Genomic DNA, 70,386 nt, shown 5'->3' on the forward strand with positions numbered 1-70,386 from the left:
TCCTTCTAGGAAAAGGAAATAAATTTCCCCAAAGCTTATTTAAGTCCACCTTAAGTGGATTGTTAAATCAACTTTTAGAGAGAAACTTATTCATCCTTACAAGAGAAAAAGAGAGCTTAGAGGATATTTGTTCCCCCTCCTCTAACAATCTTCTACGTCTTGTCCGTGTAAAGGATCGCTCTTCGTTGCTTCCAGGTAAGAAAAAATTGATTTTCTTGTCTTCTTGATTTTTTATTTTGGTTTTTCTTGCTGGGCGATGGTGAATGGATGATTAGCCAAGCCGTGGGGCTTGGCAATTTGGCTGGTTCCTGCGGCTTTCAACTCTTGTTGTTTTTTTTTTTTTTTTTTTTTTTTTTTTTTTGAAAACAACTCTCTAACAAATCTTCCTTGTACTTTTGTAGAATTTTCAAGCATGTCCTCATCGAGCCGCAAGAATGATGATGGTGTGCCCCCGTTGTATCGTCAAGGCGGGTCTTTAAGCAAGATTGGCTACTTCAAAGCTGCTCACCTCAAGATTAGCTCCGACAATTTGTTTAGAGATTTTCTTGAAACGTATTGGCATGCCATTCCGTCGGGAGTGCGTGTGAGGTGAGTTAAGGATGGTAGCAGCCGGGAACCATGCAGTGGAACTCGGAGAGCTATCAAGTTCCATCCTTACTATTTTGTGTTGGGGTTTACTTTCCCTATGCCGCGTTTCTTCCAAGAAGTGATTTGCTCTATGAAATGTGCGCCTGCCCAATGTTCCCCGAATGCGGTCCGAGTGATGGTGAGGTTCCACAATTTGAACCAATTCTTTGACTTGGGACTAACCACCAACGAATTTTGGTATTTCTTTGACATAGGTCGTATTGATGGAGTTGGACAACTACGAATTCGTCATAAGCTTTTTGATAATTCGAGCAAAGGAGATCATGATTGGGCCAAAGAGACTTTGGAGATAAGTGGAGAATGGGAATCTGATTCTTCTCCCGAGCTGCGTGTATCAACGGTCTTCATATCTGGTAAGCAGACTGCCTAGTCTTTTCGGCTGCTTTGTTTTAGTGCCAAATTATTCTTCAATTTTCTGATTGTCTTCCTTTTTTTTTTTTTTTTGTAGATTCGGAATTTGGCTCAACTCCTAGGGTTTCTCCAGACATGAAAAAAGTACATGTCGCTCTGGGTATCCCTTCCGAGTATCGTGAGTGGCGTTGGCTGCTTAGTCCTCTTCGTAAGGAAAAAGGTGGACTGCCCCCAGAAGAAGAAATAAAACAGATCAAGGCAGACGCGATGGCTCGTCCTATCACTGTGATAGAGCCTACTATCAATGAAGGTGGGAAAAAGAAGCATTCCCCGCCTGCTCAAGAGATGCCTGCTGCGAAGAAAACGAAGACTGCTCGTGGGGATTCTCCGGCTGCTCCTAAGATTGTGATTGACCTGACTTCCTCTAAGGGCGAGAAAGAACGAACTGCTACATTTGTGCCGGTAACGCCTATTGCTTCGAAGGCTGCTAGCTCGATTGCTGAAAAAATTGCTCAGCGTAAAAGTTCTTCCGTGCCTTTGGTACACGAAGTTTGTGCCGAAGCATCCGTCTGGGACTAAACCTGGCTTACCCTTGAAGAGGCTTGCTACTATGAAGAGTGATAAGGTGCCCCTGTCTGCTAAAGTGGCGCCAAAAACTGCTTCCTCCACTGCTGCAACCAACTCGTTTGCTGATAAGGATGAAGCTACTCGCTCAGGCAGGCTTGAAGAATCCGCCAAGGCCGTTTCTGGGGAGGCTGCTAAGATTTGTGCACTTTTGAAACCAGATCTTCTTGAAGACATGGATGTATGTGCCCAGTTTGTTGATGGCGTCAAAGAGATTGTTGGTCCGAGTCTTTTTGCAAAGCACACACCCGAGTATAGGAAGACTGCTCTGCTAGCCATGATGCAGAAAACAACAATTCTGGCAGCCGAGTCTATGTTCCTTGACCAAGAGGACACCAAGGCTGCTAAAGAGATGGCAAGAACTATGGCTGCCGAAGATTATTCCTCGGCCGAAAAAATCAAGAAATTGGAATCTGAGCTTGCTGCTTTGAAGGAATCTAATACTTCTGCCCCTACTTCTCTGCAGCTTGAGGCCGCTCACCAGGAGATCATGGATTTGAAGACTAGGCTTGATGCGATCCAAATAAAGAATGAAAGTGCAGAGAAGGAAATCGAGCGTTACATACCTCAGATTCAAGATCTTGAGCGTTCCATATCTGAATTTCGCTCCGCTACTTATGCAAAGGATGAAGAATTGATTGCTACTTACAACCAAGCGATCCACTTCAAAAAGGTTGTTGACAGGCTTGAGCCTCAAGTGTCGGAACTTCAAAGTGTTTTGAAGACCAACGAAAATCTGAAGAAAGAAATTGAAGAGTTGCAGCGGGTTCGTGCTTGCCTGCTTGAGGAGAATGAGCAGTTGAAGAGTGAGAAAGATGGTTTCGAGGCTTCGCTTATTCAGAACCAAACCGATTTTTACAAGCTGGGTTATGTAGATCATCTCTATGGGCGGCCATCTGACTTTGAGTTTTCCGGTAAAGACTTCGAGACCTTTTCTATTTCTCCAGAAGACTTGCTCGATTTTACGTTTGAGGCTTCTATCGGTGAAATAGTTGGAGGAGTTGATACCCAGGCTGGAGCAGTCGAGGGTAAAGATTCGGAGGATGCCGCTGCTGAAAACACCAAGGCTGCTGAAGGTGTAACGACCGAGCAGTTGGGAGATGTCCAAACTACTGAAGATTTAATCTTCTGGGTAGCTTTTAGGATTTCCTTTTCTTTCCTTTGTTGCTTTTGCTTGAGCTCCTTCGATATTTGCTTGTTGTTTATCAATTTTGCTATAAAATTTAATAAACTTGCCTCTTTTGCTTTTCCCATCCTTGCTCCTTTTTTTTTTTAACCTTTAGGCCTTATAGGCCAGTGGCAGGCGCGCTACTTTTCTATAAGCAGACAAGCCCACATAGCCTATGCAGCCGTAGGTGTTGATGTAGAACTTTTGCAAAGTTGTTAACCATAGGGTTGGCAGCCGGATGCCTTACTTACAGAAGCAGACGAATCCGCGTAACCACTTGGCTATTCAACCTTGGCTCTTTCCAATTCCGTAGGCTGTGTAGCAAGTATCACCACACTTTAGGACTTGGTGTAGGTTATTCTGCGTTTGGCAGAGGTGAAGTTTATCGACTACGTAGCATGTCGGTAGTGGATAAAATCTTCGCGTGTGCACGCTAACTTGTTTAACCTTTCACAAGAATGTGCGGTTGCATAAGTCTAGCGTGGTTCTACTGCTCGAAGGGCAAGCCGTAGGCAGTCTTCTGGAAATCCGTAGGCTACCTTAGTGCACTCGGTAGCAGCTTTAGGTTTCCAGGGCAGCCGCCCATTGGGTGTGCTGCATAATGTGCCCCCTCCGTCTCTAGGGCCCGGTTCCCTGCAGATTAAGCTGATAGACCCATAATCCTTCAACTAGCTAAGCCTTGAAACAGACCATTGTGGCTACTTCTAGGAATCCCGGCGCAAGCCATCATGCACCTAGTTATTCTAGGGCAGCCAAGCTCATCCACGTCTGGATATTCGGAGTGTTGAGTTTATCCTCCCGCCTTGGAGAACACAGTTGGTCCCTTGGGGGGTGTAATCTTCTTTTGAAGTGCAGAAAGAAATAAGTAGTTGTGGACATATATTAAAGCCAAGTTACAAATTACTTTTGAATTCTTTATTGAAAAATAAAATGAGCAAATAACTTGGTTGCAAAATTGCATGATGATTGGATAATCCTCGGTTTACGAGGTGGTGCCCATTGAGCTGCTCGAGTCTTCGGGTCTTGATATAGTGTGAAATCACACATGGTATTTCCTCAAATTGTAGGCGTTCCATTGCTTCTCGATCTCTTTATCATTCATGGTAGCAAGAGTATAACTGCCTTTGCCGCCGACTCTGCTGATCTTGTAAGGACCTTCCCAGATGGGGTCCATTTTTTTCGAGCCTTCTCTGCGGGCAGTGATGAAAGCTTTTCTTAGGACTAGGTCTCCAGGTTGGAACTGCCGGATCTTGGCCCTTTTGTTGTAGCTGGAAATGAGCTGCTGCTGGTAGGCTGCGATGCGGGTGATGGTTTGTTCGCGCCTCTCTTCTGCCAGATCTAAATCTGTGGCCATCTCTTTACTGTTCTGCTCAACGCTTGGCAATAGAGTGTTGATGCTTGGCACGATGATGTTGGGAGGTATGATTGCTTCTGAACCAAACGCCAAAGAGAAAGGAGTTTCACCGGTTGCTCGTCTTTTGGTGGTGCGATATGCCCATAAACATCCTGGGAGCTCATCTGGCCATTTTCCCTTTTTGTCGGTGAGGGATTTCTTGAGGCAGTCGAGGATCGTCTTATTGGATGCTTCAGCCTGCCCATTACCTTGAGGATATCTTGGTGTGGACATGTGTTGTTTGATGCCGTATTTTTGGAAGAACTTTGCCAAATCTTTTCCCACAAATTGAGGACCGTTGTCAGTAACGATGGACTGAGGGATGCCAAATCGACAAATGATGTTCCTCCATATAAAGCGTTCTATGTCCATCTGAGTCGTGGTTGTCATGGGTTCTGCTTCTACCCATTTGGTGAAATAGTCGGTTGCCACGATCATCATGCATCTGCCCCCCGTAGCAGGCGGCATAGGCCCTACCAGGTCGATTGCCCATTGCATGAATGGCCAAGGACTCGTTTGCGGGTGTAGCTCACTGGCGGGTAGTGCTGATACTGGTTTGTAGCGTTGGCAGCGGTCGCACTTTTGCACTAACTCCTTAGCATCTTGGTGCATGGTAGGCCAGTAATAGCCTGCATTAAGAGCCTTTTGGGCTAAGGATCGACCTCCAGAGTGATTCCCACAAACGCCTTCATGGATTAAGCTTAGAACCTTCAAGTCATCAGGAGGTGCTAGGCAGCGGAGATGTGGTCCGGTGTAGGATCTTCGGACGAGAATGCCATTCCACATATAGTAACGTGCCGACTTAATTTGGAGCTTCCTTGACTCCAATCTTTCTGTGGGTAATGTGCCGTTGACCAAGTAGTCTATAATTGAACTTTACCAAGTGGAAGTTACACTAACTTGTGACACTTCAGCTATCGACTCCATTTCTATGCTTGGCTTGTCTAGATATTCCACCGGAATTGAGCGTTTGAATTGGTGGTCAAGGGCGGAGCCTAAACCAGCTAGTGCATCTGCATGTACATTGTCTGCCCGCAGAACTTGAGTGAGAGTGTAAGTCTGAAATGCTTCAAGCTGCTGGCGTACTTTCTCTAGGTATTGTGCCATCCTTGGGTGTTTTGCCGTGTATTCCCCAGTAGCCTGGCTGGTGATTAGTTGGGAATCAGAATGAATTGCGAGTTTCTTCACCGCCAAGTCTTTTGCCATTCGGAGGCCTGCTAGTAGAGCCTCGTACTCCGCTTCGTTATTGGATGCTTTGAAACCTAGAGTGATCGCCTGCTCGAGCATTGAGCCATCTGGAGTAACAAGAACTACACCTGCTCCCGAGCCTTTATAGTTGGATGCACCGTCGACATGCAAGTTCCAGAAATCTTTATTGGATGGAGTAAGTGTGGCTAAGGTACTCTCGGCTGCTTCTGGGGCGTCGTTGGGCCGCACTATTGCGTTGCCTAGGCTAGGTGTGAATTCTACCACGAAGTCTGCCAAGGCTTGGGCCTTTATCGCTGTGCGAGGTCGAAAAACTAAACCATATTGGCCAAGTTCCAATGCCCATTTCATCACTCGTTGAGAAGCGTCTGGACCATGTAATATTGATCGTAAGGGATATTGAGTCATAACAATGATCGTATGAGCTTGAAAGTATGGTCTGAGCTTCCGAGCCACAACAACTAACGCCAAAATTAATTTTTCGATCTTCGGATATCTTGTTTCCGTATCGAGAAGAGCTTTAGAAGTGTAGAATACCGGCAGTTGGGCCCCCAGCTCTTCTCGTATGAGAGCAGAGCTCACTGCTACCTCGGAAACTGCCAAATAAATGTACAAATCCTCCGCTGCTTCCGTCTTGGATAGTAAGGGAAGTGATGTGAGATAATTCTTCAAGTCTTGGAAAGCTTTTTCGCATTCTTCATCCCATTTGTCTTTTTGTGCCCTCTTGATAGCTTTGAAAAAGGGTTTGCATCGATCGGTGGATCGTGAGAGGAAGCGATTGAGGGCGGCTGCTCGTCCGGTCAAGCTTTGGATTTCCTTCAAGGTAGTTGGAGATTTCATCTCTATGATTGCTTGGATTTGCTTGGGATGTGCTTCAATTCCTCGTTGGGTTACTAAGTACCCTAGGAATTGGCCTGAAGATACTCCAAACGTGCACTTGGTGGGGTTGAGCTTCATCTTGTACCTTTTAAGGATATTGAAAGTTTCTGCTAAATTACGAATATGATCTGATCGCTGCTTGCCCTTTACCATGATATCGTCGACATAGACCTCCATGGTTACCCCAATTTGCTTTTTGAACATCGTATTTACTAGCCTTTGATAAGTGGCTCTCGCGTTCTTGAGGCCAAAAGGCATGACCTTGTAGCAGTAAGTGCCTCGCTCTATCACGAACGCAGTTTTCTCCTTGTCGGGCTCATGCATGGCTATCTGGTTGTAGCCGGAGTACGCGTATAAGAAACTAAGCAACTGGTTTCCAGAAGTTGAATCTACTAATAGATCAATCCGGGGGACAGGATAATGGTCTTTTGGGCATGCTTTGTTGAGGTCGGTGTAGTCTACGCAAACCCTCCATTTGCCCTTCTCTTTCTTCATGACTAGTACGACATTAGAAAGCCATGCCGAGTGTGCTACCTCTTCTATGAAACCGGCCTCCAATAGTATGTCGATTTCTGCCTCGATGATCGCTACTCGTTCGGGAGCGAAATGTCTTCTTTTTTGAATTACCGGTTTGGCAGTTGGATCGACGTGCAACTTGTGGCAGGCCACCTTGGGGTCAATACCGGGCATGTCGGATGGTGACCATGCGAAGATATCTCGATTTTTCCTAAGGAAAATTGTGAGTTCTTCCTTCTCGTCTGGGCTTAGTCGTGAGCCAATTTTAGCCGTCTTTTCCGGCTGCTGGGGATCAAGAATGATGTATTCGGCGTCCTCTTCGGGTTTCCATCCTATCTTGTCTGCTTGGGCGCCATCTTCTCAATCCACCTGCTGTAATTGCTATTTGGCAATTTCTTTGCCCTTTTGGACTTCGGTAACCTCTACGGGGGTAAAGGTCTTCTTCTTTGTTTCTTTCAACATTTGCACAGTGCATCGTCGGGATGAAACCTGGTCAGACTTAATCTCTCCGACTCCTCCTCCCGGGATGCGGAATCGGATTTTTTGATACTTGACGGAAGTGACAGCATCCAGCTTGATCAACCAAGGTCTCCCAAGAATCCCATTGTAGGGAGACGGGTCACTTACAATCGTGAATGTTTGCTTTGAGACGACTAGCGGTGTTTTTACGTCAAGTGTGATATGGCCAATGGCGGTTGAGGTGTGTTCGTTGAATCCAATAAGTACCTCTGCCCGACGTATGATTGTACTTTCAAGGCCCATCTTCTGAATGACTGAAAGTTGAAGTAGGTTGACCGCAATTCCATTGTCAACCATCATCCTGTCGACTATAGCATGGGCTAGTTGGACAGATACCACTAATGCATCGTCGTGCGGGAAGTCGACTCCTTCCGTATCCTGTTTCGTGAAGCCAATGATAGGTCCAGGTTGGGTATCGACTGCTTGAACTTGTGAAATTAGTAAAGCCTGCTGGATCTTCCTCTTTTTGGAATTATTAGTGGCCCCCAAGTGCTCGGATTCAGCAAAAATGCCATTGATTCGAATCATCTTAGTTGGTGGCTCCTCATCTCCGTCTGCATTCTTTTTTTGCTGCTCAGTTGGCTTGTCCAAATATCTATCGACTTTGCCTTCTTTCACGAGTTTCTCTAGGTAGTTCTTCCAAGTGTAGCAGTCGTTGGTTGTGTGACCAGGACCTCGGTGGAATGCGCAATACTTGGTGTGGTCCAACTTGGAAGTATCTCCCTTTGACTGTTTCGGCAACTTGAACCATGGTTCATTCTTGATGTCACGAAGGATTTGATGAATCGGAATTGAGAACTTAGAATAGTTATTGGTCATCGAGCCTTCTTTGGTCGTGGGTCGGTCCCTGCGCTTGAACTCCTGCCTGCCCTTGTTAGGTTGTTTTTCATCCTTCTTTTGAGCAGCTGTCAACTCTTTTCGAGGCTGTTCGGGAGCCTTTTCTGCTTGTCGAGCCTCGTCCCAAAGCGCATGCTTTTCTGCCAGAGCAAAGGAATCTCCTAGAGTTAGGTCTTCTTTCATGATCATTTCTCCAAACAGTGGGTGGTCTGCTGGTAGTCCTTTTTGGAAGGCTGCATTTGCTATCGAGTTGTCGCATCCGACGATCTTCACCTTCTCTGCTTTGAATCTCTTCACGTAATCGCGAAGCGACTCTTTTGGGTTTTTCTTTACGTTGAACAGGTGATCGGACTTCTTCTTGATCGATCGATAAGATGAGTATTCTTTGGTGAAAACCAAGGAAATATCATCAAAATTTTGGATAGATCGTGCCGGCAAGGTATGAAACCAATCTTGTGCCTCGCCTTGTAAAGTAGTGGCGAATATTTTGCACATAAGGGCGTCATTATTCCGATAAAGGACCATCGCACTTCGGTAATGCTTCAAGTGTCTTTCGGGACCCCCGTCTCATTTGAAAGATGTGAAGTGCGGCATGCTAAACTTGCGCGAAGGCTCTGCCTGCTCGATCTCATCCACGAAAGATGATCTGCTTATGTTGGTCATATCTCGCCTTAGTGCCTCATCAACCATTTCGTTGCGCCGAAAATCACGCATCCGTTCATTGAAAAACCTTTCTACCTCTTCTTGGATTTGCTTTTGTTGGGGTAGCGGAGCCTTTGGCTGCCCTTGGCCTTTTTCTACCGGTCTAGGCTGCTCTTCTTCTCGCTCAGCTCGTCTACGCTGTGGCTGCAATGGATGAGATAGATTCATAGCAGGCGAGGGATTTCTTTGCAGGCTACCGGTTGAACTAGAGCCGGATTGAATGATTGTTTCCTTCCGTTTGTCAGGTTGTCTGCTCCGATGTGATGTGGAGAATACTCCTTGTGAGCCTAATCGTGAATGAATGCTCTGCCTGGAAGGCTGCCCATATTGATTATCAAAGCGTGGCCCTAACCGTGAATGTATACTTGCCCGTGGGCCTAACCGAGAATGCACGCTCATCCGCGCGCTAAGACGGGAGTATACGCTATTTCGGGGGCCCAATCGAGAGTGTGCACTGTCTGAATGCTCAACTTGTGATGGGTTGAATGGCTGCTTTCCAGGACGCTGCTTAAAAGGCTCATTGTCTACCTTTGTTCTACTTCGGGAAACTTCATCGTGGGCGCGTTGTATCTCAGTGCGTTGTAAAAGTTAATTCACCAAGGTAGTTTGTTGTGCAAGGGCGCTCGTCAATTCTATGACTTGTCGGGACAAGTTTTGTTCGCCATTTGGATTGGAAGAACTTGGATGGAATGCACCTCCTTGAACAATAAAAGGGTGGTTGACTCCAAGTGCGAGATTTGAGTTGGGGAATGTCAAATCTGCAGAGAAATGTGGTGAAAACGCCTCAGCCTCGATGATTGGTCCGGATGGTTGAAATTGTCTCGGGCCGACTTGGGCAGCTTGGGAAACCATGAGAGCAGGCTGGGCTGCGGGGGCAGGCTGGATCACTGGGGCAGGCTGGATCGTTGGAGCAGTCTGGGCTACAAGAGCAGGCTGGATCACGGGAGCAGGCTGCTTAATGCGCGGTGCACGTGAATGCGAGGCTTGAGCTTGGGTCCACGTAAACTTGGATGGCACGGCTCGGGCCGTGGTGAAGGCTCCATGGACCTCGCCTCGAGTGGCTACCGAAGTAGCCACCGTGGTGGTTCCCATGGTGGCTGTGGTGAAGGCCCCATGGACCTCGCCACGAGCGGCTACCGAAGTAGCCACCGCGGTGGTTCCCATGGTGGCTGTGGTGAAGGCACCATGGACCTCGCCGCGGGTGGCTACCGAGGTAGCCACCACGGTGGTTCCCATGGTGGAAGCTCGTGGTGATGATGCCGCCCCCTTTATTGTCGCATTTTGCTTCACGGATCTCCGCAATTCCCTTTCTTGAATATTAGAATTTTTACTTGCGGAATTTTCTAAATTTCCAGCCATTATATTTTTCTTATACGTTTTATCAAAGAACCTTTGCAAGTAAAAAATTCTAATAATAAGAACGTATGAAAAATATTCAAATGGACTAGAAAATAAAGAAAAAACCTTTTTGTGCGAGAGTCTTCTACGAGTATGGATTTCAACTCTCAATGAAAGCACCAATTTGTGAATGCAAATTTTCTCCTCCTCGATCTTGGACGATTTTGCACCTACAAAACAACTAGCACCTTAGGTTAAGGCCAAAAGCCTCACGCGCCCACGATGAATGGGGGGGGCTTTGGCCGAAGAACCTCCGATGCCAAAGTTAGAATTTTTTAGAGAGAAATAGTGTTTAGAGTATTTGGGATTTTTTGCAAGAGGTTTGGAATGAGTGTTTGGTAAATATGGGTGACTATTTATAGGACTAAGTTGGTCCACCTTTTCAACAAAGTGGCCGGCCCCTTTATGTGTTTTTTGGTGAATTTTGTGGTTCAATTAGCCACTTTATTGGCTAATAAAATACAATAGAAATAAATGGGAAGTTACCAAATTGAATGGTTATCATTATTTGGCTAATGAAGTGGAGGAAATCTGAAAAGGTAAGGAAAAAGAGAGGGAATGTGGCCGGCTCCTAGGTGGGAGTTTTGGGTTTTATTTTTGGTGTAATTAGCCAATTAATTGGCTAATTAAATATGAAAGGAGATGTTTTAGTATTTATGGTATTGATTGGCTAATTTAAAAGGGAAGGAAAGGTGGAAAAGATAGAAAAAAAGGTGATGGAATAGGCTTTGAATGGGGTAGCCGGCCCTATACCATTTTTTAGGTTTGAGTGGATGTTTCAAATTGATAATTAAGGGATGATTTTAGGAGATATGGGAAGAATATATTATTTAGATAATTAATTAACTAAATAATATATTAGGGAAATTAAGTTTTGGAAATAATTACCTAAAATAAGATAATTTGGAATTGGTTACCTCTTCTGGAGCATTTTTGAATTGGTTGAGGATGATTACCCACTACTTGCGCGTAGGAATCCCGGTATGCCTCAAGGGTATTTTTGTCCTCTTTCGTTCAAAAGTCCACGTGTCGCCTGGTGAATATTTTTGGCTCCACACTTGTCAAATTTGTTTCTATATTGCATATGACATGTAAATCCAAGCCAACAAAAGGAACCTCATCACTATTATTCTTCAATCAAAGTACGATGTGAAGAAATATCTACCAATTTTGTACCTTTCCAAGATTTTTATATCCAATTGATGACTAAAAGGAAGCAATTCATTCTTGAAGGTTTATTTTCTTACATTTGTACAGTATTTTTTTATTTTATTTTTATGGCATTAGACATTTTTTAAAAGTGGAACATCATCAATGTAATTAAAACCTACAATGTGATGTGAAAAAGTTGTAGTTTCAACTAAAAGAATCATATTGAAATTTTGACATAAACATTGAAAAAAGTTAAGATTTCACCATAAAATTAATTTACAATATGTAGAAGTCTAACTCCTTACAAGGTTTGATAAACTTCTAATACATAACATTTGTTCACAACCTCACGTCCATATATATCATAGAGACGCCGATCTTAACAAATCAATTTAACTGATTTCACCGTTAATTTTATTATGTGAATCATATAATTAATTTGGCATAGAAACTGTCGTTTAATATGCTCCACACAGGTGTGCAATCACAATGGAGCTACATGTGCAATGTTTGGATCGTTGAAATGCATCATATGCTGAATATAGTGTTCATTATATATATATAAATGCTTTAAGTATACAGTAAAGATAAAGATGCCAAGTCATGACAATTCATATAGTTTAGGCAGCCAATTATTGTTGTTACACCTGTATAGTTTTGTTTAGATTGTGTTGGAGTTTGAATGAAATTTCAACTCAAATGTGGGGTATTGTTGGAAATTTTGTGTAGAAATTTCTTATGTGGGGTTTGTCCCACATTGACCATTCCCACAAGGTCTCCACACTTTATAAGGTTTTATCTCTTATAGAAAGTGATTGGAAGATAGGCCTTGGAGAAGAAAATTGGGCTCACCCTTGGGATTGGGCTTTGGGGTGTATTAATTAATTGGTAATTAATATATAATTAATTATCAAAAGATGGGTCTTGGAGAAGAAAATTGGGCTCACCCTTGGGGTTGGGCTTTGAGGTGTATTAATTAATTGGTAATTAATATATAATTAATTATAAAAATTAATATTTAATTAAATTATTTAATTAATTATTTTTTGGATTTAATTAATTAGTTTTAATTAAATTCGAATTTAATTAATTTTTTATTTTTTATGAAAAGATTCATCCTTTCAGATGAAGTCTGAGAGTTCTTTCTGAACACAGAGCAAAGCACCCCTCTGAAGAGATGTCTCCCAACAGTCACACCTCATTCTCATACCTGTTGCAAACAGGCATCCATCTGCTATATATACATCCATCTGCATGGCATTTAGAACACAGAAAATAATCAACTTCATCTTCTACATTCCTAAACCTTCTTACTGAGAGAACCACACTAAATTCGCCAGAAGTTAAATTTTCCGGTGCTGAAATTTTAACTTGATCATTGAATCCTGGTGAAGCAGACATCCGTAGAACTACAAGCATAGAGTAGGGACGAAATTTCTATTTCAAGGACATTGCAGTACGCAAGCCTCGATCTTCAAGTTGTCTGTTTTTATAATTCGTATTCTAGTTTATATTCTGTTAATTCCTATTGCATTTATTATTTATTAGCATATATAAATTATCACAGATTGTTGACATATATCCAACAGATTGTTATATTTGTTACAGGTTGTTAGAGGAAGTTTTTGTACATGGCCTTAACTATATATATACCACAAATGTAAGTGTAATTATCAAGTAAGTAATAAGAAGAGGATTATTCAGTAAAACCATTCTTCTGTTTCTTTTGGTTTCTTTATGGTATCCATCGCCACCGCCTCACGGCACTCTTCGATCCTAGTCTCTTCCGTTGATTATTCAGTAAAACCATTCTTCTGTTTCTTTTGGTTTCTCTATACAGTTGATATGCTACTGTTTCTATACGGTCAAACTCATTAATAATAATATGAACTAAGAATATAGTTTGACGGTTAGGACATCTAAAATTACCTAATATTTCCCCTACTTGATTGTCCTACGTGATGCAATTGATATTTGTGACCTTAAGTGACAAAGCAAAGACCAAGCAATAGTAGATTCATCATTCATGTACGTATTGAAATTGGCACACAAGGAGGGAAAGAACTCTTTGTTTTGATCCAGCTTGGTGTCCTTCCAGGCTTCCACACACTGAAAAAAAAAAGTACTCATGCATGCCCGTGACCTTCTGTTATATCATTCCATTTCCATCATATGATCTGCTGGGCCTTGCATTAACACAATGGTCAAACTTTTCATAAATTAGGGTTGTGATGAAATGGTCGGAACCAAGTGTTTGTTTTCTACTTGGCCACTAGTTATCATAGAGGCAGGACACGACCACATACTCCATAAGTGAAATACTATAGTAAAAATTAAATTATATCGATCTTCTCATGAGCATCTCCAACATCCTAACTAAATGAGGTTTTTTGGCACATTAATAAAAAAATACAAAAAAAACCAAGCTCCAATTAAATGACTAATAGTCTAATTATCTTAACTTTTTGAAAAGTAACTAGCTAAATTTAGCTAGAAAGAGAGAGAGTTAAATTTTTACTAAATGTTAAAAACTATAAAATAGCGCGGCTTTTAAGAGAAGAAAAGGAGTTTGGTTTGTTAAGTATAGAAAAAATAATGTTTAAAAAAATTAACTTAAGCTAAAAGCTAATATTGCTGGAAGTGATGGCTAGCCAAATTAATGTTTGAGTCATTTGATTAGCTACAATAAAAAAATATTTAACTAATTTTATTGGAGATGCTCTTAGATCGCATAATGAAAAATAGACACAAACTTTTTTCATCGCTTTGTTCTTTTTAACATAACTTTTTCCATTGCTGTTTTCTTTGATTTTGTTAAAAAGAAGGATAAGAATTTTTCAAGTCCAAAATGGAGAATGTTGTTTAACTTTGTTTCCGCTCTTGCATGGTAGACGATAAGGCACCATATTATTGCAGTAACCCAATGTAAACATGCCATGTAAGTTGGAAATGAAAAGTGAGGTAAAAGTTAGGTTAATGACAAAATTAAAGGTTAAATTAAAGGGCAATGACAAAATTAAAGGTTCACATGTTCATCCTCAAGTTATAAGTTTTTATTATTTTTTTCATAACCGTAAATTTATTCACAAGTATATGTGACCGAAAGAATTCTTGGGTCTTTTTGGAAAGAATTCTAGGGTTTGATCCCCACAACACTTATTGATTAGAGGCTTGTTTGAAAATACTTTTAAACTGGCTGAAATCGTTTTTGGTGAAAATGTTTTTAGTACCAATTCTCAATAAAATGACAAGTAAATCTTGAAAAAACATTTTATTGCTTCATACAAGAAGTGATGTTTCTTGCAGGAAGCACTTAAGTGCTTTTAGAACCCAAAAACATTTTCTTTAAAAATACTTTTAGTCATTTTAAAAAACAATTCCACACAAACCCTATGATAGTAATTTGTATTCAAAAGAAAAGATCCTTCAAGGTAAAAAACAAAATAACATTAACCCAAAAATTTGCAAATCTTGTAAAATATATTGATATCTTGAGTCCTTGACTGCATGGAATCTGAGCTTAGGAGTCGAGAAAGCATGCATTATTTTTTTGGAATTATTATTAGCACTCCAAAAATCTTATTTCACTCTAAACTTTCTATAATTAGAAAGAAATATACACTTATGAGAAGTGTAGAATGAAATTTTAGGAGTGCTAAGAACAATTTCCTATTTTTTTTCCTCAACAAATAGACTTTATTAAATTTTAATTGAAATGTTTACATCTTCAGTCAAGATGTTAAAAAGGAACTCGAAACCAATACAATCCCATCTAAAAGAACCTCCAATTTTTTTAATAAACGCTGCAAGAGAATGTGCCGTTCGGTTGCCTTCTCGACAAACAAACTCGAGCGAAACAGACCCCACATCTTTTGTAATAGCCCAAATGTCATGCACTATGCTTCCCACCTCCGCATCAAGACCGATCTCCTTCCTTATCATCCTAATAACTTCACGGGCATCAGACATGGTTTGTCAAACATTATCATAGAAGGCATGCATTTCAGTACTTGAAAACTATAATCAATGGCCATCGTGAGCTGTCTATTGAAGGTGTAGTTATTTCCATGTTCTCCTAAGGTTATCTTGTTTTTTACTTGCCCAAATTTTACAGATGGCAGATTACAAATTACAATAGGCATTCTTTTCTTTCATAGCCTAAAGAAAAGATAGAAAAGGAGGAGGAAGAACCAAAACCTCATAGGCATTCTTTGTCGTTTTACTTCTCAAATTATGCACTTAAGACGCATGATTTGTCTCAAACAATGAACCCACTACAAGAGCAATTAGGTTAAGCACTTTTTCGCATGCCAATAAATTGATTATATAGGGTGCATTTTTGCTGACCCTCTTAAATTGTGGTAATGCTCATTACCATCTTATTTATCACATTTAGATAAGTTTGAATTTGAGATCTGTGTTTGTCCACTACATTGATTTCGAAATTTAAACACATCTAAAAATGTTAAATTGGACGGTGATCATCACCTTAATTATGAGTAAAAAATTTCCCGATTATATATATGGGGCAATGCGCATTTCCTTATTATTTGTAAATTAAATTGTGACATGCAAGAGAAACTCATATATAACAAAAATACATCCACATTTGCACCCTCTTTGCACGGAAGTCATTCTCGAGACAATATGCAAATGTTACTCACTTATACCCCCGTTGCATGAAAATTATTCTTTGAAATAAAGAATGACTCGTGACATGCAATGTCCTTTTAACTTGAAAATTTTCCTATTTCCTACTAACTAACGTGACATTAATTTACTGTATAAATATTATAATTGTAATCGTTTATCATCTATCATTTTCCAAAGATCATCTCTAGAAAGATTTATTCAATCTGGAGATTGCTTAGTCATTCATATGAATTTAAGAAATTTATAGTTCATCACTTGTTACCATAACTATCAGTTTATTTGACACATGAACGACTAAATCGTCTCTAAATTGAATATTATTTTTTTTGAAAAAAACTAATCCCTTCACGATGATGAATATAATGAACAGTTTCGATCAATTTATTATTATTGTATGATGAAATGATACCACATTAGTGGGAAAATCCTCTTTTTTTTCAAGAAGTACAAAATATGTGATGGATGCCACGCTGCATAGAGTCTTCTTTTTCAACCAAATACATCTTGAGCTCAAACATTCCTTTTTATCGTGGCCCATGTAATTGGATCATATTTTCAACCTTTGTATATATTCTAAATTTCTATAAATGAATATCGTAATTTACCTAAATAGGTAAAAATATTGTTGATGAATATACAAGAGTGAAGTGTTTTATTGAAATTCAATAAATAGATCTACCAAACCCAACGACGTGAAAATACCTTTTAAACAATGTCAAACTTGCTGGGGTTCCAAAAGTAAGAAGTTGGTAACCGCTTATTTTTCCGTTAGGGAAAGATTAATTAAAACAACAATTAAAATTTCTTATCAGTTTTAAAAACAACAAGATTTCTAAGGATTTGTCATCACCATTTGTATAAATACCAACAATTGAAGGGTGGTGTCTTTTGTATGATCCCATAATCTATAGGAAAACATTTCGTCCCATATTCTTGGCAAATCTTAGTTAGCCCCATCTCTTTCCATGTCCCTTTACTCTACCTTTCTCTCCTTCCCTTTTCCTCTCTCTCTCCCGGACATATAAAGTGATCAAATATATCCCAACAACTTGTATCTAACATTGCTAAAACCAGAGAGAAAAACAGAAGAGTTTAGACATGGAGGCAACAATGCCGAAAACGTGGTCATTCTTCATGGCATTTTGTAGCTTCATCGTAATTCATGTCTACGCAGAGGACTCTCAAATGGGTTACCGTCAATTTTCCGGTGGCGATTACAATGATCATTTGCGAAAACTGCAAGAGTTCAAGGCTTCACTCACCCGCCACGATTCGCTTTCTGTTGCACCATCTTCAATCCCACCCTCTCCTAGTCCTAGCCTTATTGTTCCGCCAACGGTAATTCAATCGCTTTGTGCATAAATTTTCAGATTTTTCTTTGATAATTTAGTTGTTTAATTCTTGGTTAAAATGTTGGGACAGAAGCTTTGTTGTTGAAAAGTATTTGTGATTTGTTAGTCCATGTTGAAAATGGGTGATGGTTGGTGCAGGGGAGCGCTAGTCCACGTGTTTATCGCGTGACATTGTACGGAGCTGATCCGACGGCGAGCAGAGACAGCAGTGATGCACTTGCTCAAGCAATGGCAGATGCATTTAGAGGCCCAACTGAAGGGTTCTTGATTGCGGGTGTTGCCAATCTTGGAGGTGCCCAGATCGATCTTGAGGGTGGCCATTATCTGATCAGCAGGCCCCTGAGGTTGCCTGGAGCTGGAGTAGGAAATCTTATGGTATGCCCCGATTAACATTATTTTCTTAAAGATTTGATAAAATCCTACCATAAAGTTTCCGCGGAATTCCAATACATGCGAGTTATGCCAGATGTTCGTTCTTTGGCTCGCCCTCGGGAATGTACCGAGTCTAATATGTGTTTCCTAATTGTTGATCAAATACATATCAACATGATGATATGAATTAAGCGATGTGATTAGGTTTGTGTGATAATTTGAACATTCTTTTTTTATGAAACAGATTCATGGAGGAACGTTACGAGCTTCGGACGATTTTCCAGCTGACGGATACCTGATTGATTTATCTCCAACATCATCAGCTAGCAAGAAAGAAGAAACCAAAAAAGAGAGCTCAATGTCCGCACAGCTTTCTTCATCATCCTACAACTATGAGTACATAACTCTCAAGGACCTATTTTTGAACTCTAACTACAGGGGAGGGGGCATTTCAGTCATAAACTCACTTAGGATAAGCATAGACAATTGTTACATAACACATTTCACCACCAATGGAATCCTAGTCCAAAGTGGCCACGAAACTTACATCCGAAACTCCTTCCTAGGGCAGCACATCACCGCTGGTAGTGATCGCGGTGAAAGAAACTTTTCCGGGACTGCGATTAACCTAATGGGGAATGATAATGCTGTGACAGATGTGGTGATTTTTTCTGCAGCGGTAGGTATAATGATTTCGGGTCCAGCCAACATACTTTCCGGGGTACATTGCTACAATAAGGCTACCGGATTTGGGGGCACCGGAATTTATTTGAGATTGCCCGGGTTGACACAAACCCGAATTGTGAATTCGTACATGGACTACAGCGGCATTGTTGCGGAAGATCCGGTGCAGCTTGATATCTCCAACAGTTTTTTCCTTGGTGAAGCATACATTGTCCTAAAATCAATAAAAGGGGTTGCCAATGGGGTCAATATTGTAAACAACATGTTTAGTGGGTTCGATAAGGGGGTAGAGATTGTTCAATTGGACCAAAATAATGGGCCTTTCAAAGAGGTTGAACAAGTATATGTGGACAGGAACAATGTGAGGGGCATGAACACAAAAGGCACAGTTGGAAGGAGGTCTGTGCAAGGCAATGGGAGCTCATGGACCGTAGATTTCAATCCAATTCTACTATTTCCTAACCTTATTCGGCATGTCCAATACACGCTGAGCGCCAGCGGCAATGCGTTCCCTAACCATACCTTAAGGAACGTGTCGAATAACCGTGTTGTGATCGAGTCGAATGTGGCGGCTCCGGCTTCTGTTTTTGTGACAGTTGATCAAGGAGTGGCAAACTGAAGCTAGCTGACCTAAATTTGTGTAAAGATCATTGACTGGACAAATTGTGAATAGGTTGGGGAAGATGGCAACATTTTGTCATGTTCTTTTTTATCAACTACTCTTTTTTGGTCATGATTTATACTATTCAATTATGCCACGGAATACACACACACACATATATATGTTGTAGCTTGTAGTAGTAGTTTGAGTCTTTAGAAATACAATACATATACCTCTGTAAGACTTAGGCCACAATTGCTTTTGTCAAAGCCATATTTTGAATATGGCTCATTGCTGAAATTTGTGCAATAGAAATTGACCAATCAAATAAAAGGAAGGTCTTTTCTGGTTTACTTACTAAACTTAAAGTTGCATGTGACAATAACATTTCAACACAAGCCAAAACCTGAAATGATTAGAGATGACGACTGGTTGAATATCATTTAGAAACAATTATAGAGAGTGTAAAATAAGAGCAATTCATGTGAAATGAAACATGACGTGGAGGTGAACCCATTTCATACTCTCTTGAGCAACATGGCTCTGTGACTGTGTAGATGTGAACGTGTACACATAATACTTGGGGATTATATGGACAAATGTGAGGTAGAAGCTGCATGGAGTAGGAGCAGAAATGGCCAAAAGTCCAAGCTCTTGAATAAATAGCGTAACTAATCTTTGTATATGCTGAAGGGGGTTGGCTATTGGTCAGGACTCATTCGTCATTGTCTTCTTTTTTTCGTATTTACAAGCGACTTAGGTGTGGTTCTGGATGCTTGGACAAATATTTTTGAAAACTTATTCGTTCTAATGATTCTACCACATTTAAGTGTTGGACTAACCAATTCAAAAAATTAATGACTTTATAAGGGATAAAAGTTGTATTTATAAAAAATGAGATAACGATGGATCTGTAATTAGTTTGGCAAAGATTTAATTTCTAATCATTTTAACCAATTGCCTAATATTTTTTTAATCATATGAGCTACAAAGTTTTTAGAGATGGTAGAGTAACCTTAGACAAAGAAAAACATTAGAAAGAAAGAGTACACCTATTACTATTAGCGATTGATGGACTTTCCAAATAAAAGCATATAGTCTTTAAGGTTAGTTTTGAAGATCTATTGAGAGATTGTAATTCAAGTAGTTGATGTCTGTATTTTCAAATAAAAAAATTAAGAATAAAATCGAACATCTAATTACTAATAAGCCAATTGAATTGTATTCGTCTCTACCCATGAATTATCGTTGTTGCATAATGTGTTTGTATTTTTGTAAGTGAGTTTTTTAAAGCAAAAATCAAGCAAATTAACTTATGCTAAATTCTAAACCATATATAGAGTGTTTTAAATTCAGAAAATTTCAAGATTTAAAAAAAAAAAAAATTTATGCCATGAACTTTGTGTATTTATATAGTGTTCAAATCCATGAGGCGAATCGGTTGAAATGGAACTAAAATGAGTGATTTATTGTATTTTACAAGTATTGTCACATCCCGGCCCGAGCCCCCATCACATCTCGGACTTGACTCTGTCGTAACACGATATTGTCCGCTTTGAGCCCCAACCACGTCCTCACGGTTTTGTTTCTGGGAACTCATACGAGAATTTTCCAGTGGGTCACCCATCCTGGGATTGCTCTCGCTCGAACTCGCTTAACTTCGGGTTCCACACATCCCGGGCTCGACTCCGCCATAGCATGATATTGTCTACTTTAGGCCCCGACCACGCCCTCATGGTTTTGTTTATAGGAACTCACACTAGAACTTCTCAGTGGATCACCCATCCTGGGATTGCTCTCGCGTGAACTCACTTAACTTCGGAGTTCTGATGGAACCCGAAGCCAGTGAGATCCCAAAATGCCTCGTGCTAGGTAAAGATGAGAATATATATATATATATATATAAGGCTTACAAAATCCACTTCTCTGAACGATGTAGGATATTACAAGTATGCTTGCGATAAAAATGAGTAAACTTTGTCTAAACCATAAACCCTATTTGTCATAAGTCAAAACACGATGTAGTGGTGATGATGGTGTTTGGCATATTTAAAACGATTCCCACTAATGTCACAATAATAGTTTTGGGACTTTGTACTTTAAACGTGTGTACTAATGGAATTTGGATCCTCTGGACATTAGTGTCCAGAGCTTAAGAATCAAGAAATCCAAGTCTTTAGTTTGGATGCATAAATTAATCATCTATCGCTTGTAATATTGGACAATGATTAATATAAAATGAGAACAATATAAGATTTATACAGGTACTTTATATTTTTGGCATAATATTTTTTAATAATATTAGCATGAAATTGATGTTGAATTGTGAAGTCACAGAAAATTCATAAAGAATTTTTATTTCTCTTTAGAAAAATATATGACAAGCCTGAGGCTCACGGGGAGTGGACACGAGATGTTATTTGTTGGATTTTAATGGATTGGCCGGTTAATTGTCAGGCTTGGCTGAATTACCAAGGCAACTACCCTATTTAGAATACTGTAAAAAAAAATTTTAAAAAAAAGATTTAAATTTTTTAATGATAAATGGAAAAGGACTTGGGTCTAAATTTGTTGAGGCTGGGAAATGGAGTTGCCTAGAAGCATGCTTGCAGACTTGCAGCTTTCATACGACATGCAGACAGTTTTGAAAACGGGATTAGCAATCTCATAGTTTTTTAGGGGTTTCGCTAAGATCGGCTAATCCCATGGTTAGTCGAGGCGAGTGAAAGTTAGTGCCATTAAAGTTAGCCCCAGTGGGAACCAAACACGAGACTGAACTAATCCTTAGTCTAGTTCAATATAGTGAGAGTTAGCAAGGCCAAACAAACGCCTCCTTAATTTACATTTCCAAAATAACTTGAAAACTACTTTTGGAAAGATTTTGCAGGGTGTACGAAACACAAGTTGGAACCACATACCATTATATAATTAAAAAAAGTTTTTTTTCAAGTGTTCCTTCAATTTTATAATGATTTGCGGTGTCTTGCCTCATGCCTCAAACACATTGAAAAATCTCTCCACTACTTTCAAGTTGGTGGGAAACAATCAATCAACCAATAGGAAGGCTTCTTTTGGTTAGACCATAGAGAGATATGCCCTTGCATACCTTTAAAGCGCATTAAACAAAAGAGAAGAAGATAGTGGATTGCCAAGTAAGCATATCCAATCATGCCACCATTTTCCTCATCCATCATTTTACTCTCCACACCCTCCATTAATTGATGGACCATTTTTCTTGTAGAACAATATTTGGCTCTAAATCATTGTCCAGTACACATATACTTAAGTTACAAAAGAAAAGTTTATATACACATGTCAAATCTAATTTTTTTTTGTATCAAAATATAACTTCTTCATATAACGAACCAAGTGTTTTCCATTTATCCTAAATCATATTACTCTTCACCTCCATTAACTAAGCCTTAGCCTCTTCTCTCTTTTTCCTCAAATTTACGTTCCCCTTCAGCATGTACTATCAAAACTATGTGCATGCCCCTTTTCTCTACTAATTAAACTTCTATCTCCACCATCCCCACTACTACTCTCAAAAGCTTCCAATTTTTCTCCACCACTTCAGTTCATCTCTATCTCGATGGCTCAAACATCCCCTCCTCCAATTCCTTCAGTGCCTCCAATTCCCAGTCCCATCTCAATAAGAACACTTTGTGATCAAAACCCTAATCATGATCAATTCCAACCCATTCATCATCTCAATTTTATGGTCATCTTGGCAGCAATCTTGTGTGCCCTTGTGTGTGTTCTTGGTATCAATTCCATGTTGCACTGCGTTTTTCAATGCGCAAGTCGTGCCGTCATTGAACCGGTCGAATGGGTAGCTTCACGCCGGCTTAATTCAGGCCTAAAGAAGAAGGAAATGGTGGCTTTGCCTACTTCAACTTACGCTGATTCAGGTACTACTTCTCCATCTTCGTCGTCTTCAGGCTGCGCTATTTGTTTGGCTGATTTTTCTGATGGGGACAAGTTAAGGGTGCTGCCCAAGTGCAACCATCGGTTTCATGTTGCCTGCATTGACAAGTGGTTGCTCTGCCACTCTTCTTGTCCGACTTGCCGACATCGGCTCAAGTCCAGTGACTGCATGCCCTCTCTTTCTGAGATTGTCACAGCCTAAGAGACTCAATAAGAGAAGTACGTCATCAGCTTAGTTGAGTTGCAGATGGGATATGAACCTGCAGAAACTCATGAATTTGTATTAGGGTTTCATATTAGTATCCGGTTTTACTACTTTATCTTCCTATATATCCTATTAGGGTTCATATCATATGGAGTTACGAACATGGAGGAGTTTTGAAGCATGCAAACTATATTATTAAATGTTCTAGTTTTGGTATCGCCATATTTCACTTTCATGTGTGTGTGTAAAACATTAACTTATGAGTAAATTGTAGCAATGGTTTTTCAATTTTAATTCAATTTGAGCAATGGTCCCTCAACTAAAAATTCATTATCATCGGTCTCTCAACTCATCAAAACGTGCAGCTATAGTCCGTCAACTAAAAATCAATTACCAATGGTCCCTTAATTTTAATCCAACTGGAGAAATGGTCCCTCAATTTTAACCCAATTGGAGAAATGATCTTTCAACTTTAACCCAATTGTAGCAATAGTCATTCCAACATAACTCATTTTGACAAAATTCTGACGAAGTTGACAAAAAGGATCATAGCTACACGTTTTGATGGGTTGAGGGACCAACGGTAATGGATTTTAATTAATGGACCATTACTCTAATTTGATTAAAGTTGAAGGACTATTACTATAATTTATTCTTAACTTATTAATTGACTTTATATAATAAAAACTATTGGAGCTCTATTTTTTTTTTAGGGTGAGTGCGGATAATAATGTGAAAGGCATTAAAATTAAAATTACAACTCACACTTAACAAAGCTACTTTTGGGACCTTTAAATCTTTGTCCAGACTCAGCATATATTTTTGGGAGTTTTAACGAAACACTCGTAGTACTGTTCAATTTTAACGTTAATGACATTTTAACGAAACACTCGTAGTACTATTCACTTACAACATTTTTTTGTCCTTTTGATTAAAACTCAAAGTTTTCAAACCTTTTTCATTAGTTTTCCTTATATTTTTTAGCGTTCAGCAAATTTTGTTTACAAAGTCTCCCAAGCATTATCTTTTTTTAGAAATGTTAAAGAGACTTTTTGAGAAGTAAGACTCTTTATGAACCCTATGCTACCTTATGTTTTTAGTATGATATTTTATAATATTAGCACGAGAATTAACTTTAAAATGTGAACCTGTGAGGTAGTAGAGAATCCATAAAAAATCTCACTTTAAAAGAGTCATTAGCATTTCCCTATATTTTTTCCTGATGTGCAAAAAGTTACTCGATTAGATAAATGTTAATGGCCTTATGTTTTGTACAAGTGAGAGTGAGGACAAAGAAGTTTAAATCAGCACCTCAAGTGAAGTGGTCATATGAAATACGTTAAATCAATTGAGCCACAAATTTTTAGTGAAATACGTTACTTGGTCTACTAACACTCTATCTCTACCTTATTAAAAGAGGTCATGAATTCGAAAAACATGAATCGACAAACGTTGACAAATAGAAAAACAATTGTTTTTAATATGATTTTATTAGTGCTGCTGAAGCCACCAGCACTAGAATTTCGTCAGCTCTCAAGGACAAGCCGCTGCACTTCACTCCCCATGTGATAGACTCAAAGAGGTGAAGGGATCACATTACCCCACAAATGATGAAAGAAGAGAAGAACAAGACATGTCCCAGTTTCGTTATGTTAAATTTGCAAGGAAACCTATCCAGTATTTGGTTTTTGCTAGATAGATATTGTAAAAAGCATCCAATATGTACTGATTGGTGGGATCACCCTCATCTGATGTGCGAGATTCCGAAACAAGAAACCGAAAAAGAAAAAGCCATTAATTTGTGGAAACTCGAACGATTTTGCACTAATTTGTGATCTTCATTAAGATTTTGTGTCAACTACATCGAACAAGCAACTATTGAAACGAAATGACAGAACACTAACAATTGAATTTTGGCTGTTTCACAAACTGAAGTCATATAATCAAGGAACCTAATGCTATGGACTTCTTAGTTAGTTCTACATTAATACAACGGATAAGTATTCCAGCTCCTAAGCAATTGACAGCAACAGAAGCAAATTCAGTTCTCGTCTTCATCATCGTTTTCTTCTTCAGAGTCATCATAGAATTCATCATCATCATCTTCTTCTTCATATAAAAGCCCTCTGAACTGCTGCTTCCTTATTCGCTTTTGAATTCGGTCCCTTATGGCTGTTCCCTGATACAAGACCATGACAAGTTCAGGTCAAGAAAATGAAACAAAAATCTTCCCTGATTATATTCAAATCAGCTCTCATGCATGCAAACGCAAGTGGTATAACAAAACTAAGAGCAAAGGAGAGGAAGAGAGAGAGAGAGAAAGAGAAAGCCCACCATTTTATGGAAACCTTCTTCAAACCTCTCCAGAAATCCAGCAACCAGCCGGTCAGCGTTCTCCACCCATTCATTATGACGCATGGTGGCAGTCTGCGTTACTATTTGTATCTGCACATTCACAACAGAGTAAAATACAATCAACTTATGACCAGACATCTCTAAGCAAAAACACACTTACTGGTGCTCTTACTAGTGCATGGAAATAAGGAGCCCAGCAAAACCAACAAGATTGTCGATATTATCCGGGAACTAAAGTCCTCAAGAAAATTTGTGAGTCTCATTGGTTTTTCTAAGCCTAAACGTTTTCAAAAATACAAGGTTCACTCTTGCCGAGTGCAAAACATGACCTTATTCTCAAGGAATCCATAAGATGTGAGAACTATTTTGCATAGACACTCAAAATTAAGGAATTAGTCAACAAATTTGTAAAAAAAAAATGAAGCCAGAAGAAAATAAAAGATTAGAGATGTTGTCCATTAAAAAGATAAACATATGCTCTAATTGCAAAAATATGCAGCAAAATTGCAAACACAGTTAGACCGTGGAAGAAGTAAAAGTACTTGAAGGGTACCCTTAGAGAGGATAGACCAAAAAGGCAATACACATCCGATTCTTTTTGGACTATCATCAGTCTAACAAACGGTTGATCTCATGCATTGTTTTCCAATATGCAACCAAATCTATTTAGTATTTTATGCGTAGCTCCACTGGGAAGTATATAAATCAATGACTCAGTTATGAAAGGAAATTCCAAACTGATAGCAATGCAAAAGTATAGGCGTTTGAAGCATGCTGTTACATACATGGTACTGGAGCCTACTGGATTAAAATCTCAGATACTCCTAGTCAGTGATGCGTATAAAAAGGAACCAAAAATTATTAAGCATCATGGTATCATACCTTCTCTCCTACTTTTTCTTGGTGCTCCTTCACCCTCTCACGCAATCTTTTCAGTCCCATGTTCACTCTCAGTCGCTTTTCCTAACAGTAAGAAATAAAGATGACGAAGATCACTTTTCGCACTAGAACAAAAGAAAGTGATCACTTGAACACGACACATTCATATAAACAACTTACCCTCACATAGCTGACACCTAGATCTTTTCTTGTGTACCCACGGTCCAAATTACGCATCACATACTGGTTGTAATCTTTAACTATCCTCATTATGAGATCCGATGTAGAGATCCCATCAGTTCGCTTTGTTTCTTTAAACTTCCCAACAGACTTAACCTGTGTGGCAATTTACATAAACATATAAAAATGATAGTCAAGAATGATGGAGAAATATATCTACCGAGTAAAACTACTAAAATAAAGTTAATACACTGTAAGCATTCGCACTAGTGAATGACTGATAAACAATTAGCTGAAACACGGCAAGATGAAAGCAAACATGGCATATAAGACGGGAAGAATTCATTCCTATTGCCACCCAGAATTAATCTACTAGACAATAACTGGTTATGTCACGACTGTCTACAAAGAACAAAAGGCTCTTGACAGATACAAAAATGGAAAAAGAGAAGGCCTAACAATGTTCCTAATAGGAAATAAACATATACGTCCGGTTAACTTACAAATTCATAGACATCCTTTCCAGAGCCACTTGCATTAGCATAGCTACAATTACAAATTTAGGAAAAAGAAGAAGCATCAGATTGATGATGCAGAAATTTTGCAAATCGTAATTAATTAGGGGTTGGTTAACTTTACGGAAGAGAGTCATGTGCCACAAAGTCAATCTTATGCTTGTCAAGAAACTCTTGCGAGAGCACCCATGGTGCATCAGGGATAACTTCGTCCACCCATCTGTAGCAAATATATTACAACACAATGCTTTAGGAACAACAATTCAGTAATGTAAAGTAGCTAACTGAGAGTGACGATGCAAAAATATGGTGTTCAACAATTTGGCTATCCCGTGGACCCGAGGGGGGGGGGTGAATTCTAAAAAGGGAAAGCTAAGTTCTACCAAAATTAACATTTTTGTTAGATCAAAACAATCTTTTGACTAATAAAACAAGGTTAATAGCAATAAGCATAAGGTTAACAAATACTTTCATCCGACTCCTTGCCACGATAAGTTGTAACCTAAGATAGATTAGGAAAATGACAAGAACAAAGTGAAAAACTTAAGGCAAATGAATAAACCAACCTGCAATGGCGGAGCGATTCATAGCGCTCCTTCTCAGTCATAACAGTTTTTCCCTTATAATTGTGGGTAATTTCATCACCACAGCAGCCAACAAGCAGGTACGTATTGGGGAACCTAGAGTTTAGACATAAACGAAACAATCCAAAACCAAATCAAACCTCATTCAACTTATCAAATTTAGAAATTTACTAGTAAAATCAGTAACAAAGAACAAAGAGAGAAACTTTTTGGCATCAAATTCGAATTCAGAGGCAGGGAGAAGCAAAGAGAGGACTAATTCAAAAATGTTACTTGACCAATCTTCAAGAAAGTAAGCATCCAATTAAACCCTGAAACAATTTCAAGTCTTGACAGGGAAATTGCTTGATATTCAAGCAAAAAGCATGTAATTTGACTGAAACAATAACAACCCACTTCAATTCTAGAGAGAGAGAGAGAGAGAGAGTTACAGCTTCTTGGCTTGCTCGAGAGAACGGGCATGGCCGAAGTGAAAGAGATCATAAATGCCGTCTGTATATACTCTCACTGGACGCTCCTCCTCCTCCTCCTCCTCCTCCTCCTTAATACTCTGCTGCTTCTCTTCCTCCATCTCTGCCTCTCTCAGTATCTCTCTCAACTGCAAATTCTTTGGGTTTTTGCAAAATTGGTTCTCACACAGAAAGCAGGGAGCTTCACAGCCCCTCTCTCTCTCAAGGACCACAGCAGTTGGAGTCTTCTGCGTTAACGTACAAGTACTCTTCTACGCAGGTTTCTATTCAAGAACTCGGGTGTAACGAGGATAATTGATTATTTGTATCCGCCCGCTAACGTTGTCTCGACGGTTAATCCTACATCCAAAAATCAGTTATTTTTTATTGTCCTTTATTTTTTTAATACAAACGGCAGTACGATACGAATGCGTCACCACTGGCGGATTCATGTAGGGACCGAGGGGGTCCGGGATCCTTCGGAAGCCCGAAGAAATACTTGTGATCGACCTTTTGAATTCTCCAACAATTTGGGCAGGTGTAATGGAGAGGCTTGTTGCCTGTGCAGGCAACTGTACTTATAACAAAGAAAAAGAAGAGGTTTTTAATTTTTGCTGAGGAGAATTTGTTGATTTTATTACCCTTAAGATTAAACTGGATTTATTCAATGAACCAAATTCAGTAGAAAATAGTGATATGGAACCAAATTAGTCTAATATATATATATTTTTTTTTTGAGTTTTTATGTTGGGACCCCCCGATCTTGAAAACCTGGATCTGCCATTGTGAGTCACAACTTCATATTTCATTAACAAATATATATATATATATATATATATATGAGATGGATCTGTGGTATTATTATCTTTTATATAGTTTTTGACATGTTGCAGTCCTATTAGATTAGAAATATGATTGTGTAAATCTCAGTAGATATGAGAATGTATCTTATATTTCTATTAGGAGTAGATTACTTATTAAATGTTGTAATCCTAAAGGGTAAGGAATTAACCTTCCTTACTATTATAAATAAAGGCACAATAGGGTAGAATAACACACACCCACAATTACACATCTATATCTTCTCTCTACTATTGCCGCACCTCCCTCTCTCTCTATGGCCTCCGTAATCATTTAGTAAATTATGCCTACAACACGTTATCAGCATGCTCTTTACGCTGGGCTAACAAGAGAATTTATTCTTCAATCAGGGGAGTTTTACATTTTAATCATTCTTTTTATGATTAATTTATTATTTTATTGAAAATATCTACATGCTATTTATTCAATTTAATTTTTCTGTGTTGAACGTGATACAACGCATTGGTGATGCAATTCCTGCTTTATGAGAAGGATATTATACAAATTCAAAGGTTTTTGTAGTTTTCTGCCAATCAGGTACGCTTAATGACACATCTCGACTCGGATTGTCCACTAGGACTCCGAATCGAGTTGTGATGGCCGACACCTGAAAGGTGGCGAAGCCATTAAGTGTAATGATGTGGAATATGTGAATAAATTTAAACCTAGAAGTGCCTAAATACGAGAGTGCGTTGGGGGAGGGAATGAACCCATTTCACAAGTGACGTCAGAATATAAGTAAAGCACAGTAAAATGGATTGAAAATCATACCATCAAAGGTAATCTACAATACCAAGATTTGCTACGAATCCTCGTCAATACGAAAACTCTGCTACTAGGACCTGGAGGGAAAAAAATAAGAATGAGTGGGCCTGAAGAATAAGCTTTAATAAAGACATTCTAAACGTTATAACCCATCACTGTAATACCTGTATAGTTTCCAGAAAATCATACTACGTATAAGTATGAAATCAAATGTAAATCAACAGTAAATCCATGAATATTCCAAATCACTACATATCGGCAACAGCATAATAAAATCAGGTACTCATCAATCTATGATAACACATGAGTCGGAGTTGCCTATTACACAAATATAGTCATACCATAACTCAATCATTTCAAATAACACCATAAACGCACCTGAACTTACCTGCACGTCTCGCGTTCATCTTAGCACTTCAAAGCATTCACAACAATTATATGTAGATAATATGCATATGGATATGCCATGATGCAATCTAAAACTCAAACATATCATATTATTTTATAATATATAAGTATATATATGACATGGCATAAAATGCATAAATCAATTTAAAAGCATTTGTGGAACTATCAATTATATATATACGATAAAAGGGAAAAGACTCACTCACCTGAGTTTCATGCTATGACTTCCTAGCACGAATATCGAGACGTCACGAACGATCATCACCTAGAGCAGATATTCAGTCACGTCTCAGAACTCTTATCAATAGAACACTTAACGTACATAAAACACATCCCAATGACGTTCTAGAATGGTTTGAGACCCATTGATCAAAAGTCAACCGTCGGTCAAAGATCAACGATAGAGTCCACAACCCTACATAACTCAATCTGGAAGATCTGCATCTCGGATTTCTGATCCGTAACTTTTAAAGATCCACATTATACTTCTAGGACATCATACTAAAGTTTCATTACGATCCAACGGTTGGATCTCCGCCAATTGCCAATTCCAGTGGCGGTTAATGTTATATTTTACAAACTTACAAATCCAATTTGGGAAGATTCATACGTCAGATTCCCAATCCATAAGTTTCTAATATCCTCAAATATTACATACTATAATGTACTAAAGTTTGGTGACGATCCAACGGTTGAATCGTTAATTCACATAATGTTCAAGTAGCGGTCTTTAACAAAACTATGTTTAAACGATGAGATTTCATCAATCGGACTTCACCTATGGAATTGGGGTGTCAAACTTAGTTTAGGAAGGTCAGGGGATGACTCGACTCACGCGCCTTCGCCACGCGCCGTCGCACACGTCGGTCGGCCGCCCCGATTAGCCAGAAAATTCAACTATCTCCAAAAATTCTCAAATTTTACAGAAATGAAGATCTCAAAAAAGTAGAGCAAGTTTTATACCTGTGACCAAGTCTAATTTGGCCGGGAAAGGCTCCAATTTCACTCAAACCCGCCAGAACCCTAAAATGGGTGAACTTCGATTCTCCTTCCTCGGTGTTCCAACGACTCTACCACTGGTTGGGTCTTGTTCCTATGTCCAAGGGAAGTTGATTAAGGTTAGTTTTAGATGGTGGAACTTGTTGGATCGGAGGAATCACTGTTGAGCACCTCCAGTGCTCCGATGGAGTTCCTCACGGTTTTGGACATAAAAACCCTCAAGTATAGGTGGAGATGGTAGATGGAAGGTTATGGAAGAGATTGCAGGTGATGGATGGTAGAGTTTCACCTGAAAAATGGATGAGATTGGCCGCAATTCACACCGGTTCGAAATCGGGTTGCTACGCATGGATGGGTCGACAGGAAAGGGTAGTTCTTTCTCACCCTTCATGTTTAGTCCTTGTTCTCCTCTTTTCTAATTGGTCCTTAGTTTCATTTAAATTGATTGGTCCTTTGTTCCCTTGTTGAAAGCTCATTGGCTTCCTTCCCACAAGATGGGAGCTCAAATTATTAACTAACTTTAAATAATCAATTTCAAACATCTGTAACTATACCGTTATAATCCGGACTCACAAACGGCTTTCGCCTACACGTTCGTAGCTTCAAAATCTATTCTGAAACATTAACTGTGACTTCGAACAGTCAACGAAAGTTAAACATCCTCGCCTCTAAGGGTATTTTCGTAAAATCACTACTTTAAAATTTATAAAACTTAAAATTTGGGACAAGATGTCACACTAAAAATAAAGTAAGATATTTGAAATGACCTTGAAGCATGAAAACATTTCCCATGATGCATGAACGCCCTACATTTATATTTACCTTCCAATATATATATATATATATATATATATATATATATATATATTTGTTCATGCAATACGCAATTATACTATGTGCAATTTGTGAGTCAAAGAATTAAAATAAATTAAAAGCAATTAGGGTTTTTCAAACCCTAGGAATGTCGGAAAAAAAATTATTGGGATTTTTTTATGGCGTTTGACATCCGAACAAAGGCAGCAGCCATTTGGGCTTGCTGCGTACAAGACTGACTAGGCATGTGGCCTGGGAAGGTTTTTCAGTAGGGCCTGAAGCCCCAGCTCACCTCCAGCTCGCCCTGCAACTGCATGATGGGCCCTGCCCTTGCGGCCCTGGCCCAAACCAGCAGCCTTTATGTTGCTTGGCTTGTCTCGTGTCCCAGCCCGCATACAACAAACCTGCTACTGGTTGGGCTTGCCCCGGAATCTCAGCCCGTATTCCAAATTGCAAGGCTTCGGCTTGCTACTCTCGAATTGGACCAGGTCCAATTGCCTGAGTCCTTAATGTTGGGCTTCATGCCTTCGACCCTTGACCCAAAAGCCAACGTATGTTGGGCTTTTGCTCACCCCACTTCCAACAGCTTCTAAGTTGCTGGGCTTTTCCCAACACATGGCCCATGGCCTGCATCCAATCAATTTTTTGCAGGGTCGTGCCTCACACAACCAGCCCGCACGTGATGGGTTGTGCCCTTTATTTTTTTTTTCTCGATCCGATGCCATTTTTTTGGTATCTTGTGCTTCTTAACCATACCCAAATATTTTTGGGACGTTTTTGGTTAACTTTAAATGAGTTAAAATTCACTTGTCACTTGGCATGTCGCCAATTGAAGCTAATATGACCCACATGTCATTATTTTGCTTTTACGATCGACCCCGAATGGTCCCGATCTATTGAATTAATTAAAATTGACCTGCAGTCCATTAATCTGATAATGAATCCAAAATTATTGACTTGAAGATCACTTTTGGACATTAACAATTTAATAATTTATTTCTCTTATTTGAACCGTTGACATACTTTCGTGGTAACGAAACTCTCACACTTGAGTTCCCGAAGAAACTCAAATCCACTACACTTAGTTGTATATTGTATTCTGTGTTCTTGCAGGAACCTCTCTTTTATGAACTAAACGTTCATAAACTAAATTGAACATGTAGTTTCAAATTTAGTACCTTTGAAACCTAAAGTTTTCATAAAACAATACACCCATGAAAACTCGACATTTTTCATGAAACCCATGTCTTAGAACTCAAATGTTCTAACTTTGATGCTTATGGATGATTCATTCCCATAGCACCAACCACAATCTTGTTCCCTCCAATTCAGTGGATTGTAGAACCGTCACAAGTTCGATTTCCCTTATTTGGACGTTTCTAATAGAAACCACTATTTGTGGGGTACAAGACGTGAATCTCCACTTGACTATTAAAGTAGCTGAGAAACCATTGAAGCCAACAATGGCATGTAAGAGTTGAATAAGCCTCCGCAATGATCTTCATTCGAAGACTTATGCCCGAAGCATTACAAACGGACATACCTCCCGAACGAGGATTTCATGGCTATTTGGCTCGCTTATATGGACCGTTTAATCATGAAAGACATTGCCTACATCACACCATGATTATGTCCATAAATGAGTACAATTCTGAAGTTTATAAATCCGAACGAATTTTGACTGGATAATACTTTTCTCGTCCTTCCATGTTTCTAACTCACCCCTGAAGCAGCAGTGTAGAAAGTGGAAGTTTACCAAATTCTCGGATCTAATTACTGCCACAAACATATGGTAGAATCAGAGCCTACCAAGGTGTGGCATCATGCCCAGAGCATGCTCATTGGCACCTAAGACCTAAAACTTCAAGAATAAGGGATAATATTCTCGAACCTTAACCCTGCAATATCTACTTCTGTATCGATGAAATAAATCATTGGTTATGCACCTGTTCATGCCCCTACCAATGTTGTTGAGGAGTACCATTCTAGTAGTCAATATGTGAGACTAATTTTGCTCCACCAAACATCGTTGAAAGAGCAGAACTTTGACATGGATGGCCTTGTTGGCCGAATCCCCTCAATAAACCATTTACTTTGTGAACATTTTCTCATGTTCTTGGATTCAAGTTTGGTGTATGTTTTACTTATGGATAATCTTATTGATATTGTCCTCAAATATGAGTTAATTGAATTATGTTTCTTAATACATGTGACCGATTCAATTCAACACGTGATTAGGTAGGAATGTGGGAAAGTTAGTCGTCTGGATGAATGCGTACTACGCACACTAACTTTACACCTAAATCACATATCTAACAACGACTTCAGGTCTATCCAACCTGATTAAGAGCATTGGCACACTCCTCATTGTATTGTACTGAATTACCATTTAAGAGACCTTAAATTCTCACCATCATTGAGTTTTTAAGGATATTCGAGATGACAATTATCATAAATGAAACCACTGAAGAAAATAGAGTGAATATCTTTACACCACCTCCAAGAATGAGCCTAAAGCTTTGATTTGGGGCCAATGGGTTATCTCTTAACTGGGAATACACCACATATGGCCGGTCTGGAGCCTGGTGATTAAGCCGTTTAGTTGCTTTGACACAACCTTTTGGGACACTTAGGTCGACCAATGATGCTACGACGTATCTCCTTACCGAAGTAAGGATCTTGTACCTACAAGCACACTTTGTCAAGCCTGCTCATTAAGGAAATTGATTTTCTATATCATTCCTCGCAAAGATACTAAATCACCCTTTTTTCACAATGGATTCAAGGGAATATATGTGGACTAATCCAACCAAAATGCGGACCATATAAATACTTATGGTTTTGGTTGATGAATCGACAAACTGGTCACATGTTTGTCCACATACATTGCTGCTAAACCCCTTGGCCGATTAAGGGTTCACCACTCTACTTATCCCTTAAGGTCCATGAGACTGGATAATGCCGGAGAATTTATATCGACGATTTTCGATAAAGTATTGCATGTATTTTGGGTTAATAATTGAACATCAAATTCCCATGTTCACCCCAAAGAGCCTCGCCTACTGATCATAAAGCACAATTTAAATAATCGCCTAAATTTTGGTGAATGTACCAAGTTTTCAATTTTTGCCTAGGGCTATGCAATCTTGTATGCAGTTATGTTGGTCCGCCTTGAGGCCCATTGCCATCCAACCTATATGACGTTACAGTTGGTTACTGGGTACGAACCTGACGACTTTCGTATTTACACATTTGGGTGTGCATTTCATGTTCCAAGTTGTGCCGCCGCACTGTACCAATATGGGTTCTTAAAGAAAGATGTGAATATTTGTCGATTATGATTCTCATTCACACTAGCTCTCTTCAAGCCCTTGCACGCGATCTCTTTACCGTTCATTTGCGGGTTGTCACTTTAATGAGATAGTCTTTTTGCTATTAGGGGGAGATAAGAACGTCAATGTTCCTATAGAATGGCACAAATTTGCGTGGACGTTGCCCACTATGTCTCATATCGATCCCCATACCGCATAAGTGTGATAAGCAAGTGCGATAAATTCTAGCTTTCAGAATGTTGCCCTAGACGCATTCCTCTGATCTAGCTGAAATGACGAGATCATATACCAGCTGCAAACATGCTTGCAAGGATAGACGTACTCAACAGATGTCAAGTCAACATCCTTGTAGGGTATGCTGCCCATGTTGGATGGTTTGGACCCCCATGTTGGACTGTCCAATACACCGGTGGATATCCAATCAATCTGTCTTGGCCTAGAGCATGAAAGATCACTCGGTTTGTAGGATTCACTTCCTTAGAAGAGGAAGACACGGCACAATGAATCCATACTTGATCGATATCTCAAATCATTTCCATCTTATGAGATTAATCCGGATTACTCCCAAGACTTGAAGTTCTTGGTCCAGTATACTAGTTTGGGTGAGCTAAATGGAATTGAAATGAGATTACCATCAATGATGTTTTCACTTATATGGTAGCTACCGACATAAATGAAAAGCGATGATATTGAATCGTGTTCCATTGATTAATTGACAACGTAAAACTGATTGGACAACCGAAATTACAATCTAGGTTAAATTCCTTACCAAAGTGTGGTTAAACCTGTCGTTCCTACACTGCCCAAGGTAACCCTATTATGTTACAAGTGGAAAAGGAAGCATTATGAGATGCATGAAATAGTGCGATATGATGCACGCCTTACGACACAATGTTTCTCTCAAACGTCTAGTGATTGATAGCAGCATTATGAAATGTGGTTAGTGTTTTCTCCACGGGGTATATAGATACGGAGATTGACATGTAAGTTCCCGAAGAATTACATGTACTGGTTCAAATAGTTCCAAACACGGAACACCCTCTTAACTCATTTTGAGGCGTTCACTTATGGATTAAAAAATCTGACGGATGTGGTATACCCGTCTATGTGATTATTTGATCAGTTAAGGATGAATTATGCCCTTATGTGTTAAACTATGAAGTCTTATACCAAATTGCTAAAGTTACAGTTTATGTCGTTAACACGAATCTCACTAAGACTCTGGAAGAGCTTGAGAAAACTGTCTCGCACCTGAAGATGGAATTTGAGATGAATGATCTTGGGAAAACTTGTTTATGCCTTGAGCTGAAGTTGAAGTGTTATTCTGACGATATTTTGGTCTACCAGTCGAACTATACCCCAAAAGTGTCACCTTTTAAGTATACCTTTGATCGTCCATATGTTATATGCAAATGAGACCCTTGAAGAGGTTATGGAATCTGAAATTCCATATCTAAAGTTCAACTTTGTACTTCGTTGTACTTATAGCTTATTGTATTTAGATAGGACATCTCATTTGCTATTGATCTTGGTAAAGATGCAGCACCGCGCCTACACGCAACCACTGAATTGGTATTAAAGACGTACCCTGAAGGTACTACGAGGGCAAATCCCAACACATCTCGAGCAAATCCAACTCACCTGATCCTCGAAATGATGCTTGCCTTATTTGTTATGCTGACGCATGTTACTTATCAAACCAACACAAGGTAAAATCCCCAAATGCTTATATCTTTACCGTTAGGGATATCGCAATATCTTGGAGGTCCACGATATGACCTTAGTTGCGAAACCTTTGAATCGTTCCAAGACTCACCTCACTTCACTACACCACAAGTGAGACATGGTTAGGAGTTCTTGTTGAGCATATTCGAAGTACTTGCTGTTTTCATCCATCGTTGAGTTCCAACGACGATCCATGAAAACTATGCCACATGTATCCACCCGACCAAGACATAATACATCAACAAAGTTAACGCCAAGACAAATTGCATCTACATCACATCAACAAAGCATCAGGAGATTGAAGTCATGCAAGCAAATCCCAGACAACCTTGTCGACCTCTACACGACGTCACTGCCGAAGTCAACCTTCCAGAAGCTTGTCCGAGGAATTGGTATGCCTAACTATTCATATTCAATGCTTGTAGTTCTCATTTGGAAGTTGTCAAACTCAGGAGGAGTATCCAAAAATCTACTTACTTGATCTTAATGTACTATTTTTCCCTACGATTAGGGCATTCCCACTGGGTTTTTGCTACCTAACTAGGTTTTAACAAGGCACCCATCCTGGGCTGATCATACTCTTGTGAGCTCTTCTACTTGCGTCCAAAAGACGTATAGTTTTGACTTAACGCAACTTCTCACTTTTCTCCTTAGACTATGAGTTTTTCTCTCACCTTGGGTTTTACCATAGCGAGGTTTTGTGAGTTTCACTTTTTTTTTTATGCATTCTTCCGTTGATCTGAGACTCGCATTTGCTCATTGTGCCGACGACTTCATCAACTGTACTTACTTCATCATTGAAGACATGATGCACCATTTACTTGAGTATTTACATACTCAATGGGGAGTGTTGCAATCCTATTAGATTATGAATGTGATTGTGTAAATCCTAGTAAATATGGGAATGTATCTTATATTCCTATTAGGAGTATATTACCTATTAAATGTTGTAATCCTAAAGGGTAAGGAATTAACCTTCCTTACTATTATAAATAAAGGCACAATGGGGTAGAATAACACCCACCCACAATTACATATCTCTCTCTTCTCTCTACTATTGCCACACTTCCCTCTCTCTCTATGGCCTCCATAATCGTTTAGTAAATTATGCCTATAACATGACAAACTTTTTATGGGATTTTCATAATATATTTTAACGATCTAAACTGTTCATCTTTAAGTATTTTCCTTAATTATCATGTTTACCAAAAATCATCCAAATTTGACTATTGAATTATGAGTTTAAGGTTGTTTTGTAAAACCGTATTCGCTCATTTTTTTCATTATAAATGAATGTCTTAATAGTTTTGAATTTGTCTAATATTTTATATAGATAATTTATAAATTGTGTTCTAAAAGATAGACAGAATAGACCCCACAAAAAAAATGTGTCAAGTTGGATAAAAAAATGGTGCCACATATCCATCCATATATATGATAAGTTGTTAGTCGAACTTAAACCTCATCTACTTAAGTGAGACCGCGTGTTGCTAAACCAGTTGATTATGCGTATTTCTTTTTATATTATACTGTTTAAATACTTTTTCTTTTCATAGTATGTTTGATACCAGTTGACTTGAACGCTTAAGGACAAAAATGCAGAAAAAGAATGGTGCCTGTCATGCAAGGCTGCTACCTTATTAAGAAAATGTTTATTACAAACAGACCAAAAGTTGAATATTATTTGGGGGTTGGTCACTGAATTAAATATTCATGTTCAAACTGGCTAAATTTGACGGGAAATTAAACCGGAAGAAAACTCAAATTTCTTCTCCAACTCAATGGAATACGTTTAGATCACACGAGCATTTTCTTGAGTTAGAAGTTGTGTTAGAGTTATGTAAACTGCAACCAGCTTACAGGAAATGCTAACATCAATCATTTACAACAGCGTGTTTGTGACAGACAAAAATTAATTGGGTTTGGATCCTATGACGGATTTAATACAGACCATGACTAACGGTGCTCAATCCCAATCTGTGTAGCATAAGAAGTTATTGAAATAAGATTCATTACAAACTATGTCGTAATGATACAGTATCTCATCTGTATCGTAACGACATTCTAGACTTTCCAATTACAATGCTCTAACCATACACCACTTATACGTACACAGTGATGAACACTCGGCCGCGCTGCTAATAGTTGCAGGGGTGAAATGCACCTCTGCATCCAGTATTTCCATTCTAGCTAGCGTACTTACAGTGCTGTTTTCTATCAGTACCAGCAGTCCGAAACTTCCTCTTGCTGTGGCAAATTCTGCTTCTTTGGGGGACCAGAGGTTCTTGGATATTCTCCATAAGCGTCTTTCCCAGGTCTAGCAAGCTCTACGTAGATGATCCTGCCGTCAAGATTCTGATAGTAACAAAAGGAAAATGAGTCACTAGGGGTAATATTTTATCAGGGAAAAAGGCATAAGAAGAATGGCAAATTTAGAACCTGGCGATCCATATTTTCCAGGGCGAGCATAGCATCATCTTGACAGGTATATTGAATAAATGCAAACCCCTTGGATCTTCTTGAGGATTCATCCTTGACTAGTTTAACTGATTGACGTAGTAAATACAGTTACATGGTGTACATGAAAAATAAAGGATCGGACTATGCGAACTATTTTCTGCTGCAAATAAAGGTACGTACCTTCAGCTATCTGGCCGAAACTCGAAAATTTCTGCTGCAAACTATTTTCACTGGTGGAATATGGTATATCTGCAAGCTCAAAACAATACAGTTAGAACTTGGACAGTTAAAGACAAATTGCATAGTATCTTTATACTTTTGGGGATCTTCAGTTATCTAGTAATATATTTGTGAAGTGCTAACTCGCTATAGCTGCTACTACCAACCTATACTAAGGTACATAAAAAGGCTCTAAACTTAGCATCTTTTGTAAATTGAAGGATCTGAGGCCTCAGTGAAGAAATTCCTATAGCTGCTACCAACTCCTTGCTCTTTCCATTGTTGGTAGTACTTAAGCGTTCCAAGCAATCTTCACTTGCAGTGAGCTTACTTTGGATGGAAAACCATGTGATTGCGCACTTAGGAACAGCTTAAGTAAACCAAATCGTATTCTACAAATCCACAAATGGATTAGGTGTTACCAATTTTCCAATCCATTGCTTTCAATGCTACCATGTTACTGTTAGCTGTATTTTTGTTTGTTGGTGCCTACTTAACTTCATGTGTGCAGGACTGATCGAAATCTTCCCCTTCACTTCCTCTTGTAATCAATAACCTCTTCTTAATCCATTTCTTCTTCGAAAAGATTAAACCACAAGAATGAAATAAGTCACCAAACTCTTGACTTCCTTTTGTAATCAATAACCTCTTCTTAATCAATAACCTCTCCCCTTCACTCCCTCCTAATCTTCACACTCATCTTAAACTATCCCACCCGCATGCCAAATTTCATTATTGTGCCTCTGCTCACCTACATTTATTCCATTTTAACCATCGAAGCGAAATTCGAGTATGTGCTAACCACCCTCAATCCAAATAAAATGTAGTCAAAATATGTCTACCCGCTAATAAACTTCCAATCACATGATAACACTACAAAAATGCACAGAATTTACAATTGAGAAGATAAATTAAGTAAAAAAAAATCAAATGATAAGTCAGTCAAAATTAAACAATCAAGAGCTAAAATACAGCATAAACTACATAAAAATTTAAACTTAAAGAAAAAAGCCAGATAGTGAAACGGTAAAAACTCAGAACAAGAGCTAATCCACTGCATGAATTACACAAAAGTTAACACATTGAAGCAGACCCAGGCGGTAAATCAATCAACATTTCTCAAAATTCACAGGTTGAAGAAAACCCAAATGGAAAACCAACCCAATTCACAGTAATTGTCTGAATTAAAGTAACAAAAAAGCATACTTTTAACCAAGATTTTGCTTGCGAGAGGATAGTCGAAAAAGGAAGCTCTCATTTGGAGCTTCAAAGGCTTGGAGTCCGTACGATTCGACAGATGAATCGGTTTCGGGTGTGCGTAACAAGGGAAGGAGACCGTTGCCGCCCACATGCCTTCTCAATCTTCTTCTTCTTCGGGTGTCGAGTTTTCTGCTAACTTCTGCCGTTCTTCGCGGCTTCGTTTTTTCAGTTGACAGCAAAAAGCCCGCGACCCGTTTTTCAGAACGGGTCTTAACCCGAGCTCCCAGCCCAACAGCCTCAACCCTATGCTTTCAGCCCATCCCATTTCTCAATGCCACACTCCATCTTTTTTTCCTCTTTTTTGTCTTTTGACAATGAGATATCCTAAACTCCGTACTCTCGAAGTCCGTTTGGTGGGCAAGATGGGATTGACCCTCATGGAGGATTGGATTGGTGGGAATTGTTTAGCCTTTGAATCTCAATTCTTGTTTGGTGAAACACCAAACTGGATAAGATTGGGTCAATGACGTAGACAACTCAAATTAAATAGGCTGGGATAGCCAATTCATTTCGTGTTGTAATTTTTCTCATCAAACATTGGCTGGGTTACAAGTACAATTTTATTGAAAATAACTTATCCCATCCTGCTTACCAAATGAGGCCTCAAATCTCATTAACTGGTCTAACTTATATTTACACTTTATATGGTTGCGAAAGAAATAAGCAAACCATTTTCTACTTTAAACATCCATAATTTCTTTTGATTTTTTTAATAAAGTGACAAAACGATACATTAATTATTTTTTATTCATACAACGATCTTGGGAGACGGGTATGATGGGTAGCCACAATTAAATATCAAAATTCGTAATTCATAAAAATTGAATTTAAGACTTCAAACTTATAACAGATATATTATTTTAACAAGTTGGGCAAGTGGTTATTTTAAACAACTTTAACTTAATGGAAAGTGAACTCAAACTTTAAAAGACTAACACGCTGCCTTATTATTGTATAAATAGATAACATGACATGTAGTTCAGAGGCTAAAACACATTTACATCCAAGACCAAGTCAAATAAAAGCACATTCCTAACAGAGGTGATGAACCTCAATCACAGGAGAACTCACAAGTCAAAAAGGAGACTTCCGAATATTGCTCATGAACGAGTGATGCTTGGAAATTTCAAAAACCATGAATGTTGATAACTTGAAAGATCTCAAACGTGCACAAAGAACATTAGGATTTTGTAGTGGTGGGGATAGACAAGTTATATGGTAAGAGGGAGACAAAGACCCATGACCATAAAGTCTTTGAAGCTAATTATGGCACTCTATTTGAGAAAGACAATAACTTGGATTGACCGTATCTGATCAGTCCAATTGGGTTGACGGCTTTAGGCTTGAATAATTTTCCTTCATGCTTAGGAAAGAGCATATGGACTGGAACTAGGGATGGGCAATGGTTATGCGGGCGGGTAACTGCGGTTATTTTACCCATAACCGTTTATGTTCATACCCGCATAACCGTTTACCCGTTGGGTAATTACATAAATGGTTATACCCATAACCATAACCGTTTATAAACGGTTATTCATACCCATAACCGTGTACCCATTTACCCATAACCATTTACCCATTTAACCATAATCATAACCATTTACCCGTTTACCTATTTTTTCGCCTGTTTATCCTTTTTTTACCCATCTACCTTTTTTTTTTGCCCGTCTACATTATTTTTTTTAACAATTTGAAAATTACAAAAGAAAAATTTGTCATAATTTTTATTTTCTGACAATTAAACATCGTTATAAGTACATTTTAGCATACATTTACTCGTGCTCGTAAGAAGCTGATCAAGAATCCAAGAAAGAAGTACAAGGTATTTTGATCAAATAGTCGAACACACGTAATGTTATTAAATGATTGCTCTACTAACTCATCTCTTTCTCTGTGCGTGTGCAGTTGAAGCACCAGAAGGCAGTGAAGAGTAGAAGAGGACAGGTAAGAGAGGTGAGGAAGCCCTTAGGTCCGTATGGTGGAGAGGCCACCGGAATCAATGCAGGAATCAGTCGGAGCACCAGATTCAAGAACTAAATGTTGCTCATGATTTCGTCGTTGTGTCCCAATTTTGGTAAAGTGAGAATTTCTTTTGATAAAGTGACATAATTTTGAGTAACTTAAATGATGTCGCGAAATGTACTTGTATACAATATGCCTGCATTATATGAGAAGTTTGTATGAATTGAATGGAATTGAATGTCGTCGTTGGGGTAAAATCAAATTTCATATCCGATTTAATTTTTAAAAAAATTTTCATATATTAAATTAAATGGGTAAATGGATACCCGTTATAACCATGAATATTACCCATAACCGATGGATATCCGTTATAACGACGGATAATACCCATAACCGGCCATTTAAATTTTATGGATAAACGGTTATACCCATAACCGTTTATTTGTCTAAACGGTTACCCATAACCATAACCATCAACTTTAAATGGGCGGGTAACCGTGGTTACCCATACCCATGGGTATTTTGCCCATCCCTAACTGGAACCAGTCCAAGTAAAACAAGGCTACATGGAAAATATTTTTTCTGATCACATCAAGTGATGGTAATGTTTATCATCTTATTTATTATTATTTGATGAGTTTAAATTTTAAGATTTGTATGAATAGATAGAGATCTAAAAGTTTAAACTCATGCAATAGTAATAATAAATAGGGTGTGAGCAAAAATATACGCTGGCTACTAGCCTACTACGTATTCCTTTCATGGCATCAACGTATACAGAGGCACAAAAATACTATCATGCTCTGGATATCTTATATTTTGAAGTTTTTAAATATTAAATTTTGGTGATTTTGTTATTTTATCTCTCACTAATGGGAGAAAAATTTTGGTGTTTAATAGTTAAAAACCCAATGTATAGAAAACCGCAGAACATATTAGAAAATTGCAAAACTTCGAAGTTTGAACCAACAAAAAAGGATGAAGTAAAAGCGACTTAAACTAATTCATGTGATTAGATGCTTAAACTCAAAATGTCCATCCATCCTTCTTTAACAAATGGAAAGGTTTTTAGCCACTTGAGAGAAGCATGTTGCTAACAGCTAGTGGATGGGATTCTCTCCCCGTTCTTTTTCTCTCCTATCCCTTCTCCCTTTTCACAGTTTTTTTTTCTTTTTTCTTTGTACTTTTTTTTCTCTCTCTACAAAAATGAAATTTTGAACATTCAAACAGAAGAAAACGAAAGGGGAGAGAAAAGAAAAAAAAAGAAAAATAATCCTTGTCCGTAGATAATACATGCAAATATATTTGTTGCATTGATTGTCAATATGTGTTCGAAAAATATTAATACATCGGACTATTACGAATGCTATAATGTGGCATTAATTTACAATTACTCTCATTTGCTTGTTTTTTTGTTTGATTTTATAATTCTATTTATGAAATTTGTACTCAAAATTCTCTTTCACAAAAAAAAAAAAAAAAAAAATTGGACGCATGCATGTTCGGGAAGCATTTAATAATTTTCACACTTTTTTTTCCTGTATTCTCTTGCTTGTTTTTATCACTTGATTCATTGTTAATTTATGCAATTTAGATGGTTAAAAACAAAATGAATTCCATTTTCATTTCCTAAGTTTTTAAAATAGTGCATGGAAACAAAAAGATTGAGTCTCGTAATTACATTTGGCGCATGTATACCAAGTACCAAGCCAATCAGCATGCTAAGATACTTGGTCAACCAACTGAGAGTCTACTGACATAAAAAGTGGTCCTCAATTAAACAACAGCCACTTTCTTGTTCCGATCCCTCACCCTTTTCTCACTCTTTATTGAGTCTATTCTCTTATAAGTCATTAGTCAATACCATTGACTAAATTGAGTACTGCGGCTGTGCTAGCAACACTACTGCATCACACCACCAACAATGAAACATTGGAACCTCCATGGTGTTGAGGTATTAATCTCACATCAAGGAAAACAGCGATTTTGATTTTGCATGTACTTATAATTAATTGAGCTATTTTTCAGATTGTCATTTGGTTTTATGGTGGAACGTTAATTTTCTTCATGCTATCAGAGCTAGTTGTTTCACGTGTGAAGCTTAACAGTCACACGTCTTCACGTCACTCGATTTGTGTTATCCACTTGCTAGACTTGAAAATTCGCCTCACGTGAGGCGGCGTGTTGAGAGTATTAATCTCGCATCGGGGAAAGAAGGAACTTTGTATGTAGTTATAAGTAATTAGGCTACTCTTCATGCATATTACCAATTGGTTTTATAGTAAAACATCAATTCTTTTGACTCCCAAGACTAGTGAGTATATAAATAGAAGCAGAACAGATGATCAAAACCCAATTTTTTTATGAAGTAGGTATTTTTTTTGTAATCTCAAATTAAGCTGCAGTGGTTACATTGCTTTGATTTGCTATAAGGAAATTGAAATATTGTAATTAACAAATGTTACTTGCTTGAAAACCTTAAAAATACTATCTAAACTACATATTAGTGAAACTCCTTTTGTCAATTACAAGAGAGTGACATTTTTGTCTTCTATCACAGTAAAATTGTTAAGGATAGTAACGTAATTTCACAAAACAAAATTTTGCTGATTTTTGTTTAAACCCGACCCACATGTGATTTTATCATCTCTAATTTAAAAAAAAATTAAATAAATAACCTCTCTCCCTCTCTTCATACTCCCACGTTCTCACTCTCCTTTAATTATAAGAAAAAAAGTAAAAAATTAACACACTTTGTGTGGGAATATACAACTATACTAGTATATAAAATAAAAGTTTAGGGCATGTTTGGTATTCTACTTGAATCTAACTTTTTTGACTCAAAAACAATTTTTAAGTTTTAGACCTTAAAAACTTGTTTGGTATGACTAGTTTCAAAAACTGAATTCAAGACTAACTCAAAAATATAGTCTATTATTTAAAAACATAAAAAATGAGTTTTTAGAATTTTTAAACTTAAACTCACTCTTTTCTTTTTTCTCCCTCCTCCTCTCTCACTCCAAATCTCTCTCTCTCTCTCTCTCTCTCTCTCTCCTCTTTTTTTTTTTTTTTTACCTTTTTCGTCTCTCCTTTAATCCGATCTCTTCATTTTCTCGGCTCTTTCTCTCACTCATCTTCCTCTCTATCTCGTCCAATCCTCTCTTCTTTCTCTTTCCTTCAATCATCTCTTACTTTACTTCCTCCTCTCCCCTCTTTCTCCTTCTCTTGTGACTCTTTCTTTTTAGATTTCTTTGTCTAGTTTAAGTCGTAAGATTTAAAATTTTTAAATTGCAAACCAATCAAGTTTTTGAGTCTTAAAGAAAATTGTTTTTAAGAAATGTTCTTAAGATATGTTTTGAGAAATGATAAAAAATTTCAAATAGGATATCAAACAGGCCCTTAGCAATTTACACATACAAAATTTTCGTGCTCCTCATGGGAATGCATGGGATTCCTCCACACCAAAATAATGATTAAATTGAAAAACATGCAAGTAATTTGTAACTCAGATGTTAGAGCATTTATCTATACATGCATTGGATATTTGTGTTCCATCCCATCTTTCTTCAGTATCGATTGATATTTAAAAGAAAGTAAAAAAATATCATGCATCTGAACAATATCTGAAAATGAGATATTAATTAATTATTCTAATATTACACATAAACCAATAAACTTAATCATAAGAAAATTACATAGCTTTTCTTATTTTCATGAATATGTAGTGAAACTGTGTTCTAACCGGAGAAAAATTCCCTAGAAAGTTCATACAAAGCTATATCTTCCTGATCCATGACAAAACCATCCACAACCTCCATACTCGGTACAGAATTATAATTACCACTGCTCGACGAATACTGAAACACATCGTTACCACAACCGCTAACGTTATCAATCGGATACATGCCTTGATGCTCTTGATGAAGCTGTTGATTTTCTTGTAGCTGTAGCAGCGGTTGTCGATGTAGTTGTTGTTGTTCTTGATGTAATTGTAGTGGCTGCTGCGCCAACCGCTGCAACTGTTGCTGATACTGGTAGTTATAGTTGTGATTGACAAAAGGTGTCATTACAGAACCAATCACATTATTATTGGATCCAAAACTCAAGTTGATCGGACCCTTTTGGTTCCCAAAGGAAAGGGATGTGCTAGAAGCAGTACAACCTGTGAATTGTTGCACCAAAGCTCGAAAATTGTTAGCGTTGGCGTTGAGGAGGGTGATGGGTGTCTTCTTTGAAACCCTAGACCGCCTTCTGATGGGTTTTGACACACTTCCTGTTGGAGTGAGCTGGCCTCCTGGGCTGCTAGTGCTGATCTCTGTCACAGTAGCGCTACTTGTTGTGACAATGGTGGAATCTGAAAGCCCTCCACTACTGGGTGGTGTTCTCTGCCCATTATCCATGAGGTCGTGTTGGTAGTATTGCCCCCACTCATTCGAACCAGGCATATTTGTCCTTTTTGATGCCTGAAAACTGTAAAATAACTTACAATATAGGAATTGATTGGATTTTTACTTACTTGGAGTGATTGAATGCCGAGGAACCCTGAAGGATGACAGTTGCCGAAGAACTACCAGTATAGTATCGGCCAAAGATCTCAACATATTTAGGACAGTGAATAGAGAAGCACTGTTAGAGTTTCAACAGTGGTACCTCATGGTTTTGAGTGGTGGGCGATATCTGTCACTCCTTTACGTTGTGAATGGAACTACAAACAAGCTCTATATCTCTACTGTATTTATAGTGACTTTTGGTCAGTATTAAGACAAGTCTTTTTGTTGACCTTTCAATTCATAGAGGAGAAAGATGCTAATTGGCCCAGCATGCGGTGACCGTGCTTCCTGGAAATTGCATCTGTTAGCTATGAGAGATTTTTCAGTGTAACCGATACACAAAATGGTACACCATGTATCATTATACAAATATTGAAATACGTGTGTTAAAGGGTTAATAACTTAAAAAATATAATTTCTCATCACTTTTATAAAAACGCGTAGTATACCACTTGTGTTTCGATCACAATGAAAAATTTATGGTTAGCTAGTATCAATGAGGTCGTCAATTTGAGACGGTCTATGCTTCTTTGGTCAGAAAATTGTTAAAAAGAATCTAACCATGGTTAGAAAAACTTAATTAATTAAACATTTTTCTGCTCCATTAAATAAGATTTCAGAGAAGGACATTTAAAATGTTAATACACTCAAAGGATCTGTGGGGAAACCATGAGCTGGTGATCCAGCGGTAAATGACAGATTACGATGCTTTTTTTAAACTAAAAACTCGAGGTCTCGGGTTCAAATCTCGTTGCTGGTGTGGAAGCTAGACTTGTGGCCAGGGGAAGACTGAAATGTCTCTATGGATCTTTCCGGCCTCTTGAAGATGTGGATAACCGTGGCTTGCCACCACGTCTCTCTTTTTTTTTTTTTTTTTTTTTTTTTTGTAAGGATCTGTGGGGGTTTTTGCAACTTTGCATGCATGCGTGTGAGTTGAGACAGGGAGACTAATACGAAAATCACCATTAAGGCTACTGTTATATTTCTTTGACATTACTTGAATATTTATTTAGAGTCTAGTTTCCTCGGTAACTTTGAGATTAGGGATTTTCTATATTTTTAGTATAAAACGTCACAACAAATAATATTTGTTGTATAGATACACAACATTAATAAATTTATAATAAGACATGACCTAGTTTACTAAGAATGTTAACGCTTTCAAGTCATCATTTTCATATATATTTATATATAATTTTTTCAAATATGACATGTGCTGACTTAAAGTGGGATGTTGCCATTGCAATTACCTAATCAATATTTGCACCTGGCAACCTACTACTTAGTCAATTGTCATTATTAAGTAGGTTATTCCTTTAAGTATTACTTTAGAAGGGTTTCATTGTAGTAAATGAACACTAAACTTTTAACGACGACAAAGTCAGACTCTTTGCATTTCAGTATTTCTTGTCTAAAACAGCTTGGAAGTTGATCTAGTTTTTTTTTAATACATACATATACACACACACACACACACACTATTATTTACGGGAAGGGGAGACTTCGAAATAGAGTGCATTTCGGAATGATCGGATTGGAAATCACGTTTCTAACTTCCGTTCCAAAATTCGGAATCGGATCACATCGGATCATAATTTTCAAAATTTGAAATTTTCACCATATTCAGAAATTTCAGAATTAGAATAATCTCAAAAAATTTAGAATATAAATCGGAAAGTCATATATTTTAAAAGTTTTTGAATATTCTCTAACTTTTTTGGACATGTAATTTATTGTTCTTTCTTAATATTTGGTATATGGTTATGTATAAATTCAATTAAGTTTATGGTATACTACTATGGTTATCCTTTCAATATAAAAATAATGAACAAAATGTATCAATAACTAACGATAAAATACAAAAGTTAATTACATAATATATAATTTGAGTAAATAACTATAAAAATCGGATTTTTTTGGAAGTTTTTATTGAAACAAGTTCCGAAAAAATCGGATCGGAAATTCGGAATTCTCAAAATCTCGAAATGCATTCCAATTTTTTCACAGAATATTCAAATTCAGAATTTTTAGGTTCAGATTCGAAAATTTAACTATTGGAATCTAAAACACCATTCCAAGTTTCCAACCTGCATCTCTAGTTCGAAACTATTGTATTAATTTAGAGAAGAAGTAGTTTGAAATTCAAGATGCATATATAGAACTCAACATCCTATTCATTAAGATATTGGACCACATGCTAAAAAAGTAATCCAGGTGTGAACGTTATTCTAATTTTTTTTTCTTACTTGCTGATCAAGCATTTGAAGATTTCCACTGCAGTAGAAATGATTTAGATAGATAGCTTCTGGAATTCAATTACACTGACATGCGCATTGGTGTTTTATAATTTTTTTTTTTATATGATAGAAAATAGTTATCCGGAGATTAATAAACTAAGTCGCTTAGGGAAATTATGTATTATCTGGAACACTAGTGGACCCTTGATCCACTGGGATTGGCTTGTAGGGCAAGTTGTTTAACATGTGTTTGACCAAAAAAATTTACACTCCAGATCCTTTGAACATGTCTTATGTCTTTTCTTTTGTTGAAAAGAAATACATGTTGGTTTGAAAAGTATTTTTAAAATAACTGAAAACAATTTTGATGAAAGTACTTTTGAAACTAATCTTTAGTAAAATACAAGTGAATCATAGAATAGTAAGTGCTTCCTGCAAGAAGCAGGATGCTTCTTCCATAAAACACTACTTTTAGAGCTTAAAAACACTTTCACCAAAAGGGCTTTAGTCATTTTAAAAACACTTCTAAACAAACCCTACACCATTGTTACTTTTCCATGGATGTTGAAGATGGCCATTTTTGTAACTTTTTTGAAATTAAGATGAACTTTGATATGATGTTCCAATTACCATTTGTTTTGAATCTCTTCTTTTGCATGGAGAGTTGTTTTTTCTACACATTTTAGTCTCTCATACACCTCTATTTATTTTGTGTCGTTCAATTGAATATGTCAAACAGAACAACGAACAAAATTAAAAATAAGTTGTAAGAACAAAAAACAGAGTATATGTTTATTATTTTCCTTTTGTATTTGATTTGGTAGTTGAGGTAATTTACTAAACCAAACTAATACAACTAGCTTGCAACAATTTTTGGTCATGGCATAGTGGGAAAAAAAAAACATCACAAATAATGAGAGATCATACGTTCAAGGTTACATAAACTTATCAATTGGAAAAGATTGCATACTCAAAATTAAATATTTTACAGTTGTTTTTTGTGAGCTGACAGTGCATAAAGCTATAAATGAGTGTCCAAGTTGAGAAAGTCGAAAAAGTTTTTTTTATTTATTTATTGTTATTATTTTATGTTTATATTGTTAATTGCATAAAGTTGTTATAATCTTCCCTTCATTTAAATTAATGAGAAATGTTAAGGAGAATATCTTAAAAGTTATATTCTTTATAAATTTGGTGTCATCTCATATTTTTAACATAACATTTTACAGTGTTGGCAAGAGAATTACGTTAAACTGTAAGATAACAAAGAGTCTATGAAGAGTTTCACTTTGAGAGGTTTCCTTAGCATTTCTCTAATCGATTAAATGTTGAGAATGGTACAGAGACTCTCTTAAAGTGGGAATCTTCATTGATTCTCTATCACCTCACAGTTTAATATAAATTTATATACCAACATTATAAAATATTGTATAAAAAATATAAAATGACGAGTCTATAAAAAAATCTTACTTTTGAAAGAATCTTTTTAGCATTTCTCTTATTTATGCTTAATCTGTCTCTTATTTGATGTGTGAAAGAGTATCACACCTACAGTAGTACTAGAAGACGATAGTGACTAATTAAGGTTGATTATATTGGAAAAGGATCCTCATTTTCCTAAGAATTTGAGAAATCATGTGATCATGACCATTCATCGAATATCGTACGATCATAAATTATTTAAAATTTAAAATTTAAAATTAAATATAAATAATATCTAATGAAAACTGATAACACAATATACAATAAACGATCATGATCACAAAATCTCTTAAACCCCAAAAAAATGATCTGATGAGAATCCTTTTCTGATTTTATTTGGGTCAAAGTCTCAAAGATGGACAAATGAATTAAGGCAATAATTGAAGCAATAAATAATGATATAATATCTAACTCTTTCAAGAATCAAACCCCTATCCTTATCGAGTATATTTTTGACCAACCACCACATCTTGGTAGTTTTTTTCTTTGCTTTGACCTGGTCTTTGCGTCACTAATGACATGAGATATTGTTGATTAACCTGTGCCAGAAGCCAAGACTGATTTGAACTTTGCCACGAACCCTCCTCATCTTTTTCTTTGTCCGCACACAACCCTGACCGATGAGAGACTTGGAACGAATAAAAGTTTATATTTCCTTTCAAAGTGTAAACCTTTAACCATCCTAGCTAGAGGACCTTCATGAAATCATATCATTTTGCGACGTCCCGTATTCAATAATATATATCAAGCAAAAAGAAATCAATTATTAGATGAGAACATCATGTAATAGTGAATTCATTTTACGTAAGTTATTTTTCCTAGTTAGGAAGCAAGTTCAATTTTCTTGCCACTTTCCTTGATATTGAAAAGAGGATACTGCAATCTGACGCAAAGATAATATGAAAACATATGAGATTCTATCATAAAACTAATTAGTAATATAAAGAGTAACTTAACTACTTATAAACATGCAAGATCCCTCATTCACAGATGTGGGGATACACTCTCAACACGTCCCTTCATGTGTAGCGAATTTTCAAGCCTAATACATGGACAACACAAACAACATGATGTGGAGCACGTGTACCCATTATGCTTCACATGTGACAACATGGAGAGTAGTCCAACTACTTACAAGCACATACAAGATTCCTCGTTCACTCACTATAGGATTCACTGTCAACATATTGCAATTAGCTAAACTCTATGATGAGTTAATGTACATTTTTAGTGGTTCATCACAAGCTTTTGAAACTAAAAATCCTAGGTTAGTACCAAAGAAAAGTAGAGAACTTGTGGGATTGAGGTCAAAAGTCTGAAGCTAAATTATTCTCTCACATCTTACATTGCGTTTGGATGAGAAAATTTAAGATTACCAAGAAATTCCAAAATCATGAAATTTGAGATGGCGGAGTTTGCTTTTCTATAATTTTGTGAACTTTCTGGTTTGGCTAACCTAAAAGAATAATAACATTTAAACAGAGACGAAGCCAGAAATTTCTTCTAGTGGGGGCAATCGAAAACAACTAAGGAAACCTTATTATAGTATGGTTATACTCAATATGATATTAATGATGGTTTCAAATGATGATGCATCACAATTCCAATGTTACAAAAATTTCAATTTCAATTTCAATATAGTAGTGGAAAGTGGCAAAGTGATGAGAAAAATATAAGTACATGATAGGCGGGAGAGAGTTTTTTCTATTTGAATGACAGAACAAGAGCACTATTGCTAATATAATATTTGATATGAAGTATAAATAGAATAAATGTATGTTGGATATTAGATACATATATTTTCTTCAAATATAACCCGTGTATATTATATAATTATAGTCTGCAACTAAATAAAAGAATTACTTGAATGGGGGCATATGCCCCTAGTGAGCCTTCATTGGCTCCGTCTATGCATTTAAATATAGAATTACCATGTTTCTAGAGTCCTTTAATATATAATAAGAGATATTAGTTTTTTTTTTTTTAAACAAACGATATTATCTACACTAAGAGGTGGGGAAGTGGGCTAAGCCTCATAATAGATTAGCAGTAATGTGGTTCAAATTTACTTTTGGCGAGAATCGAACCTAAGACCTTTTACTTACAAGTGGAGAAATATGAGATAATAGTTAGGAAATGTGTGTGCTAGTGTGGTGACGGCAACAGACGATGATAATGGTTGGTGATGGTGGCAAGGACTGCAATTATGGTGATAGTGGGAGTAAAGGCGATAGTATGTGGTGGCATAATTCATTTTGAATGAAAAACTTAATGAATTTAGAGTGAGATGACAAAATAATAATTTTAAAAAATTGATATAACAAATCACTTAAAATTTTAATGCACATTACGAATAGAAAAATGTGTACAAGTTCATAAAACATTTTAAAAAAATTCCCAAAATTGTGATTTGCAATGAACCAATCCTCTTTACAGACAACTCTCTCGTAATAGATAAACTTACAATTTAACACATGTGCATAAATTTTTATTTTGTATATTTTAGTAAGACACTCCATCATAAGATTTGATATATACGAGAAGAGGGACATTTACAACGAATGAGGCATAAAATTACACCCCATCACAAACACACAAGGAGAAAACATAGAGCACAAAATTGGGATAAAGTCTAATTCGAACCATTTATCCTGTTTTACTTTTGCTTCCTACACAGTTGAAAACTAGAGTTTTCCTTTTTTCTTTTCACTTTCTACTCTACAACTATTTCCAGTATGGCCGTAAGTCTGGGTTTTCTGTATCTCCTAAGGAGCAAAGAAGAGCATACAACACTAACAGATGACATGGCCATGCATGCACCGGCCGCCCACGGCGGCAACATGATCCCCAGTGATGGGAAGAAGACCCCGGCAGCAATAGGTATTGCGATCACATTGTACGCCATGGCAAACACGTAGTTCAATCGAATACGAGTGAAGGTCTTCCTTGAGAGATCAATGGCTGTGATTACGTCTTCCAAGTTATTTCTCATCAACACGTAGTCAGCTGCTTCAATTGCAATATCGGTCCCTGCACCGATCGCCATACCAACATCAGAAGCAGCTAGGGCAGGTGAGTCATTGATTCCATCACCAACCATAGCAACTATACTTCCATCTTTTTGGAATGAACATACAGCATCAGCTTTTCCAGCCGGCATTACCTCTGCCCTCACGTCTTGAATGCCAACCTGCCCAGCAATGCATTCACACGAACGTCAAATTTCTATGCAACTAAAACTGATTACATTATATGTGGCTGACCAAAGAACTTAAAAACAGATGACTCTAACGTTACCAAACCATTATTAAAACTCTTTAATTTTTGGTAAAAAATTCGTGCATGCTTGAAATCAAAATATATTCTCCAACTTTCAATTCATATGAAGATTCTCAACTCGAAATGACACTCAAAGTTGCATATATTTTCTATCAGAATTGGGTTGACTAATAATTGATAAGCAGAAATATACTCACCTCCTTAGCTACAGCCTGTGCTGTCCGACGATTATCCCCAGTAACCATGACTGGTATGACACCCATCTTATGAAGTCCCTCGATTACTATGGCAGCTTCTCTTTTTAGAGGGTCCGCAACCCCCAAAACACCAAGTAAATTGCCTTCGTATGCAACAATTATGCCCGTCTTTGCACTTTCTTCCAGCTCTACAACAAAATTCTCTACATGTGTAGGAATGTTGATTCCACTTTCAGTCATCAGCTTCCTATTACCGACCTGTTTAGGAAACAATACTTCCGATAAGCAACCTTGGATGGGTGAAAGCATATAAGGGTGGAAGCCATATGGAAATTTAGAACTCACCAGAATAAGTTTTCCATCTATAAAGCACTGGATACCTCTTCCGGGCAAAGCAGAGAACTCTGAGGCATCAAAAAGCCATCCAGAAATTGTGGTGTCTTTGTTCTTGTTCGGTGCATCGTCAGCTACAGAAGGCTCATCAAAAAAGTGAAAATGGCGTGCATATTCCACTATTGCTTTTGCCAGTGGATGTTCACTGCTAGCCTGAGACAACACAAGGAAAATATGAAAAATATATTAGCGGACATAAAAATAGTTGTCACCTTTCTACAGCTGAATGTTTAGAACTTTCTATTAAAGCATGGAACAATATTAGATGTCAAGGACTGCCAGAAAAAAAAAAAAAAAACATTTGAATTAAACATAAAATAATAATGATATACAAAGGAGGTTTCTCTGGAGATGTTGAAGCATCATAGTTCAAATCCAAAGGACAAGAACATAGAAACGAGACTGGAAAAAAAGTGGAAACTAGACAGGTAATAGAAAGTTACCTCTGCAGAAGCCACCAATTTAAGAAATTCTCCACGATCCATTCCCGTGAAAACTTTTACAGTAGTAACCGTAGCTTTTCCCTGGGTCAGGGTACCTGTTTTATCAAATATCACATACTTGATCTTCTGAGCTCTTTCCAAAGCATCTCCTCCTTTTATCAGCACACCATTATTAGCGCCAACCCCCGTCGCAACCATGACAGCAGTTGGTGTTGCCAAGCCCAGTGCACAAGGACATGCAATCACCACAACTGATATGGAAAACATAAGGGCAAATACAAAGTGATTTCCGTTTTCAGGGAGCCACTCTTCTGGGTAAGCTCCAAAGGCTCCAGCAGTATACCTAAGGCAAATCAATAGAAGATATAAGTTATCAATAGCTGACTTCAACATTCTCAACTTACAAATTCACTAACTATGCAAAAGATCATAATAAATACGGTGAACTTACCAACCCAATAATGTCAACAATGCCAAGGCAACTACAGTAGGGACAAAAATGCTAGCAACCTGCAGTTATGAAAGAGATGGAAGACATTAATTTCACTTTACTTTAAACTTTACAGAAGTTACTGAATTAGCTTTAGTGGAAATAAAGATGGGCTAAACATATAGGGGCACTTGGCAACTTCTCACAAGCAACTTTATAAGAAATAATTCCTAATACCCTTGAAATGATATTCATATATAGCATAAAAGTAGACAAACTAATTGAAAACTACATTTCCAGCACTTACAAAATCAGCAAATTTCTGAATAGGAGCTTTGGACATCTGAGCAGTCTCAACCAAATTAATTATCTGACTTAAAACTGTATCTGATCCAACTTTTGTAATTTGTATGTGAAGGGCGCCATGTAAATTTATTGTTCCTCCAATAACTAATGAATTTACTTCCTTTGAAACAGGTATAGCTTCACCAGTCACCATACTCTCATTGACATAGCTTGAACCCCACACAACCATACCATCAGCAGGAACCTTTGTACCAGGAAGAACTTTTAACACATCCCCGGGCTGAATTAGCAAGGCATCAATTTCCCTTTCTCCAATGACTTTCCCACCTAATAAACAATATATTCGAAATTAGCCAGTTATCTAGAAGTTTAAAATCAATCCGACCAAAACTTTGATGTGGTTAAAAAATGGTAACTATATCAGATATTAAATACAGGAAAAGGAAATATAAATTGGTAAGGGTGAATAGGAAAATGAAAAAACAAACAGAACCAAATAATGTACCTTTGTCTTTGACAAGCAACAATGCTGTAGCTGGAGCAAGTTCTATCAATTTCTTGATGGCATCTGAAGTTTTTCCCTTTGCAAGACACTCCAGATACTTCCCCAAAAGTACAAATGTTATTAGCATGGCACTTGTTTCAAAGTAAGTTGGAGACCAGAACCCAGTGACTGCACCATATAGAAGAGCGCATACAGAATAGAAGTAAGAGGCCGAAGTTCCCAATGCAACCAAAACATCCATGTTGGTTGAACCATTTCGTAGAGCTCTGGCAGCTGCAACATAGAAGCGCTTCCCAATAACAAACTGAACAACACTGACCAGCGCCCATTTCAACCAATCACCCATTTCAAAGGGCCCACATCTCCGGAGCAGTAATGAATACAGAAGCGGAATATGGGGACAAACTACTCGAATGAAAAAGATAGGAATCTGGAGACAATTTATTGACATCAGTAATAGATTTTAAACGAAATATATACATATCTATACTTATGCACGCATGCATAGAAAAACAAAAATATAACGACTAGGTGTCTAAAAGAGCTCTTGAAGAGCAGTGTCTCGATGCATTCTGAGTGAAATATAAAAGAAACAATATGCTCTGTTTAGAAAATTGAAATTTATAATTAATTTAGTTTCTCCCATGACAGAAGTGGTCTGTTCAATGACAGAAGGAAATATACTCACACTGAGAAGCAGACTGGAAAGAAATAGCCGAAAAATATTTGAAGCTTCACCGATGTCTTTAGAAGTCATTCTTGTATAAGGGTTTGCCACTTGTAGTTTAAATTTCTCATTGCTGGCCTCATGAATCCCATCAACCAAGGATCTAGAAGTAACAACTTCAGGATCAAAGAGAATTTCAAGTTCGCTTGAAATCCTGTCAAAACGAAAATGTCTCACACCGTTCAAGTTGATAATTATGGCTTCTAACATCTGTGCATCCATCTCACTGAATACACCAGCAACTCCCAGTATGATTTTATCTTGTTCGCTACTCTGTACAAGTGATGCATCAAAACCAGCATCTTCAATGGCATTCACTATATCATCTTTACTAATTAATGTAGGATCATACTCCACTTCCCCCAGTGAAGTAGCCAGAGCTACTACGGCTCTTTTGACTCCAGGAAGCCCTTTTAGAATACCTTCAACAGAGTTCACACAGGCTGTACAGGTCATACCTCCAATTGAGAACTGGCCCAACAGGGTAGCATGTGGCTTTGTTCCGCTTGCACTGGGTTCAAGTATAACCTCTGCGTCAAACCCAGCATCTTCAATTGCTTTCTTGATGTTTTCATCCTGAATGAATAGAGCTAAAGTTGTCTCAGTAACTATTAGAGCACCCTACTTCTGAACAACATGGTGGTAAACAGTATACAATCAAGGTTATCCCCAAATGGAATCAACTGAAGAATACAAGGTAAGTTTACTAGAACTTTACTCAAGAAATGTCCAGGTACAGCAACAGAAAATTTAGAATTAAACTCCCAACCTAACAATCCTATAAATCGTTAACTTTTCTGTGCAGTTCATAGGAACGTCATCCAATACAATAGTCGAAAATAAACGAATTCAACCAACAAGTGCAGATACTATGCAGAGCCTGGAAAAGTTGAAAGTAAAAATGTGAAAGGGGTCCGAATTATTGAAGATTACAAAAGATCAAGGAGAGTTTCAGAGAGAGTTTCCACATTTATAGTACTAATAGCATGTCATCGGCCGCTTCACTGCTTTCAAAAGTAGCTGATCAAAATGCAGGTTCCTTGCATTATCTGGACAGAGAACATCCTTACATTATTTTAATTTTCAAAACAAGTCGTACCCATATCTACATAAGCTATCTGATCCAGTTGAGTACGGCTACCTCCCAAAATCAGGCATATGCTATATCTGAGTCAACCTTATGTAAAATTTCAAAAGAAAAGTGTACCACCGGTCACAATTTTTTATCATAATGCACCAATTTAGGACATATAATAAGTCGAACAAGATGTAAATGTGTCTGTCTCTGCCTCTGTGTGTGTGTGTGAGAGAGAGAGAGAGAGAGAGAGAGAGAGAGAAATCGGATACACCATCATTAAAGAGGGGTGAGGAGGACTAATCTGTCACCTTAGCCTAATTCCTATCATGATTGCAGCTCCAAGAATATAAAGTACAACTACAAAATAATTGAGTTACCAAATAATTAACCCTTAATCATGATCCAGTCCCAACATAAATCATAAATAAATAAATGAAAAGCATTACCAACCAAAACGGGATCCTACGATTATTCGAAAACCATAGTAATCCTTAGCAACTAAGACGTTAAGTTCAGAACACCAGAACAGCTACCAAAACTCAAAATTTCACTAAACCCATGATCAATCCACAAAATCAATACCCAAATACAATTTAAAAATAAAAAACCAAACTTTCTGAAAATTAAGCAACCAGGACTAGACCATACTTCAAAACACCCAAAAACAGCTACCAAAAGCTCGAAAATTTTCGAAAAAAACGATGCGAACCCAATTGCCCAATTCAGCAAGAAACACCCAAAACCCCAGCAAAACCCAAACCCAGCATTCAAAAACGAGATCAAAAGCTAAAATTGACCAACCTTGATCAATCTCGGATCGAAAACCACATCGGCCCTGTTCTGGAGCAACGCCACGGAGGCCGTGAGAACCCCATTCACGCTCTGCAGAGCACCTTCGACAGAATTCGAGCAAGCAGCACATGTCATACCAGAGACTCTGACTTGAACCCTCTTCATCCCCGCTTCAACTCCCTCCGAATTCTCATAGGAATCCAGGAGCCTCACGTCCTCCGAATCACCGAAGTCGCCGGCGGCAACCATCGACTTCCGATCTCCGGCGGAGACTTGGGTAAGCTGGAGGTATCTGGGACTCGGCGCCATTGTAAGGTACCGAGCCGATAGAAAAAACCCGAGAAATTTATACAAAAAAATGGAGCGAATTGTAGAGAGAGAAAGCGAGAGTTGGTTTTTGTAGAGAGAGAAAGGGAGGAGGAAGGAGACTTTTCCGAGGGAGATGGTTGAGACAGCAATTTTTTAACCAAAGTTTTGGGAGAGGTGGTGGGGAAGGAGGGTGACGATTTTACGATTTTACTCTTTTGCCCTTGGAAATATTTGGTAATTACTAATGTGAGGGGTAGGTACTGGCCCTACCGAGTTGTACTTCTTACTTGTTAGTTTTTGTACTACACGAAGGAGGTGGCTTTTAGGGCAACCAATGTGGCGTGTGCGTTCGTGAAGACGACCAAAAGAATCAGTCTAAATACTACAAAACGTGTCTTAATGTCGTAGGGAAATTTGTCTATGCCTAACCGGATTTGAATTGTTTGCGCATGTCTCTTTTCTCTCGTGGTGATGAATTATACGAAAGACGTAGCTCCTGAAACAAAAGCTTTAATTTCGGTTCCGTAAATGTAACCTACTCTTGTTACACCAATAATTTTGTTATCAGACTATAAATTACTAACAATCTATCACAATGACATAACGTATCAAATTGTTTGACACGAGAATATTGTCAATGATCACAGCGTGATAAAAATAAAATAACTTGATTAAATTTGTTTTGATTTGTTTAAAAATGAGACCAGCCAATGGTTTCGCATGGCAGCCCACCCTTCGAGAAATGAGCAGACTCACAGTGGCATTTCATCTTTCTTCTGACCGTGTGATTTATCAACTTTAAAAATGGAATCACTTAATTAATTAATTAACCTAAGTTATTCAAAAAGAAAATTTCATGATTATCTATCTTTTGTATGATACTAATGTGACACTATCATAGTGACCAAACAATAATGTGATATCCATTGAAGGGATCTTTATGATTCGATCTTCTTTTCTTCTTTACTTTAGCGTTGATTATCTTTTTGCTAATAATGCTTCTTTCTTTACTAATATAATATCGTTTTTAATGGTAACAAATTAGACTTCCACCAAATGCATGCATACCGAGTTTGTGTGCCTTCTTTTCCTAGGAATATATTCAATTTTTATTGGCAAAAAAAAAGTAATGATTTGACCTATGTGAGTCTTATGAGGGAAAAAATTAGGTTTTTTTGTCAAAATGATCTTTAAGATTGACATAACTCCTTAATTTGATCCTGAGATTTAAAATTGATAGAACTAGTCCACGAGTTTGTCCACAATCAATCATATTGGTCATTCTGTGAAAATTCTCCATTAAATAAGGATTTAATGAAAAAAATATCCTCAATTTCTGTCTAATCATTTTGGCTCATTGTTTGCTAAATTGAGGGTATTTTCATCATGTTGGTCCTTATTTAATAAAGATTTCTAACATAAGGACCAAAATGATTGACGTAGACAATCTCATAAATCACTTCTATCAATTTTAAATCTCAGAAACCAAATTAAAGAGTTATGATAATATGAAAAACCGTTTTGGCTAAAAAGCCTAAAATTTACGTTGGGTTCTAGAGCTAGTTAGGCTACAATTGTCTTTTCGTACCTGGTTTGCAAATTTTATTAAGATATGGTGTATCCACAGTTTTTGGTTTGGTCACCTGGCCATATGCTTTTCTCTCTCCAAGGTCTATTATTTTTCTCCTTTATTCTTTCTTTTCGTCCGTGAAATGTGAAATTGGAATTGGAATTTGTCAAAAATAAGAACATGTTCATTTTTCTAGCAGTCGTCGAAAACGCGTAAGTTGTTGCCAACTTGGTCCAAAGATCCTGCCTCAATTTTTAAGGGAAGAGAAAATAAGTGTGACCCTCTACGATGGTAGTTTTGGGAAATACAAAGTGAATTTGCTTGGGAGTCACGTAATTTCCTTTATTTCGTAACAACTTTTTGAAAATGGAAATTCAATTTTTTTTTTCCTATAAGAAACAATAGAGTGATATTTCATTTATCAACACAAGCAAGTATAATAGTCTCAATTTGGTACATATAGCTTCAGTGATCGACAAATTGATAGGGATGAATTTGCACAATTAAACAAGTTAGAGCAAACCCCTATAGGGCCTATACTGTTACAACAATCACAAACATATAAGCGTCACATGATAAATCTGTCGCAAAATAACTATAGACGTAACATATATTTACCGACGACCACGCAGGTCATCGTTAACAAGCAATGCCACACAAAGTCATCACAAAAAAATTAGACTACATGAGGTCATCGTTAGAAGATGAGACTAGGGGTGGGCAAACGGGTACAGGAACCGCGGGTCGGGGCGGGTAATCAAGGTTCGGGGCGGGTACGGGCCGGTTCCTAATTTTTAAAAAGAGAAACGGGGCGGGGCGGGGCGGGGCTTTAGAATTTTAGGGGCGGGCCGGGTCCAGAAGTATAAAAAAACGGGTACCCGACCAACCCGTTTGTGTAACATCCCAATTTAAATATAATATTTTCTCGGTCTCCCAGGCTCCTCATGAACATTGTCAGATTGTCTCCTTGTCCCGATGCTTTTGCTTTTGCTTTTGATGGAACACACACACACCCAACCTCTTGATCCCTCTTTCTTATCTTGATACTTTTGCTTTTCTGAGAACACACACAGTCGACACCCACACACACACACCCAATCTTTCAATCCTTCTCCCTCATTCCTCCCTGTGTTTGTTCTTCCCCCATCTCTGCAACTCTCCTTCCTGGAGCAGACAGACGACACCCACACCCACACCCACACCCACACTCCACCGCGACCTCCACCGCAGTGTCTCACACCTTCTCGAAGACTCTCCTCTCCTCAGTCTCCTCACTCTTTCTCTCTCCCCTACAGTTTTTCTCTCTCCCGACGCCTCTATCTCCGATTTCTCACACCTTGGATCTGTCGATTCTCACTCCACTCTCCGTCTCTCCCCTCACATCACCTTCTCTTTCTATCCCGACTCCGACTCCGACTCTCCTCCCTCGATCTCTCATCCGACTCCCTTTCTATCCCTCGATCTCTCCTCCGACTCCCTTTCTATCCAAACTTTGCGATCGGGAATGCGACCACGGCGGCGGCGGGAAATGGCGGGTTTGGAGTGGCGGAGGTGAAGGGGTCGGTGTTTGCTCTGGCGCAGTGCTGGAAGACTGTGGGGAGTGCTGGGTGTAAAAGTTGCCTGGAGAAGGGAAGTAAGGCTGCGATGGGGTGTGCACCCAGCAAGGAAGGGAGGGCTTTGAATGCTGGGTGTTACCTGAGATATTCAACTGAGAAATTTTATAACGATGCCGGAGGAGCAGAGCAGGTTGCAGATCATGGCCATGGTAATTTATAAATTAGGGTTTCTGATTTAGGAAATTAGGGTTTCTGATTTAGGAAATTAGGGTTTTTTATTTAGGAATTTAGGGTTTTTTATTTATGTGGGTTGTTTCTGATTTAGGAATTTTGTGGGTTTCTGATTTTGTTTTGATTCATCAACTGATGTAATTTGTAATTGCGAGGGTGGAGGTCTTGGATTCGTGGAAAGATGACTTCTCTGGTTCGATTTGCCGATTTGAACAATTTGATTATTTGTGAGATTGATTTGATGTAGTTTTGTGCGTAAGAGTAATGGGTTCTGTTTGAAACTATGGATCTGGGATTTCAATGGGTTTGCTTATTTCGGGACATGCATGGAAGTTGAATCGATTATGTGTGTGAGTATGTGTGTTGTGTGTGTGTATTCAAGAGCAGAGAGTATGTGTGTTGTGTGTGTGTGCTCGGTGGAGAAGCTGTGGTGCGACGACGAAGGCAGCATGGCGGTGGTTCTGGAGTCTTTTCCGTAGCGGTTTCGCAAAAAAAAAAAAAAAAAAAAAAAACCAAGGACCGGTGGACCCGGCCCGGACCGGCCCGTTTCAAACGGGCCGGGTTCGGTCCGATTCCTGTAATGAAATATGATGTACCCGACTCGGCCCGGCCCGTTTCTTTTAACCTGCGGTTCCTTGAAAATTAGGTCCGGCCCGGCTCGGCCCGCCCCGTGCCCAGCCCTAGATGAGACCACATTACTCATCGCTCAATGACGAAGACAAAATACAATCATCTTAGAAGCGTAAAAACAACATGACAACTACGTTACTCCAAGAAAGAAATCACTGGTCCGCTCATCTAAGTGGAGGACAAGGACACTCTATCCAACGCCATCTGTAGCTTCATTGCATTACCTAGATCTAAAATTTTTACGAGTCACCAGATCAAGTTACACAACGCTGCCGGAGTCACCATTTCTGAGTATACAATACAAGGTGGCAAAGCCACCAAATCTGAACGAACAAAGTTGCAGAACCGCTAAATCTGGGCACATAAGGCAGCACAACCAAATAATCGGCCAAGGAGAGCATCATCACTGAAGAATCACACTGACAAAAGTGGATCCGACCCACCAGCAGCCACAAAACCCACCCAAAACCTCAAATCAAGCTCCAATAAAAGAAGAGACCTTGAGAGGGGCGTGACCCAGATTTAGATAAGAGGCTTAAATCCATGAAAGCTGCATACAAAATGGTGGGATAAAGAGAATGGGAAGGGGATAAGGAGATAAGGAGATAAGGCGTTGTGGCGGCGCTAGAGCGGGAGGATGAACGGACGGTAGAGAATGGGAAAGGGAAGTCTGGGTCGAGGGGGGGGATAGAGGAAGAGAGGAAGAGCTATGAGGAGAAAGTGAGGAGGAGTTGTCACCGACCCAAAGCCAGAGCACGGGATCAGCGACTGTAGTGATAGCAAATTAGGTTTATTTTTTCGAAATGCAATGTTCTACTCAAGCCTATAGTGTCTTCTACCTACGTGATTAGTTAACAAACTTTTGATTTTGTTTGTAAACAAACAGCACTACAAAAAATATCATTATGCAGATTTCCTTTGTAAAAGCATAAGGGAGCAAGAAAAAAACATACGGAAAGCCGAGATGAAATTTTAGAATGCTAATAACAACATTTTTTCTAAAATCAAATTTATAAGTACATCTTTTCCTTTACTATGTTATCAACGGTATGCCTTTTACTTTTAAAACAGAATAACATACTTAACTAAATAACAAACTCATCATATAGATATATGTCATCTTCACAGTTGTGTAAAAAACCACAACTAGATATCAAACTTACCGCAAACATATATCGTCTTCTAACATGTGAAAGTTAAATGTGAGACCTCCTTCAACTAAGTAGAGACAACTACCGTAAAGCCAAAGACTAGTTGGTTTATTACTATTATTTTATCATTTTTACAGAAAATAAAAATGGTGGACATTGTGTGTAATCTATTTTAATCTTTTGGTAATATAGTCTCTAAACTAAATTAATTTCCTTTTCTTTGAAAAACTAAATTTGTTTCCCAAATGTGATTGATTCGTGGTTTTGAAATTAATTTAAATAAAATATCTTCTTTTTTTTCTCAATAAACAAATGAATTGAATACCTGAAAAGAACAAAAGAATTGAACTAGAAGTCGGTTTCTAAATTACAACGATAAAATAGACACGTAACATGACATGTGACTAGTAACAGTCACAATAGATAGAAAGAAAGATGATTCCTGATCAATGGAGGGTTGAAAGTATGGTGTGTATACCATATTATATTATGCGAATGCAAACTTATCGTTACTAAAATTCACTTGATTAATTAAGGATTCGTAAAGTTTTTAGTATTTATCTTTTATACAAATGAAGTATATAAGAGATTAGATGGATGAAGAATGGTGGGTGGAAAGAGCTAGGGGAAGAAACTAAAAGAATGAATAGAAACAAAATCTTGTAAGGAAAATAACTTAAAATATATAAATTTTTTTTGTATACTTGTTTATTTTTTCTACATCTCTTCAACCATTATTCCTATACTCTTATTATCTATTCTTCGTCTTTTCCATGTACTTCGCTCCGTCTCCAGCACAAAAAGGAAACCTAAAAGCTAAAAAACAAATGATTATCGGGGCCATATTATCGCCATGCAAACTCGCAACAGATGAGAGAGTCATTCGTTTTGCGAGAGGCTAATTATAAGTGCGTTTGTTGGAAAGATGACATGCTTCCACTTACCAGACAGAGGAGAAAAAGTAGTGAAAAATACAGAGAAATTAAAGGGATGAAATAATGCTCCACTATAACGCATGCATACACGAATAAGCAGGATAAGAAGACAGCTCATGAAAAGCAACACAGCAATGGTTCTACTTCTCATCCTTCCACCAAAACGCATAGCTTTGTCGACCCACCTCCAAGAGAAATTCTTAAGTCCGGAGACCGGACCAGATGGCTCATACGGCTCACGCACAAAAATCTTCTACACCTCTCACACCCTAATTTTTTTTCATGTTCATCATGTTCCATTTGTGTTCAACTTCCCTCTTCCACAAAGCACCCATAACTCACGACTAACTGTGACCTCACATAAGAACTTCTCCACCTCCGAATGGCACAACTGATTGACGTGGCACCTACTTCTTCTCTGCCCACCCGACGTGGCAACTTTTGAATACAAGTTGTACTTTATGGTACGAGTGTGTGAGGGTACTATGGTAATTTTGGCCAGTATAAATTAGGTGATAACCCTAGGTTTGATAAACAACTAAATCCATCAAAATCTAGTGCAGTCGAATTGCTTTAAGTGTATGCCATCCTCCATGGATGATCGGGACATATAAACTGGGGATGTCCTTATCAAATGGCTTTAATTTATGTTTGTGTTCTTGGTGACTAGCAGGTGATCAAACACAAGAATATATGGTTGGTGCAACGTCTATGACCAACATCCAACATTAGTTATTAACAATTGTGACTCGTGACCTGTGACTATACTAGCTAGCTAATTGGTCCGCTACCAAATCTAAGTTAGGGTTTGTCAAATAATACTGTATACTATGATATCAAATGATGTAAAGAAATAGCTAGATTGTCATCTTAGAAAGTGATTTCTTTTAATTAATTTCTCATGTTAGATTAAATTTTTAACTTTTGACATTTGTAAGTACATTTAGGGTGCGTTTATTTGGCTTCATTAGCCTTCATTGGACTAGACTGGACTACTCATCAGTGCAGTCCTGTGTTTGTTACATAGTGGGACTAAGTTTAATGGGATTAAAGGGGACTCACGTTCACTAACTCTCTCACTAAAGGGTCTTAGCAAGACCCCCCAAATACCATGGGACTGCTAAGACCCTCGTTACGTTCTTCTTCTTCGTGTCGCGTCCTTCTCTGCTTTCTTCTTCGCGTCCTACACTCACCAAACTATGGCAAGATCACACCGTAGGTCCAAACCACCACCAATCTCTCTCTCTCTCCTCACCCTGAGCCCAGAATCACGAATGAGACCTTAGATTTGACCTTTAATCAGAGAACTCTCGAGCTCCATTTCCAATTTAAGAGAACTCTGTCTATTTAAGGTTTTCAGATCGAATTTCTGGTCTTGCATATACAAGTGAGCTTGAATGATTTAATTTTTCTGGGATTTAATTTTCCTTATGAAGGATTATAACCATGGAGGGTTTGCAGAAGATGATTGGGTTATGGGTTGGTTGCTTTGCGTTCTTCCTTTCTTTTTTCTTTTTTTTTACTTTATTTGTTTTGTTCTTTAAAGTTTCGGAACATTTGATGGATTCTGTGAATTCGTTGCTTTTGGTTTGTGAAGGGAGGCTGGATTTGTGAGTTTTCTGGGATACCATTTCGTTCTGATCAAATTGAACGATTTCTGGATTCTACGAATGGACTAGTTGATCAAATTTTGAATGATTTCAATTAGTTCTGATCTTTCTAGGATACCAAATTGAAAGATTTCTGATTTATCTGGAATTTGGGTTAAGCATTTGTTATTGGAAGTTCTAATATTTCCAAGGTGCAGAGGAGCACCAACAATTTGCGAAGAAGATGCCATTTTTTTCATATTGATATTTTTAATAGAAAAGAAATTAAAATATAATAATAATAATTTATTGTTAGTCCAACTTCTTAGTCCGACACTGCACCAAACGTTTCACTAAGTTAGTCCAGATGAGTCTAGTCTAAGCCAGTCCAGCTTAGTCCCTGAAGCTAGTTCAGTCCGAGATAGTCCGATGCAACAAACACACCTTTAGCATATAGCATTGCAGATGCTTAATAATATAAGTAAATATTATACCTAGGTTTAGTTAGTTAGTTAACCCTATGTGATTCTATTTATCAACTTCTTCACATGCTCCTAACAATATAGATCACAAGTCTTATTAAAACTTAGGGTCCAAAACTTAAGAACTCAAACGAACCTAACAAGCATTGGGAAGGAGGTTATGGCCATGTCTATTAATAGAGTAAATTCGCCAAGGCCAACAAACAAAAGAGATAGACTTATAACATGCGTTCTATTACACCACCGCCTAGCATTCCTCGTCATCAATATTGTAGTGTTATGTGAAAAAGTTAAAACACATGACATTACGTTATTTATCTAAAATTCAACTGGATTAGATTTTGATAACAATGTTTTTTTTTTTTTTTTTTTTTTTTTTTTGTAAAACTGGGGGTCAAAATACCCATGGGAAACATGATTAGTTTGCTTTGGTTGCAATTTAGAACAACTTTTGGCAAGGTTTATGTTTGGCAGTGTTTACAACAAGGCTTACTGTAATTGTAGTCATTGGTACTGGCTAACTGGCTATAAATTTGATTAAAATTTTAATTAACATATTTGGCAGGACAGACCAAGATTGTTATAACGAGTCAAAACACATGTACCATAATTAGCTAAACTGAAGCACGTAAGTGAAGACTGAAACCCGAGCAAAATACAGAATCAAAAATGGTTTTCACATGAAAATCTTCGTGTGGCAATGAACTTGTCGTTAATTTTTTTTTTGGATGATAATAAGAAATTAAGAACAGCGCACAAATCTTTTAGATGAAATAGCATGCAAATGGCATTTGTTTAAGATCATTTGCCAAGTCATATTGCACGTTTGTCGACATATGCTAATAGCTTTTGAGCGAGCATATCGACTGATGTCAATAACTTTTGAGCGAGCATGACAATAGATGCAACATATATTGAGTGATCCTATCAAAAGATGTCCATAGCAACGCATACAAACGCATGAGGCTAGCAGCTACCCTACTCAGTACCCATAGAAATAATTCGTCGAATAGTTGGAAGACAGATTTCAAAAGCATCTCAGATTTTCAAAGCGCAACACACAACTCTTCTGTAACTGATTTCTAAGTTCGGGGGGAGGGAGGTGGTGATTTCAAAGCCTATATGCTTGCACACACAAAAAATAACAATCTTTATGGGTTGTGTAGGCCTTATGGCCCAAGCTTATATACTTGCATCAACTGGCCCATTTATGGCCTCTTTATTTTTGCCTTAAACCCCCATACAAAGAACCAAATCGAGAGAACAAAATGGCAAGGAATTCAGGTGTAGCCATGGCACGGCAATTGCTCGGCGATCGTAGCAAGTTCTGCGCTGCGCTTCTTCATCGTCACAACCTTCCTTCCAGTTTTTTCCAAACCCTGGCTTCTTCAATCCCCACCTCACCACCTCCGCCGCCCACAGCAACCCCTTCCACCTCCAAACCCTTCTCCAATTCCCTCCACCACTCCCCAAACCCTCGCTTTCTGCAGCTCCGACCTCTCTCCTCGCCCTCAGGTACTCCGTATTTTTGTTATTGTTTCGGCCATTGCTCAAAGTTTCAATTTTTGAATATTGGGTTTTGGAATAGCTCATTAAATTGAATTCTTGATTAACTTGAATTTCAGGTTCCTCAAACATTGTTGTCATTAAGTCAGAGGATGAATACAGCAGCGCAATCAGCAAAGCTAAGGGTAATTTTTCTGGGTTTTTTTTCGGTTTTCGAAATTGTTTTGTTTTGAGAAAACTTATCAAAGATTTATGCAAATTATCTGATTTATATGTTAAATTTCATATAGACGGAGCTGAGCCAGCACTTTTCTACTTCACTGCAGTCTGGTGCGGGCCTTGTAAGTTCGAAAGACGTTTTCTTTTAAGCAACGAAGTCATTGGCACGAAATGTGGCGTAATTATGTGTTTTGAACTTAAAATTGGTACTTTGGTGTGATCTCTTGTGCAGGCAGGTTCATATCTCCGGTCATTGGAGAGTTGAGCGAGCAATACCCACATGTAACAACATATAAGATTGACATCGACGAGGTGCGCATTCGCATCGGAATCTAGTTATTATGGAACCTAGTTATATGTTAAGTGTTGTTAATTATGAAATCTAGTTATTTGTTACGGGTTTCGATTCTCAAGTTAGTTTTAGCAATAACTTTACTTGTGCGCTCATAGCCATCTGCCGTGGAATGGTTAGCTAGTTTGAATGTAATTTCATTTATTTTTAATCTGGGAGCATGATTTTTTTTTTTTTTTTTAATTCATACCTAACCTTGTTTATTATATCTACAGGAAGGACTTACAAACACTTTGGGCAAGTTGAATATTTCCTCTGTGGTAAATGATTGCTCTTATTATGTTTGAAAGAAAATGCTCCAATTTGTTTTGTTCTTCGTATATAGCTTCTTTTATTCATGGCACTCGTGGGATGATCTTTTTAGGATGGTCTTTTGAATGGATTATTACTGGTTTTGCTTCTTAGTAATTCTATATGTTTTAACTTGGATATGGTGAAATCCAAGCTCCATTTGGTTCGTGATCTGATGTGTGTATTTTGGTGC

General features: G+C 37.9%; 8 protein-coding genes and 1 long non-coding RNA gene across 12 annotated transcripts in view; 4 read left to right on the forward strand and 5 right to left on the reverse strand.

The window, feature by feature from the left end:
• Positions 1 to 7,166: 7,166 nt before the first annotated feature.
• On the reverse strand, positions 7,167 to 8,330 carry LOC126584503 (uncharacterized). The gene has a single exon (XM_050248861.1). The coding sequence runs from the start codon at positions 8,328 to 8,330 to the stop codon at positions 7,167 to 7,169; it is 1,164 nt and encodes a 387-aa protein (XP_050104818.1).
• Positions 8,331 to 16,962: 8,632 nt separating this feature from the next.
• On the forward strand, positions 16,963 to 19,187 carry LOC126585158 (polygalacturonase QRT3). The gene is made up of 3 exons (XM_050249551.1): positions 16,963 to 17,384; positions 17,537 to 17,773; positions 18,015 to 19,187. Exons 1-3 carry the CDS (start codon positions 17,145 to 17,147, stop codon positions 19,071 to 19,073), a joined length of 1,536 nt encoding a protein of 511 aa, XP_050105508.1. The 5' UTR covers positions 16,963 to 17,144; the 3' UTR covers positions 19,074 to 19,187.
• A 3,187-nt stretch (positions 19,188 to 22,374) lies between these two features.
• LOC126586865 (RING-H2 finger protein ATL74-like) lies at positions 22,375 to 23,481 on the forward strand. Its single transcript, XM_050251833.1, has one exon. It carries the CDS (start codon positions 22,648 to 22,650, stop codon positions 23,182 to 23,184), a length of 537 nt encoding a protein of 178 aa, XP_050107790.1. The 5' UTR covers positions 22,375 to 22,647; the 3' UTR covers positions 23,185 to 23,481.
• Positions 23,482 to 24,985: 1,504 nt separating this feature from the next.
• LOC126584610 (choline-phosphate cytidylyltransferase 1-like) lies at positions 24,986 to 28,489 on the reverse strand. Its single transcript, XM_050248941.1, has 8 exons — positions 28,132 to 28,489; positions 27,683 to 27,796; positions 27,241 to 27,336; positions 27,105 to 27,147; positions 26,602 to 26,757; positions 26,425 to 26,505; positions 25,522 to 25,632; positions 24,986 to 25,366 (listed from the first exon to the last, which is right to left on the reverse strand). The coding sequence occupies exons 1-8, from the start codon at positions 28,269 to 28,271 to the stop codon at positions 25,229 to 25,231; spliced, it is 879 nt and encodes a 292-aa protein (XP_050104898.1). The 5' UTR covers positions 28,272 to 28,489; the 3' UTR covers positions 24,986 to 25,228.
• Positions 28,490 to 39,009: 10,520 nt separating this feature from the next.
• LOC126584315 (glycine-rich RNA-binding protein 4, mitochondrial) lies at positions 39,010 to 41,230 on the reverse strand. Its single transcript, XM_050248735.1, has 4 exons — positions 40,938 to 41,230; positions 39,693 to 39,761; positions 39,492 to 39,598; positions 39,010 to 39,407 (listed from the first exon to the last, which is right to left on the reverse strand). Exons 1-4 carry the CDS (start codon positions 41,080 to 41,082, stop codon positions 39,270 to 39,272), a joined length of 459 nt encoding a protein of 152 aa, XP_050104692.1. The 5' UTR covers positions 41,083 to 41,230; the 3' UTR covers positions 39,010 to 39,269.
• Positions 41,231 to 42,386: 1,156 nt separating this feature from the next.
• Positions 42,387 to 43,186, forward strand: LOC126587393 (uncharacterized). Its single transcript, XR_007611047.1, has 2 exons — positions 42,387 to 42,813; positions 42,897 to 43,186. It is a non-coding gene; the product is annotated as an uncharacterized LOC126587393 (long non-coding RNA).
• A 3,387-nt stretch (positions 43,187 to 46,573) lies between these two features.
• LOC126584859 (VQ motif-containing protein 22-like) lies at positions 46,574 to 47,658 on the reverse strand. Its single transcript, XM_050249230.1, has one exon. The coding sequence runs from the start codon at positions 47,396 to 47,398 to the stop codon at positions 46,691 to 46,693; it is 708 nt and encodes a 235-aa protein (XP_050105187.1). The 5' UTR covers positions 47,399 to 47,658; the 3' UTR covers positions 46,574 to 46,690.
• A 6,082-nt stretch (positions 47,659 to 53,740) lies between these two features.
• Positions 53,741 to 59,836, reverse strand: LOC126586569 (copper-transporting ATPase RAN1-like). 4 transcript variants are annotated; one of them, XM_050251433.1, is made up of 10 exons: positions 59,382 to 59,528; positions 58,471 to 58,551; positions 57,464 to 58,078; positions 56,776 to 57,205; positions 56,272 to 56,597; positions 55,986 to 56,044; positions 55,535 to 55,877; positions 55,044 to 55,244; positions 54,699 to 54,956; positions 53,741 to 54,412 (listed from the first exon to the last, which is right to left on the reverse strand). In XM_050251433.1, the coding sequence occupies exons 3-10, from the start codon at positions 57,956 to 57,958 to the stop codon at positions 53,936 to 53,938; spliced, it is 2,589 nt and encodes an 862-aa protein (XP_050107390.1). In that variant the 5' UTR covers positions 57,959 to 58,078; positions 58,471 to 58,551; positions 59,382 to 59,528; the 3' UTR covers positions 53,741 to 53,935. The 4 variants fall into 4 exon arrangements, with proteins under 4 accessions (XP_050107390.1, XP_050107389.1, XP_050107386.1 ...); XM_050251432.1 differs by having other exon boundaries at positions 57,464 to 58,092; positions 58,436 to 58,551; XM_050251429.1 differs by lacking the exon at positions 58,471 to 58,551 and having other exon boundaries at positions 59,382 to 59,836.
• A 9,224-nt stretch (positions 59,837 to 69,060) lies between these two features.
• LOC126587923 (thioredoxin O2, mitochondrial-like) overlaps positions 69,061 to 70,386 on the forward strand; it is a 2,173-nt gene continuing 847 nt past the window's right edge. Inside the window, exons 1-5 of the mRNA XM_050253024.1 lie at positions 69,061 to 69,340; positions 69,451 to 69,516; positions 69,622 to 69,672; positions 69,783 to 69,862; positions 70,118 to 70,162. Coding sequence (XP_050108981.1) covers positions 69,094 to 69,340; positions 69,451 to 69,516; positions 69,622 to 69,672; positions 69,783 to 69,862; positions 70,118 to 70,162 — 489 coding nt within the window. The 5' untranslated portion in view covers positions 69,061 to 69,093. The remainder of the gene's footprint in view (positions 69,341 to 69,450; positions 69,517 to 69,621; positions 69,673 to 69,782; positions 69,863 to 70,117; positions 70,163 to 70,386) is intronic.

The sequence above is a fragment of the Malus sylvestris genome, chromosome 10 (assembly GCF_916048215.2).
Source record: "Malus sylvestris chromosome 10, drMalSylv7.2, whole genome shotgun sequence".
NCBI classification, from domain to species: domain Eukaryota; kingdom Viridiplantae; phylum Streptophyta; class Magnoliopsida; order Rosales; family Rosaceae; genus Malus; species Malus sylvestris.

Excerpts from the sequence above, each read along its gene's own strand:
- LOC126584503 (XM_050248861.1), bottom strand. The coding sequence starts at position 8,330 with ATGATCATGAAAGAAGACCTAACTCTAGGAGATTCCTTTGCTCTGGCA.
- LOC126585158 (XM_050249551.1), top strand. The coding sequence starts at position 17,145 with ATGGAGGCAACAATGCCGAAAACGTGGTCATTCTTCATGGCATTTTGT. Across the intron at positions 17,385-17,536 it reads GCCTTATTGTTCCGCCAACG|GGGAGCGCTAGTCCACGTGT; the intron begins GTAATTCAATCG and ends TGGTTGGTGCAG. Across the intron at positions 17,774-18,014 it reads CTGGAGTAGGAAATCTTATG|ATTCATGGAGGAACGTTACG; the intron begins GTATGCCCCGAT and ends TTTATGAAACAG.
- LOC126586865 (XM_050251833.1), top strand. The coding sequence starts at position 22,648 with ATGGCTCAAACATCCCCTCCTCCAATTCCTTCAGTGCCTCCAATTCCC.
- LOC126584610 (XM_050248941.1), bottom strand. The coding sequence starts at position 28,271 with ATGGAGGAAGAGAAGCAGCAGAGTATTAAGGAGGAGGAGGAGGAGGAG. Across the intron at positions 27,797-28,131 it reads CTCGAGCAAGCCAAGAAGCT|GTTCCCCAATACGTACCTGC; the intron begins GTAACTCTCTCT and ends TCTAAACTCTAG. Across the intron at positions 27,337-27,682 it reads GAATCGCTCCGCCATTGCAG|ATGGGTGGACGAAGTTATCC; the intron begins GTTGGTTTATTC and ends TATTTGCTACAG.
- LOC126584315 (XM_050248735.1), bottom strand. The coding sequence starts at position 41,082 with ATGTGGGCGGCAACGGTCTCCTTCCCTTGTTACGCACACCCGAAACCG. Across the intron at positions 39,762-40,937 it reads AAGCAAAATCTTGGTTAAAA|ATATACCATATTCCACCAGT; the intron begins GTATGCTTTTTT and ends TTGAGCTTGCAG. Across the intron at positions 39,599-39,692 it reads TTTCGGCCAGATAGCTGAAG|TTAAACTAGTCAAGGATGAA; the intron begins GTACGTACCTTT and ends TACGTCAATCAG.
- LOC126584859 (XM_050249230.1), bottom strand. The coding sequence starts at position 47,398 with ATGCCTGGTTCGAATGAGTGGGGGCAATACTACCAACACGACCTCATG.
- LOC126586569 (XM_050251429.1), bottom strand. The coding sequence starts at position 59,681 with ATGGCGCCGAGTCCCAGATACCTCCAGCTTACCCAAGTCTCCGCCGGA. Across the intron at positions 58,079-59,381 it reads TCGATCCGAGATTGATCAAG|GATGAAAACATCAAGAAAGC; the intron begins GTTGGTCAATTT and ends CTATTCATTCAG. Across the intron at positions 56,045-56,271 it reads TTCAGAAATTTGCTGATTTT|GTTGCTAGCATTTTTGTCCC; the intron begins GTAAGTGCTGGA and ends TCATAACTGCAG.